Below are 72089 nucleotides of genomic sequence, written 5' to 3'. Positions count from 1 at the left end.
AATTTCTGGCACCCTGCATTGCTTCAATATATTCAGCCACAGCAGAGGAGGTGGATCGTTTGGAAATCTCATGAAAAGGCTCTTCATCCTCCACAGACTCTGCATCCTCCACATCAGTAGGAGCAGCACTACCAAATCACATCTGACAACTGATGACGATCAGAAAACATCCTATGAGCAGTGTGAGTAGTTTCATCGCAATTAAATCTTTGAAAATGCTTGACTTTGAACAGCAAAGTTGATGTGAGCATGGCTGTGTCTGTCACTCTTTTATACAAAGTGTGTCCTTTGAAATTTGTGGTTCAAGGAGTTTATGTCATCACTCAAAGTGACCCTTGTTATTATTTACTGTAAACACTTAACAAGATTAAATATTTTTGCTTAATATTATTTAAGGTTGGATCACTTGCTAGCATAATTTAACTTGCTTGGAATCAAAATAATAAATTTAGCAGAAATCAAAGCAAAACACTTACAGAAATAACTCAGTTGCTACTGTAAATTAAATCCGAGTAGTTGTGCCTGAAATCATTTGTAGGTGAAGAGGGATAAATATTGCAAGACAGATTGTAAACAATGAATACGTGCTTGAGGAGTATAAACTACCCAACACCATGGCCACAAAGCATCCACCACAACTATAGCTAGGTGTTTGTTAGGGATGAGCCTATTTTGCTTTTTTTCCCACCTATTTTTCTTTCCAGCAATTCTAATATTTTTCACCTATTTTGCTCAATATTTTGCTAGGGTTTTTTCTATTTTGCTGAGCATCAGTAAAAATTAATTGCAGTATCTCAAGCTTGCAAGCATGTGTGACTGCTCTATTAGAATATTTTGTACATAGTGACTGCTCTATTAGAGTATCTCGATCTTTTGTCACCATTTCCTATGAGCTCATGTTATCCTAATTATGCTAATACTATGTGTGACTGTTCTATTAGAGTATCTCGATCTTTTTCATACAAAATGTGCTAAGCTGCCATTCCTTGGTGCCCATTTTTCCATTTTTCCACCTATTTTTCCAGCATTTTGCGCTTTGCTTTTACCAACGTATTTTTCCAAAAAATTTACCGGCAAAATCGGCGCATCCCTAGTGTTTGTCTATGTATTGTACCTCCAATATGTACAGGTAAATTTCAGCAATAAAAGTTGGTATGGAAGGATTTACCTGCATTGAAAAAGTTGTGTCAAGATTGTGGCTACTCCAGTACTTTGTCTTAATTTGGTCCCCACTAAGATAAGCAAGAAACTATTTGATTAGTTGGAATAGAATTAAACAGACCTTTGTGCTAACATAAATATCTCCGATGAAATACTCTGACATATAAATTATTACATATACAGTAACTAGTAGTACTGTACATTTGTAGTCATTTGGCTCACGGTTAGACGAGTTCTATTATTTTAAAAAGTAGGGAATGTTTACTACACTTCTCTGTCTAAACATGGTCTTTTAACTATAAGTTTTTTATGCATGTTAAGTTTCGTTTGAAGTATCACAAGGTAAACATTGGAAGATATTCTGAATTTGGTTTCACTCTGATCAGCAAGCCTTCAAAGTATCCCAAGAAAAACAGGATTAATATTTGGGTAAAAATTCTCAAGCCATGCTACAGCTCAAATATGCAAGTGTCAATTAATTTTATTGGTATATTCCCAGTTATCTCATCAACATTTTATATAATATTTTCTCTCAATAGAAGTGTTAATCATTATCAATGCAGAGTTACTAAGCATGTGCTCTGCATGTAGTGTTTTGTGTAATAATTGGCTCTATATTAAATATGCATGTCTACTGGTTGGGCCTTATTTGAGAAAACAACTCTTTAAATATTCTATAATTTTTCATATAATTCAAGATATCTATGATTTATTCTACCCAGGAATTAAACTTATAATGCTGTGTTTCAGAACTATAATGTGTTGAATGTGACCATAAAATGGTAATTTTTCAAAATTCGGTCACATACTGTATATAACAGGCTTTCTCATGGATGGGGTCGTGGCACCTAACAAAGGTTTTATACAAGTTGACTCACCATTGATACTTGTAAACAAATTGCAACCAATATACTGATGTATTCTGTTGTACGTAATCTAATTAGATTTGATTGCTTGTTGTTTGATATCAAGTTACTAAGATCAATATCAACATGACCTGAACTGTGTAAGGTACACTCTCTTGTGTGGGAGTTTTAATGGTTGACTACATGATAAATATTTTCTAAAACGAGGTGTTACCAATAACTACTTTTTGAGGGAGTTGTAGTTATAAACAGATAATTTTATTTTCAGTTTCTTAGATTCATTAGCATGCTGAATTTGATAAAGTGTTGACATCAAAGTCTTTCAGAAGCAACTATCCCATACATCACTATTTGTTCATAAAATACAGTAAATTTACATACCCAAATGTTATAATCTGTTTACTGAATAAGTACCTTGATGTTTAAGTCATTTAACGTTACTACATGTATGGAAATATGTAGAATGTCTTGGTTGTAAACAGAAGTCGGCATGTATATATCAATAATATTATGGTGGTGATATACAGATTAACAATGGATATGTTGTATTATAGCTTGCACCTTAAGAAGTACTCAAGAATACCTATTTCACATTTTAAAGCAATTATTTACCATGGTGACTTGTTAAAAACCAATTATTACCACTTCATTATAGAAATTGTTTATATAAGAAAATATGTGAAGTAAACCATATAAGTGCCTACTTGTCAATGTGGGTCTATAATGTAATTCATATAATGAAGTTCTTTATTTGCTGTTTAAGCCTATTTGATCAAGTCATCCAAGTCATTCGTAGCTATATATAATATTATTTTATTTTTGAGTGGTCATTTACATTTCACTTCATTTTGTTAGCATGTAAAACAGGAATATTTAACTGAATTAATTGATTTATAAAAATACCCTCTGGCAATTGGAAACTGCTCTTCTTTCCTTGTCAAAGCAGTACATAGCTACAGACACACCATAACAAGTACACTGCACATGGACACAGATTTACAATTCATATAAAAGAAAATCAGAAATATTCTTTTAAAAATTACAAGAACAAAAGTAGAACAGTTGTTGTTAACAGCTAATTATGTTCAGTAGGTAATTCATTCCACCATTGTGAGGTAATGTAATGAGAATACACTCCCACTATTGTGTGCTGTAAACATCCCTTGCCTCTAATGTACATAATTATGTGCTTGGATTATTTGTGTGTATGTGCTGTAGATACAAAGTTATTCTGGGGACTTATTCTACACTAAGATGTGTTGAAATCACCCAATACTAAATAGTACTACATGAATACACTGTATAATGGTAAAGTTTATAACATTTTCTAACATCAAACAAATATAAAAAATCCAAACAGTTTCATGTGGCACTACTAAAATATCACATTGCATATGCTTTTAGTGTCAGATGATTTTTAATGTAGAAAATTTATCACATAAAAAATACTTTTAAAATATCAGATCTAGAGGTAACTGTATAATAAGTTACGCATTTTATACTTCTCTTAATTTAGTATGCTTGAAACAGTAGTTTGGCTTAGCTTCCATGTTTTTGTTTATATTTGCGCTTTCTGAATACATAATGATAGTTATTTCAAAGTTAAAGATGTTGTTGCTCACTGAAAATTGTGATCTGATTTGAAAATTGGGGTCTTCCACACATGAAATTTACCTGTGTAGTCATAACGGCAGATTAGGAGTTTAACAGCTTGACATTTAGGGCTGTAACATTAATTACATTTGCATGTGTGTGTGTGTGCATGAGGCATCATAGCCTAGTGGCTAGATCATCACCCTGGTAATTGAAAGGTTAAATTCCAGGTTTGATTGCCGGATATACCCAGTTGATATCATTGCTTCAGCAAGAAACTTTACAGCCTACCCAGCTGTTTAAATGGTTGCCTGGTGTATTTAAGGAAGCAGTTCACCCAGATGTAACATCAATGGGTAGGTACCTGGTGTTAACCAGGGAGGCAAATGCCAGCTGTCCATGTCTTACACAATGGGTGAAAATCCAGGTGAGAGTTTGGGAGCCCACACCTTCACCTGTGGGACATGGTATGAACTTGCAGGAGGATTTTCCTGTACTGACTCATAGCAACTGAGTAATGCACAAATGGGTATGCATGACCATGCTAGCATGGTAGCCAAAGGTGTGTATCTATGTGCATGTGTGTCCATTTCTACAAACCCAGTCACAATTGTTTATGGCAGCTTTATTTTTCTAATATTTCTGGTAGTTATACTGACTGTATAACAATTCTTTGCTCATGAAATGCACTTCCATGGTACCAGAATTTACTAGGGTATTTCCTATATACTGCAAGAAGTCAATGATTAAATTTATTAAAAGTTCAGGTCATATGATAATTTTGTGGATACAAATAAATTAAATAATGTTCATTTTTAGTACTATGAATTACATTACAGACCAACACTGACAAGTAGGTACTTATATATAGTTTACATGTTAACCATTGAAGTTGTACTTCACATATAAATGTTTTTATTTAACATGCTACTGCATGTTAAATAAAAACATTTATATGTGAAGTACAACTTCACAAGCCACCAATGGATGGTTGGTTTACATAAACTTCAAATTTAAAATGATGGCACTACCACTATGCATGTACCCACGTGTACAATGTGCATACTGGAGAACACACACTCTTAGAATTCAAATGTTTGTAGCCAGTCAAGGATCACAGAAGACACTTAAACATGAATCCATAATTGTGTACAGTTATTTCGTTTATACTGTGGTGTTGTGGTTTAGACTTTATGAATGTTATATTTCAGTTATCACACAAATAATAACAAAGAAACACACAGAAGAGTTGCATATAATTAATGCACACTGTGGCAGGGCGAACCACAAAGTTTATTTATGAATAACGTACAAACCCAACATGAGTATCACGTACATATTGCAATAATTACAGTTGGCCTATTTTATGTAGCAATTGTAAAATGACTTAATTTCATTTTCTGGTGATAAAACAATGTCTGTTGGTAAAGCATTGCAGAGTACTATAGACAAGGGGGAAATGACAGTTTGTATGTTTGGTAATCTGACTGATGGGACTTTGAAGTGATGAGTATGGTGGCTGCTTATTGGATAAGGTGGTATGGGTTGGATTATTATTGTGAGTAAGGGTATTATTTACAATTTTGTATAGAGTTAGTGGCCTAGCTTGAGTACGTCATTGTACCAGTGTGTGCCAGTGGACACTGAAGTGGAGTAAAAGTAGTTTAAGACAAATCTAGCTATACAGCATTGAACTGATTCGAGTTTGTGATTGTCCTGTGGGCCCCACACAGTGGAACAGTATTATGGGATTTACATATGACTCATAACATTAATCTTTACTGATCATGAAAGACAAGATTTCTTTGCAATAAGGCTCTGACATTTTGCTTTTTGTGCAAAGTAGGTAACATGATTTGTGCAAAGTAGGCAACATGATCAGACCAGGTTAGATCATCACACCTCGGTATTTTATGGATGAGACATGTTTAATTAGGTGACCATGTAAACTGTAATGTGATGTGAGAGAGTATTGCTTGAGAGATATTTGAAGTTGTTTGCATTTGTCTTAGTTAAATACTATCTAATCCAAAACAGCCAAGCTGTAAAAAAAGAGTGCGGCCCTGAGAAAGGCTATGGTGAAAAAAGATGTGAAATCCAAGGTGGCGGCCAAGAAATGGCTGTGATGGTAGGTTAATGGTAATAATTTTAATAACGACAAGTCAGGTGAATTTTGTGCCAAGACCAAGCGGCACCAAATTCACCTGAATTGTTGTTATTAAAATTTTTACCATTAACCTACCATCACAGCCATTTCTTGGCCGCCACCTTGGATTTCACATCTTTTTTCACCATAGCCTTTCTCAGGGCCGCACTCTTTTTTTACAGCTTGGCTGTTTTGGATTAGATTTCACTTCTTTTTGTATTTGTATACCCCAAAGCCGGCCATAAACGGCTTTCGGGCTTTTTAACCTGTCATTTTTTCTTTACTACAGGAAGAAGAAAAGATGAAGCAGAGTGATTTCTTTGTAGCTAACCTCTCTGCAAGGTGGTCCTTCTAGCTGATCTCTCTACCGGATGAATTGTTTGTAGCTGAACTCTCTACAGGGTGATTTGTTTGTAGCTGAATTCTCTACAGGGCAATTTGTTTGCAGCTGAACTCTCTACATGGTAGTTTCTTTGTAGCTGAACTCTCTACAATGTAACTTCTTCTAGTTGAACTCTCTACAGGGTGACTTGTTTGTAGCTTATCTCTATACAGTGTAACTTGTTTCTAGCTGAACTCTCTACAGGGTGATTTGTTTGTAGCTGAACTCTCTACAATGTAACTTCTTCTAGCTGAACTCTCTACAGGGTGACTTGTTTGTGGTTGAACCCTCTACAGGGTGATTTGTTTGTAGCTGAACTCTCTACAAGGTAACTTCTTCTAGCTGATCTTTCTACAGGGTGATTTGTTTGTCTCTATACAGGGAAATTTGTTTGTTTGCAGCTGAACTCTCTACATGGTAGTTTCTTTGTAGCTGAACTCTCTACAATGTAACTTCTTCTAGCTGAACTCTCTACAGGGTGACTTGTTTCTAGCTGAACTCTCTACAGTGTGATTTGTTTGTAGCTGAACTCTCTACAAGGTAACTTCTTCTATCTGATCTTTCTACAGGGTGATTTGTTTGTAGCTGAATTCTCTACAGGACAATTTGTTTGCAGTTGAACTCTGTACATGGTAGTTTCTTTGTAGCTGAGCTCTCTACAATGTAACTTCTTCAAGCTGAACTCTCTACAGGGTGACTTGTTTCTAGCTGATCTCTCTACAATGTAACTTCTTCTAGCTGAACTCTCTACAGGGTGACTTGTTTGTAGCTGAACCCTCTACAGGGTGATTTGTTTGTAGCTGAACTCTCTACAAGGTAACTTCTTCTAGCTGATCTTTCTACAGGGTGATTTGTTTGTAGCTGAATTCTCTACAGGGCAATTTGTTTGCAGTTGAACTCTGTACATGGTAGTTTCTTTGTAGCTGATCTCTCTACAATGTAACTTCTTCTAGCTGAACTCTCTACAGGGTGACTTGTTTGTAGCTGAACCCTCTACAGGGTGATTTGTTTGTAGCTGAACCCTCTACAAGGCAACTTCTTCTAGCTGATCTTTCTACAAGGTGATTTGTCTGTAGCTGAATTCTCTACAGGGCAATTTGTTTGTTGCTGAACTCTCTACATGGTAGTTTCTTTGTAGCTGAACTCTCTACAATGTAACTTCTTCTAGCTGAACTCTCTACGGGTGACTTGTTTCTAGCTGATCTCTCTACAGGGTGACTTGCTTCTAGCTGAACTCTCTACAGGGTGATTTGTTTGTAGCTGAACTCTCTACAAAGTAACTTCTTCTAGCTGATCTTTCTACAGGGTGATTTGTTTGTAGCTGAATTCTCTATAGGGCGATTTGTTTGCAGCTGAACTCTCTACATGGTAGTTTCTTTGTAACTGAACTCTCTACAATGTAACTTCTTCTAGATGAACTGTCTACAGGGTGATTTGTTTGTAGCTGAACTCTCTACAAGGTAACTTCTTCTAGCTGATCTTTCTACAAGGTGATTTGTCTGTAGCTGAATTCTCTACAGGGCAATTTGTTTGCAGCTGAACTCTCTACATGGTAGTTTCTTTGTAACTGAACTCTCTACAATGTGACTTCTTCTAGCTGAACTCTCTACAGGGTGACTTGTTTCTAGCTGATCTCTCTACAGTGTAACTTGTTTCTAGCTGAACTCTCTACAGGGTGATTTGTTTGTAGCTGAATTCTCTATAGGGCGATTTGTTTGCAGCTGAACTCTCTACATGGTAGTTTCTTTGTAACTGAACTCTCTACAATGTAACTTCTTCTAGCTGAACTCTCTACAGGGTGATTTGTTTGTAGCTGAACTCTCTACAAGGTAACTTCTTCTAACTGATCTTTCTACAAGGTGATTTGTCTGTAGCTGAATTCTCTACAGGGCAATTTGTTTGCTGCTGAACTCTCTACATGGTAGTTTCTTTGTAGCTGAACTCTCTACAATGTAACTTCTTCTAGCTGAACTCTCTACAGGGTGACTTGTTTGTAGTTGATCTCTCTACAGGGTGACTTGTTTCTAGCTGAACTCTCTACAGGGAGATTTGTTTGTAGCTGAACTCTCTACAAGGTAACTTCTTCTAGTTGATCTTTCTACAGGGTGATTTGTTTGTAGCTGAATTCTCTACAGGGCAATTTGTTTGCAGCTGAACTCTCTACATGGTAGTTTCTTTGTAACTGAACTCTCTACAATGTAACTTTTTCTAGCTAAACTCTCTACAGGATGACTTGTTTCTAGCTGATCTCTGTACAGGGTGATTTGTTCCTAGCTGAACTCTCTACAGGTGATTTGTTTGCAGCTGAACTCTCTTACATGGTGGTTTCTTTGTGGCTGAACTCTCTACAAAGTGACTTCTTCTAGCTGATCTATCTACAGGATGACTTGTTTCTAACTGAACTCTCTACAGTGTGATCTGTTCATAGCGGAACTTTCTACTGGGTGATTTGTTTGCAGCTAAACTCTTTGCATGATTGTTTCTTCGTAACTGAACTCTCTACAAGATAACTTCTTCTAGCTGATCTATCTACAGGATGACTTGTTTCTAACTGAACTCTCTACAGTGTGATCTGTTCATAGCGGAACTTTCTACTGGGTGATTTGTTTGCAGCTAAACTCTTTGCATGATTGTTTCTTCGTAACTGAACTCTCTACAAGATAACTTCTTCTAGCTGATCTCTCTACTGGATGACTTGTTTCTAACTGAACTCTCTACAGTGTGATCTGTTCATAGCGGAACTTTCTACTGGGTGATTTGTTTGCAGTTAAACTCTTTGCATGATTGTTTCTTTGTAACTGAACTCTCCACAAGGTAACTTCTTCTAGCTGATCTCTCTACAGGGCAATTTGTTTGTAGCTGAATTCTCTACAGGGTGATTTATTTGAGCTGAACTCTCTACATGATGGCTTCTTTGTAGCTGAACTCTCTATTAGGTACCTTCTTCTAGCTGATCTGAATACAGGGTGACTTGTTTGTAGCTGAATTCCCTACAGAATAACTTGCAATGTAATATAACTGAGTAAATTATACATGCAGCTGAATGCTTTATTAGGGTGACTGTTCTATTAGAGTATCTCGATCTCGCATTTGCTGCACGTAGTTGCCTTTCGAATCATAACTCAGTGATTTGTAATCCGATTCTTCTGTACTACTGCAAGAACTTTCTATGATGATTATTCCAGCTACATACTGATTTTCAGCTCGTTGCTCTAAACGGTTTGCCTGGTAGACACGAAAACTAATAGTTTTTTTATTCATAAAAATCGATCGCGTAATTTTGACACAGGTTGGGTTTTGTGTCATATCTCCATGGTCTTTATCCCGATTCTTTTCAAACCACAAAAAGACACTCCTACGATGGTTGCTCCATCTACATATCAATTTTCAGCTGATTCCTCCAAGGGGTTTACCCTGTAGACGTGACAGACCTTCGACCTTATTTTACGCAAATAATCGGTCATAACTCCGTGAATGTTCATCGGATTCCTACCAAAGTTGGTACGGAGATCCGCCTTAATGAGCCCTTTAAGTGTGCCAAATTTCAGCCCAATCCGAGCACGAATTCGTGTTTTATGGCGAATTTTGCGAAGTGTGCGAAATGAAGAAGATGAAGAAGAAGAAAAAAACGAAGAAATTAAAACGAAATTTTGTTCGCTCGTATCTCGGAAATGGCAGGAGCGATTTTCTTCAAATTTGGTATGTAGACTACCCTAACTGGGCGGCACGTCTCTAGCAAATTTGGTTCCAATCGGATAAGGAATCACAGAGCTACATAGGTGTGAAAATTGCGTTTTCTTTCTTCCTGTTAATATACTCACGGTGTGGCGCGCCGGCTTCTTGGGCCGCACGACACACTATCGTGTGTCTTGATTTGCCAGTTAGTAGACCACTGGATAGTGTGTTTAGATCTAATTGGAGAATCTTTACATCATCACTTGTATGAATAAATCAGGGAATCATCAGCACAGAGCTTTACTGTGCTAGACATTCTCTCAGAAAAATCATTGATGTACAGGAGAACCCAAGACTGAGCCCTGTGGGACACCAGCATAGGCAGATCTAGAGGAATCTCTTAGGGGGAGCAAGTATCACTCAGGCTAGGGTGTAGCTAGACTTTGGTGATGCTACATAACACTATGGGAAAGAAACACCTTAGTGTGCAAAGCATACTAACATGCCAAACTAGGGGGGCCTAGGGGAATTCTCCCAAATTTTGAACATTTAACTGTCTGAGATTGAATCTGAGAGTGATTTCAGCAGTTAATCACAATATTGCTTGATTGTTGTATTCTCCTTGAATGCAACGCTAATTTCAACAGTATTAATGCATAGGTGGATCTGAGGGGGGGCCAAGGGGTGCTGTACCCCCCCCCGGCCCTTCTCTTGCCCCCCTTGGACTCACCAGTACTATATTGATACCAGAAACTGGAATCATGCATTCACACTGTATCCAGAAGTATAGAAAACCAATGGGCAAATAGAAGACAACAGTTATAAATGTACTTTACAGTTATACTGTACATTGTAAAGATAAGTTTGAATTTTTGTGTTAAGATCGAGATACTCCAATAGAGCAGTCACTACTCTAATAGAATAGTCACGACTCTAATAGAACAGTCACAATTCTAATGTCATAACAATACTAGCGACGGCTTTTTTTGATTTAGTACACTTTACCACCAAACAGGTTTCATCTCAGATGGGCTGACTAATCTTTATATGCATTGCAAGCATACACTTCGATACCTAAATGTTATCAAAAATGCTTCCAAATTCAAACCTAGTAGCTCTAATTTTTAAAAATTTTCTCTAACTACAGTCGTAAGACTGTATGTCTATTATTCATCCAGCCATACTGAACAAAGTTATGCAACTGAACATAACTTGTGTACTTACAGAATTCCTCTTAGTGGAATAAACACTGTTGTGCACTAAACTTCTTGCACCCCCTCTTGCCCCCCCCTGACAATGCCTCCTAGATCCACCTATGTTTTAATGTATATTTACCTGAAATGCTGTATTAGGACAACTGTTCTATTATTAGAGTATAGAGATATAGTGCAATATTTGATGGGTTTAGCTACACCCTTAGCAAGCATGTCTAGACTAATGTATTTGTATGCATATATGCTGCATGTGCACTCATTGTGTGGTATTTGACTACAGGCATAATTAGAATATACATACATACAAGTATACTGTGAAGCATATAGAATTCATGACTTTAAATGACAAAAAAATTTAACATGTGCTGTAAGACGGTGGGAGTTTACGGTGTAGTTTCATAGCAAATTTTTCAATGTTGTTTTTTGTATAATGTGGAATTACATCTTTTTCAATTTCTAAAGTGCTAAGTCTCTCCTGACCCATAGTACTACGTAAGTAGTTTTTTAAATGTCGCAAATAGAAGAACAATCCTTCTGCTGAACATGATGTAATTGGTATGGTACAAAATATTTCTGTCAACTTGCACATAAGTGGCAGAACAGTTTGGATTCCTCTATCCTCAGTGAAATTGTTCATCTTCTACTGTAACAAACTTTAAGTATTTTGTCATCTCATTGTTCTGGAAGTGGGACAACAGCTTCCTCCCTTTCTAATTCTTTTACCAAAACCCCTCAATTCTACCTTAAGATTATCTGGTCCAATTCATAAATTCATGCAATGTCTTCAATGATTGCTTGTGAAACACCTCTACTATAAACCAACAACAATTTCTCAACATTCTGAACAGTAACAATGTCATTTTCACTGAACCTTTCCTGAAGTTGACCAATTATTGTGTCTAAAAGTGGATAATAGCTGGTCAGTTCCTTTGTCGTGGCAATTGTGAAGCATCTAATTCAAATTTGTTTGAAATTTCTTCTGCTTCTTTCCAGAATTTCTTAATTTCTGCACCCGTTCTCATTTTCTTTAAGCTTTATTCTACAGCATTAACTTTGCATTGTGCAGCACATACAGACAAATTAACATATTGTAAATACTTGACAGCATTTTTGTTACGAAGTTGCTATTGTTCCGGCAGCCGGAAATATTTTGTCAGTGCTATTGTTCCAGTAGTCCACTAGATTTCTCCCTATCAAGCACACTAGTTGTATGCTATGCCCCGAGTATTCAACTTTAGGGCACACGTCTAGTAGGTTGCCCCAAGTATTCGACTTTAGGGAACGCGTCTAGTAGGTTGCCCCGAGCATTCAACTTTAAGGAACGCGTCAAGTAGATTGCCCCGAGCATTCAACTTTAGGGGATGCGAAAAGTAGTTCTAGTGTTTGGGGTAGGATTGGGTTCAGCTTTAGTTTCTTCTTCATCTTCAATATATATTATATAGAAGTTACTCCAGTCAGAGACATATAAGGTAGAAACTATACAAAGGAGGTGGGTAGCTGGGAACCATGTAGCACAATGGTTAAGACTCTGGGCTCAAGCACTGGAGGTCCTGGGTTCGATTCCCACTCAAGGCTATTTGTGTTTTTCTTTTTTTTCTTTCTTCCTTCGTTTGAGAATCTTTTTTGTCTAAGTTTTATTTTTATTCACGTGACTGCCGAACAATAGCAGCAGCCTTTTTGTTGTGCTGAAAACCTCCTTTAGTACTACCAGGTTATATATAAAATCAAATGTACAGATTGAATTTAATAAAGACTATGCTTGTGCTCCATAAAATGGTCTTCATCAACTATTTTTTGCATAGCCATTACCAACTCATCCAGTTGTTTAACAATTATTTTTATTGCTTTGATCCTGCACGCCCAATGCTTATCTGACAAACTCTTTAAGGTATACATCTTAAATTCCAATTCATTTTGCATTTCTTCAAATACAGCATACCAGTTCTATGTTACACATGACAAACAAAACTGTTAGTCGTCCCTTTGCTTCACTGATAATTTTAACCAGTCACCAAAAAGCTGTTGTACTGTGACACAAGGATTCTACTAACGGTACCACAGAAGGCAAGTGAGTTCCCCCATCTGATCTGTTGTCGTTTTTTGTTTGTTTGTTTTTTTACAACTAGTTCACTTGCTACTCAGAACTGCTACTCACTGTCATGGAAATTCTGAAGTAGCTATGCCACTCACATGGTGGTCACAGGTGCCCGGGAATTATGCTTGACTAATTTTGAGCATAACAATAGGGTAAAAGAATTGGGAATTATTCCATCATTTTGAAGCGATTTAAGAGCATATTTGGTATAATTTTTGATTCACGCAAGTTGAGGCAGTCACCTACTCTAATAGAACAGTCAGTGGAATAATTTTATTCTATTGCAACAGTGAATAAGCATATTGCCAACTAAAATATAACTTCACTGTCAAATAGAGTAGAATTTCTACTGCTCCAAAATCTTGCTAAACTTTACAAAATGCAAAAGTCTAAAAAAAATTCAAAACTTTGGAATAATTTTAAGACATGTTGGAAATAATAAGAGCATAATGATAACTTTTTGGAGATATTCAGAATAGCATAATGATGAAATTTTTTGAGAATAATTCCCTGAGGCCTACAAACCACACCTTGCTAAACTGTTTGATGACAGCATAGACACTATATTAGAGGAGTATATACAGAAGCGATGTTACCCCATAGTCAGAGGACAGAGTCCAATTGGAAGACTATCTTCACTTGTTCTTCAGCAATTGAAACACAAGGCTACAGTACTCACAGATATTGACAAAAATAATCTAGATATTAAGAGGATGAATATGAATTGAGAGTATTATTGTGGAATCAAAAGATATGCAGTCAATTTTGCCACAGAGGATGGCATTGATTGGCAACAAGCTTACCACCTTACCCCAACCTACAAACAGAGAAAGCAACTCAAATACACAGCCACTACCAGCTGCTTCAGCCTCACACTCTCCTCCCCAGATCTTAGAGACAGCACAAAGGCTATCAATGGATACAACTGGATCTACCCATAGAGAACTAGGTAATAGTCACCTAACACCCCAATATGTTACATGATTACCAAAGCTGGAAGTCCCAAAGTACAGGGATGACCCCTGAATTGGCAGTCATTTTGGGACTGTTGAGTCTGTCATAGACATGAATCCATACTTTCCTGGGATATAGAAATTGAGTTATTTCAGAGCACAGCTAGAAGATGAGGCAGCAAGAGTCAGCCTTGCACACCGTCATGTCTCCCAATGCACCTCAAAGAACCGATGCTGAAATTGCAATGGCAAACATACCAGTATCAGCTCTGCTCCAATCAACTCTACTCCCACTAGTGAGAACACAACTCAGTCAACCTCCAACCCAGCAACAAGTACTATTGCGACTGCATCTCTCACAACCTTTGTCCCATCACAGTTGACAAGAAACATTGTCTGTTTATTGAAGACTGCAATAGCAACCGTGGTGAATGACAAGATAGAAGCCGAGGCTTTCATACTGAGGATCCCAGTGATCCTTCCTCACTGAGAAGCTTGCACATTTGCTAAAAGTGGTCCCTCACAAGTCTGAGCACATCAACCTGTCTTCCTTTGGCTCAGAAAAATTTCTTCTCAGACGTTCAGATAGTGTGATCATTAATCTCAAGACACCAAGAGGTGACCTGATTCCAATTTAAGCACTTGTTGTCCTAGCCATTGCTGCCAGCCATTGCTGCCCCATTCAACAACACAGTAAGAACCACAACCTCTAACATACCAGATTTGAAAGGACTTCCTTTAGCCCATTTAGTCTCTAGTGCAGAGAATTTTGAGATATCACTACTCATGGAGCTGACTTCTATTGGCACTTCATCGGGGACCACATTGTCAGGGGTGATGGTCCCACAGTTGTCAGTTCCAGATTAGGATATGTGCTGTCAGGTCCTCTACCAGTACCACAATCTCACAACATTGTCTTAAACTTGCTTATAGTGTTGCTGTACACCATGACACTGATGAGCAAGATTTACAAAAGGTTTTGGGCAGTGGAGGATGCTGGGATCATTACTAACTCCTCAGCCAAGACCTCCTTGGAACAGGGTTCCAATATTCACATAACCTGGCAAGGTGACATATCCTACAGTGCTATGTTTTTTCCTGGATGGATGATCATCAACCTCTTCCTAACAACTATGTACCATATGCCAAGGAAGGACATGATCACTGGTCCATAGTCTTGCACAGACTCCTGGTATGTTACAGACCTATGACAACATATTGAAGGAGCAAGTCAGCTGAGGTTTTATTGAGCAACTAACACCTAATGGGAACAGTGCTACTCACTACATACCTCACCACCCAGTGAGGGAAGACTCCAGTACTACACTAGTCTACATTGTATATGATTGTAGCTGCCATGGATCTGTGAACCAACCTAGCCTCAATGACTACCTTCTAACTGGTCCTCCCTTTTCATTGATCTCATCCTTTGTTTATGCATGGGTTTTACCAAATATTGAGAAGGCCTTCCTTCACATTGCTCTTCATGCCAAGGATTGTGACTTTACCAGATTTCTATGGCTTTCTGATCCATCTGATCCCAGTAGTAAGTTTAACATACAGATTTTGCATGGTGCTGTTTGGTTCCCTTCATGTTGTTTACCACCAATTGCCGCAGCACAATCAATACCCCTGTTTGCATGTAAATAATATTGTTACAGAGTTTAACATGGAAGAAGAACCTTTACAGTTTTACAGCCAGGCCAGATCCATTCTATTAGCAGCAAAGTTTAACTTGATTACCTGGGCATTCAACAGTAGAAAGCTATGGACACTGCACGGAGGGATGGCACTGCAGACAACAATGTCCTGGGACAACAATGGGACACTTCCTTTCGTTTGTTATCCCTATATATTTGTGAAGGGTCTTAATCACACTACCACCCCACTGACCACTAAGTGAGAAGTGATCCAGGACTCTTCCAAACTCTTGGTATCCTAAGTCCAGTATCAGTTTGTGCCAAACTACTCATGCAGGAGCTGCGGTAGCAATGTGCATGTGCTATGTGGGATGAACCATTAGACCAAGACATCCTGGAGGAATGGGTAGCCATACTAAGAAACATTTGTAAGTCAACAAACATCGTTATAAGTAGACCATTTTTCCAGACAACATTTCAGCAGCCACTTCATTGCAGCTACATGTTTTTGCGGATGCCAGCACCAAGGCATATGGTGCAGTTGCCTTTCTGTCCAACCTAGATAGTACCAGTTTTGTAAATAGCCAAAGGACGTGTTGTGCCACTGAAGCAAATCACTCTCCCTAAGCTTGAGCTGATGGCCACTGTTGTTGGAGCAAAACTTGCTATTGACTCTCTCCATCTGAAAGCTACGGTTTATATGTGGACCGATAGTCAAATAGTACTGCGTTAGATCCTGAGCAAGAAAGTATTACCTCAGTTTATCAAACACTGAGTGGAAGAGATTAACCAGTTTATTCAAACATCACCTGGCAGCATTGTCCATCCAGTGACAATCCAGCAGGCCTCCTCACCAGAAGACTCCCCTTTGAGCAGTTTCATACTTCATTATTGTGGTGGCATGGATCAAACTGCATGGTTACTTGATAAAGGGAAATTGGGACCCTCACTCAGTCTCCCAACCCTATGTAGCAGCACTAACAGTAAAAGAATTGTAATGTTACCACTACTGTTCACCAGCAGCTCAGAAAAGCACTGGCTTACACAGGGTAATCATGCCAGAGAACTACAGCTCCCTCGAGCACTTACTTGTAATGACAGCATATGTTAAACACTTTATTGGCAACCTCAGATGATCTCAAGATGTAAGGGTGACTGCCCCGCTAACCCCCACAGAGTTGAACACTGCAAGACTGAAGTGGATTAAGACTTCCCAAGAGCTGGCCTTCACCACTGAAATATCAACTCTACCTTAGTAAGGCAGCTACGACTTTTTCTCGGCAGTGAGGGATGTGTTAGGTGTGGTGGGAGCATACACAATTCCCAAAGTGATATTGCAAGATTCCCATACCTCCATCCTCAGAAACATGGCTTTACCAAGTTGCTTATGTACTTACTCCATAACTCCCTTTTCCATGGAGGCGTGAACAGCACTCTCACAGCTTTGAGACAGCAATACTGGGTCCTTTCAGGTCGGCAGTACAAAGACTTCTCCAAAATTGCACAACCTGTATATGCCACCAATCCACCATGGAATGTCATACCCTGCTCCAGAACCTGTACCATTGCCCAAGGACCATCTGAATGATGTAGTTCCATTCACCATAACTGGGGTTGATTTCATTGGTGCTTTGTATGTACAGAATAACAATGGAGAGAGTAAGGTGCATATTTGTGTATTTGCATGTATTTGTGTATTTGTATTTGTGTATTTGTATTTGATGGCTTTGATTTACCACCAGAGCCATCCACCTGGAAGTTGTACCTGATCTTACTGTTGAGAGACTTTCATACTTGCCTTATGTGAGTTGCAAATCCCTACTCCATACCATGATGTCTGACATGCACCAACATACACATTGGGCGCGGAGGAACTGAAGGAGATGTTAAGTTCAAAGGAGTTAGATACTGTCCTCAGTAGATGTGGCATACATGGAAGTTCATCCCAAAGAGGGTTCCATAGTATGGTGGCTACTGCTAGAGGCTGGTGGGACTGACCAAGACAGCTCTCAAGAGTGTACTGAGCAGGGCACATATTTCCCTACAAAAGTGTTACGGAATATTGTGGTTGAAATAGAAGCTATTCTAAATAAAAGGCCGCTGACCTATCTGTCTGATGATCATAGATTTGCAACCACTGACATTGTCATACCTACTGTATGGCAGAAGGATTACTGCCCTCCTACAAAGCTGTATAAGGTGATCACAAAGATTAATTCCAATTGATGATTTAGTTACAGACCACTAAAAGAACTGACAAGCTACTGCACAGCAGTGGAATGGATAACCAAAAAATTAAGTACTGTGATTTTTGGTGCACAATGTAGGATACTGACCAGACATATGACAGGACAGGCACTTGTAAAGGGAAAGCAGGCCCCACTGAGAGTAGGCTTGCATCAAACATGCCAGCATAATAAAAGGCATAATAGGCTGGAGTATTATGTCAGCATAATGCTGGCATATTAGGTGGATATTTCAAACTATGGAGCCTAATTCGATGAAAATAGATCGATACTCCCTAATAGAGCAGTCAGTGGAAACTGCAAACTGCATAGAGCACTCAGATGCATTGTACATAGCACCTTAGATCAATATCTCTATAGAACAGGCACTTTATAATAAAATACAAAGCATACAAAGCATTCAATTCAGTGAATGCTTTATAGTACAAAGCATTCCCATAATTAAGAGAAATATTGCTAACCTAGGAACATAATGCAAGCATAATAGGAACAATGAAAGAGCACAATGGGCAAAATTTTGAGCAAAATGTTAAGCATATTTGACTCAGGCTTAACTGAGATTATTGTAATCATGTCTTACAAGCTTGATTTTATATGATGTATACAGGGATGTATGCGTGTTGCAGCTGTATACGTGTGTCTATATATGCACAGTATATTTGGATGCTGATATGCTACATACCAGTTAACTTACACTGGTATTTATCCCAGTGCTCAAGAAGTTTTCCTTGTACAGAACTATAACAGAAGTGTTATTTGTAATTACAGAAGTCAGAGGCAGTCCGAACATCCTAGTAGCAACACCTAAAAATTCTCTGACGCATCATTAGATCTGTGAAAGACACCTCCCAGAGTCCTTTATAACCTCCTTTCTGCAATCCCAATATGTACAGTTTTCTGCAAGAGCTGCATAGCTACAGTGAACCAAAGGATCATAACATATTACATTAATATAGTGCATTGTTACACGTACAGTTGTGGTGGTGTGACAATAGACAATGTACAAATTGCGCTAAAAGTTATCTGGTATAACAAGTATCAGACCCTATTTGCAACTGTAGCTACATGTCTCACTACAAATTTGAGTTACTGCAACCATTCATACCAGTCTAGTGGATCTGCTTAATTAAATCCTGGGGGCGGTACTCAATACCTTTCATGTGTAACAGCAGACAGAGTAACGAAACTAGACTCACCAGGAGTACCCAAAGTATGGCTTGTTGAACGGCTCCATAGTGTTAGTGCAGTTATTAATCAGCCTTCTAAAGAATTGCCAGAGATCTGTTCCTCTTCCACTTCGAGCATGACTGCTCTTCACTGCCAGAAGAATACTGTATAAGCATTATACTGAGCAAACTGTTGAATGGGGCATCAGTGCAGTGGTTCACAACTATGGTGGAGTGGACGCAGAGGCAAAACTTGAAATTACGCGAGGTAGATGACATGTTGAAAAATGATCTATAGATAGAGTATTGAATGTTGATCTTAGAAATATATAGTTGGTTGGGTGGAATTAGCTACCTTGGCATGCACATTAAATTTGAATATGGTACTTTTTTCTCTGGGGCTCCCCATACATTTTAAAGGATTAATCGAACAATTGAATTAGAAAACCATCTAGCAACCTGGACTGTCTTGAAACTGCAGCTGCTTCTAGCTGCAAGTTTGTACATGTTGCGTGGTGATAGTACACAGCATAATTCATACACAAATATTGACTGTATTTATTCCATCTATGTTATGGTGTTGGAACAAATAATCCAAAATTCTACCTTGGCTCAAACAAAAACAGACCACAGCCCCCAATATTGAATAACATTAGAGTCATCTATAGATTTGAGGTTTATTTTGTCTCGTTATAGGGAGTTTTTTTAAATTAGTTGTTCCAATACTGAATAAATATGGGGTTATATGGGATAATTATTTTTGCTGTGGTAATTTATAACTTCAGGGTTTATTGGATCTTAGCAATCTTTGTATGCTTTGTGGTGACACTGTGAAAAAAGAGGGATATAAGATGGTATTTCCAGTGGCTTATTGAATACAGAAAAGCTTGATATAACCTGTAGTATACTAACAATCACATGTAAGGCTTTAGTTAATGTGTTAAACATACTGAAACCATATATGTGATGGTATAGTGTGGGCATTATATTTGATATAAGCTATTTTAAGTAATGCGGTAAATAAGCTGAAACCATATATGTAATAGTATAGTATGCATTATACTAAAGTATAACATGAGTATAATACAGGGTTTATATTATTGCTTATTTGTATTCAATAAGCCACTGGAAATACCATCTTATATCCCACCTTTTTCACAGTGTGAGTAATTATGTTTCACCTACTGCACACTTGTCAATACAATGGTGTATACCCATAGGTAAGTGGATATTTCAAGCCAGTAATAAGGTAAGTTAACAATTGTTTACTAATACTTTAGATACTTTTGCTACACCTCCATCTTGAAGGTAGTTATGACTAATTGCAAGATGCTGTAATACAGAGTTATTATATAATATTGGAATTACATGGTCCATTAATTCATTAGTGATGGTACAGTATTATGTCAATTTCAAAATATCGCAGTTTTGACAAATTGTGCAGTGTGATCATCATAATTGTGAAAGCACCAGCAATATGAAATGTGTTAGTACAGCCGTTCTATTCCAGGATTTCATCTAAAAATGTTTCGGATGTGATCAATGTTTTCATTTGTAATTTTGCAGTTGTCAATTCTCAATACTTTAAGAGATGAAGTATTGACTGCAGAAATAATTTGAGCAGCATTTAATATAAAATTTTCTTTTACAACAAAGTGCAGTGCTATTAGCTGGTGGTCTTGAAACACAAACATGTCTTAATGCATTTTCTGCTGTACTGCACTGGCTCTGGTAATAACATTGTGCTCTGGCTCACTGAATAGTCTGAATGAATAACTAACAGATCTACGTTTCAGTAATTTCATCTGATGCTTGAATAAATTATATCCACACAAAAAGTTACCCATGACTACTATAAAATGTAGCTTAGCATCATTTTAAAATATTGTATCCGTAACTTGACTGTCACTAGTTATGGTATCAATTATTATTTCAATTCCTACATTTTCAAATGATTTCAAAATATTCAATACAAGTTTGCCATTTAAGTGACTTTTGACAACTATTAATTGTAAAAAGTGTGGTAGGATTTTAAAAGAAAATTAACTTTGTTTTCATTTAAATCTGATAATTGACAATCGATTAAACACAAATCTGTGATAGTAGAACCTACTGTAAGTTGTAGATATCAATTTCCAATCCATATTCAAAAGAAAGTACATGTTCATATTACTGCAAGAGGTTGTTTTTTTACTCTTTTTGGATAGCACAACTACTCTCGTAGTCTGTCTACCAAGGAATAAAGTGTACTGTTACCATCTGAAATGATCAGCTGTTTAATATCCCATGCTGTAATAATTTCTGGTAGTGTAGATGTGATTGAAGAGGGAAGAGTACTTCTGGAAAACTGTAGCTTACATACTTTTGAAGCTGGCGTTAACTCACCAAGGTAATCACACACAACTTCAAATTCAGAATTTCTGTGATTACACTCGATAAAATCTAACTCGGTCCAGGTTTTATTAGTGATAGCCAGTACATGCATGATCATATAAAAGGTATCAACACTCAGTCTACAAGAAATAAATTTCCACACATCTACTGATGGTTCCACTTGGAGTGCCCATACCAACTGTTTTTAATAGGTTTATGTACCAAAAGCATTTTGTTTTGCAATTAACACAATTGAATTATTGTTCTGGAAAAGGATAACAAAGCATTAACTTTCACTGGAGCAATTTACTGTAAATAAATATTTCTTGTAAAGTAGAAATGTTTCTTGATAATAGAATAAATGGTATGTCTACTTTCAAGCAACTGTGAGAAATATAAAGGAACACCAGTGACTGTTTACTAAGTACAATTTCATACCCGCTTCACTTATATTACAATCACATAGATACAAAGCTGTTAATTGCTGCTGAGATGAAGTACCACTTATAGTATCTGCAAATCCAATTTTAAAACCAATCATGGTGTTTTCTTCAATCACTTTAAATTTTAGTTTGTAAGTATAACATTTGAACAGCATGTCACATAGACAGTGAATTATAGCTTCACTTTTATTGGCATAAAAATGTAAGTTATAACTCCATGAAGGAATTTCATTACAATTAGATAAAGACCTAACTTTTACAATAAGATTAGTATTTCCAAGTTTGATGGTTCGCTGCTCAATGAACATGTGCTTATTACTCCTTGTACCTTAGTCTTGGTGCTCACAAGCATTACACTAGCTGAATTGTTAACTAATACCAATCTACCAATTTCATCAGCAATTTCATCAGGCAAGGTGGAATCATATAACGCCTCTAGTTAGCTCTAAGTAATGATATATCAGTAGCAATTGATGTGTTTATGGACAAATCAAGCATGTGGAAATTGACTACTTGGTGTTGATCTAAAGAAATGAGCATATTCACTTGCTCAGAACTAGTACAACTTAGTAGATATTATGCTGTCACATTGTATGATAACGCATGGTGATAATCATTAAGTTGAAATGAATGACCCAATGAAAACAGTTTGTAAGGAAACTTCGTCAATAGAATAAATAAATGCATAGTTTCAATTGATGAAAACAAATCACTGTTCTTTGTATTTTCAAGTATACTGCTATCATTTATAATAATTTCTGTTGTAGACCAAGAGTTCAGTAAATCAAATAGTGCAACAAAAGACAAATAGTTTAATTGATTGTAAGAGAGATCAATAGTATTGATTCATACAATATGGCTGCCACCTTTGCCTAATAATATTTTCAATACAATTTTACACCCCTCACCTCCGATGTTGCAATTTGTTAAGTTTAACTTGTCCACTTCTTATTGAGTGACCTAACTAGGAAAATCCGAGTGTGTTGAGATCCCTTGGTAACAAGGTCTGATTGCTAAGATCAATTACTTGATCCTGAAAGAAACCTCCTACTACTGTAATCGATTTATCATTATTTGTTTCTGATAGACACTGAAACAGATACAAACATTTATTTTGTCATTCAATAGTTTGGTGGATATTGAAGTAGGAAACAACCAGGTAGAAATTAGATTGAAACCAGTTACAAGAAAGAAAATGTCTCAATGAAAAACGTTTTCCACCAGTTATACCTGCATACACGATGAAAGTGTTATAGTAATGGACTGACCAAAATGTACCTTTAAGAAATTTAATTTGTTTGCTATTTGACAACATTGAAATGTGATGTGAAGAAAGTTGTAATATTTTCATTGCAATCAAAACTTTTAATGGAGTTTAACAATCCTAAGCCATTCCAATTGCTGGGAATATCAGTCAAGTTTGGACACGCTGTTTCAAGTTCAGTTAACGTCAATACTAACTGATCACATTTCAATGCTTCAAATGCAAAATGTGCACTCTCTTTAAAAATTCCAAGATAATCAGGAGGCAGTGCCACCAAATGTAGAGTTAGCTACCAGGCAAGACCTGTATATATGATGATTGGTAGTCATTCAAAATTCACTTTCCTTCTAATTACTTTTAAGGTCTCCAATCTCTCCATACTTATGAACAATAAGCGATAAAAATAATAATTATAGGTAGCCGCAGTGTAGTTCTTTATCCAGAAGTACAAGTGTGCACATCTGCTGATGTTGTGCCCCATTGGAAGAGGTTGTCTAGATCTTTTTGCAAGAAATTCATTTCAGTTGCATTCGGACCACTTCTTTAATAATAAGTTAGATACTGTATGTGACCAATACATATTATAGGTAAGTAGCAGTATATATGCTCACATTATAATTGATCAATAAGCTGATGCACAGACAAGCTGTAAATAAAATCTTCAGATTGTGTGAATACCTATAGAGTAGATGTGCTTTGATTTTTATGCCTCACACAAACTTGGTAAGGCACCATACTTATAAACCCGCCTACTGGGAATTACAGGAAACATGTACCATGTGAATAATACAGATGTGCCAAATTTCAAGTGCTCCTGTATATTAATAAGTTGAGGTATGGTTAAGTCTTCCTGACTAATTGATCCTTAGAAGGAATGTTCATGTACTGAGCCGAGGTACTTGTTACCATGGTTTTCCAATAAATGGAAACGCAATTTGAATACGTGGGTGCAACAAAAATTCTAACCCGCTCATTAATATTTAGACAGATGAGGTATCATTAAAGAGATTTCTCTGCCATATTTAAGATGGCAAATGACACTATTAGCATCCATTTCCATGTCTAGACTATTGTTATGTACATCATGTACAACATTGCTGGTGAGCATGCACAGAATTTATTTTTGACAATGAATTGTAAAACCATGGAACAATCAAGAGGCCCGAAACATGTTTAATAATCTTGACAAACAAGGGATGAAGAGAAAATGGGTGACGCAATTTGCAAATAACTTGAATTAAGCAAAAAGTGTATGCAGTTTATGGTGCAAGTTATATAATTACGTAAATAAACCAGTTCTATAAAGATGTTTAAAGTGTTCAGCCTAGTGTATGCATAAACAGGCAAAGTTGCCGTTCATCGTTAACACTCCAGCTACTTTGAGCATGCATACTTTGAGTGCATTTTGAAATGCACTTGGTAGCTGTCTTTCATGTGCTCCATCTGTGGAGGTGTCATCTCAACAGTGCTGTTGCATATGATGTAGACTCTGGCCTCATAGTTGGTAATATGGTCCACTGGTTCACCATCATAGTAATCCAAGTAAACACCTGCAATATAAAGAATACAATGTAGTCACTATTTATATGCCTTCATTTAAGAAAATGGTATATACCAAGTAATAATTCGGCTGGAAATGTTCTGTGCATAAAGTTCACTTCATCATAATGTACACTGGGTTCTATACAGTATGAATTATTATTCTTTATGTGCAGTGTAAAATAGGTCTATATAGGTAAACATGTAGTTCTGATGTATTGCTGGTTTTGTTTGTCAGAGCTTAAGGTCTCAGTTGTAATAGAAAAGTGATAAGCATTTTGATACTACTATCCAGTTTAATACTAGCAACGCTTCCTTCTGATTTTACTATTGCATTGCAAATAAAATTCCTGGAAATTATTCTGGAACATACCATCTCCAAAGGGAGCTAGTTTGAATACACCTGTATCAGTGCTTCCCAACTTCAGGCATGAGCTCCCATCACTAGCAGCCTAGAAAACCAACAGTTAGTATGATTATTGCAAAGACTATAATACATTGGTGTGCAGGACACTGACACACACACACACACACACACACACACACACACACACGCACACACACGCACACACGCACACACACACACACACACAAAGCAAAGCCTTCAACTGCTGTGCTAGCATGGTCCTGTGGGTTACTCCTGGGGCAGGACTAGCTATAGTAACCCACAGGAGGCTGTGCCATGTTTCACATGTGAAGGTGTGGGCACCCAAAGTCCCACCTGTACCTTCACCTGCTGTGTGAGACATGGATAGTTGGCATTTGCTTCCCCAGTTAATACCAGGTACCCATTGATGTTACAGCTGAGTGGGCTACTTCCCCAGTTGAAATCAGGCCACCAGGTTCCTATTTAAACAGCTGGGTAGACACACACACACATACACACACACACACACACACACACACACACGCACATACCCCACACATACAGACTTTAGGTTGCTAAAACTGTCAGGGTGCTTTGCCATAGTGATACACAGCTTCTGAAGCCAAGTTGTGATGATGGCTTGCTACACCACTGTAGTGCGCATACAAGGCTCCAAGGATTCAAGTGGCCACTGATTAAATCAGTACAAGAAACCACAAGAAACTAGATAGATCCTTAGAGCCTTAGTTGGCTTTAGCCAGTGTCTGCAATACAAACACTGCCCAGGGGTCTCCAAACAGAGATGCCAACTAACAGAGTCTTCATAAAGACTGATTCCCCACCCACACACACACACAAACACACACACACACACACACATATACACATACATACATACATTTATGTACATAATTATACATCGATCCATACACATGTGCATATGTACATATGTGACCAGATATGCGAAAAGGGGTCTTTTATCCTTTCCAAATTTCCACATTATTTTGATGAGTCATACCTCATCAAGTGTTTAACCTATTGTCTTAAAATTGCCTCCAGGAATAGTGCTATATTAGGAGTGTAAAGTGCCCAAAGTTCAGGATGGTACCGTACTCACAAGTCAAGTTATGGATTACCAAGTTCATACAATTGGAAGGGCTACAAGACCCCTTTTCGCAGATCTGGTCACATAATTATAGTATTATACATATGGACAGTCACACATACCAGGTATACAGGAGATGTCACATTGCAGGACTTGTACTTGATGTTGGAAACATTGCCACAGATCTGCAACTGGATAAAGAAGGACACCTGTTCACCAAAGTCGCTGCTAAAGTAAAGGTTTCCAGCTGAATGCCAAACTGTCTGTGTCCAAGAGTAAGAGCCTTCCCTGTAAAATACATCAAGCACAAAAGAGTATGAGCCTACAGTTCACAATAACACAAATCATAATTATTGGTAGACTATAATATGTCGTTACCATGGAAGTCACTCCACCATACCAACACAGAACAAAGATTATAGTGTGTAGTTCGATTGAATGATATCTCTATATCTACAGGTGTCATTGGCTGAGCACTAAGTACTGCATACAAAATACACTTCTTGCAAATGTGACATAACTACTTGTGAGCATTGTTATCAACACAAAATGCAATGGTGACAAGATTTTTAAAAAGTACCATTTTTACATCAGTAATTTACATGGCAGTGAACAAAATGCTGCGTATAGCACTTGACTCCTTGTACTGATATTAAACTGTAGCCTAAAACTGTAGCTTCACTTATGGAAAATTTTATTCTCAATAATAAAAGTTACGAAGTTTGAAATTTCAATATCTGCAACAGGTAAAAGTGATTTCACAATTAACACCTAGCCAAGCTACAGTGGTAAGATGCAGATATTCTGTTTGTTGCTGTGAAATATTCAATTAGGGTACACACACTATCTACACCTGCAGTAGCCATCGACTATATGTTTTATTATAATTATCTTTGGTTAAGTCCAAATCCATTTATACTTAATAGCTACCTGGATTTATATGCAAGCTGTCAACTGCTACACCCAGCAACATAGAAGGGGTAGGCTGGTATGTCTCATGTTACGTGGATTAAGATGTGGTAAGTACTGCCTTGCATTAGCTACATGCTATGGTAGCCCACTGGGAACTTGTAAAAAAGTCTAAGTAAGTATAGGTAAGATATCCAGTGCTATAGGATTCTTTTTTTGCGGTTTGTTTGTTAGTTTCAGTTACATGTTTCTGACTTCCTGTATTCATAGGCTTTAGCTTTCTCACAGGTCCCTAGTGGTACAGCATTTATTTAAAAATAAGTTTGTGGCTAGGTGTCTCTGTGTCTTCAGATCACCTCTCTTCAAGTTAGGTACCACAATATAAAAATCTTGCATAGTTACTTTGCAAATATCTGAAGGCATTCTCCGAATGCCATTGTCTAAAGCTTATAAATACAGCTAGGATTAGTAAGCTAAAACTCACTTGTTCCTTAGCGCAGAGAGGTCATACGTCAACCCATTCTCCGCTTTGAAGGTGCAAGCGCTCAAATCAGTTTTTCCCAATGTTAATGCTACAAGCAGAAGCAAGAAAGCGATTACTTTGAGAAAGGTCATTCTCGTTATATATGTCAAATCAAGCGCTTTATCTCCTGACTGGCAGTTACTTCTTGTTGCATAATCTAAGGCGTGGCTGCATTCGCGACCCCGCACAAACAACGCATACGCATCAATTTCACCCAGATTTTCTATCGCTTTTACATTTTACAAACGAAGTTGCTATTATTCCGGCAGCCGGAAACATTTTGTGAGGGCTATTGTTCCGGCAGTCCACTAGATTTCTCACTATCAAACACACTAGTTGTATGCTATGCCCCGAGTATTCAACTTTAGGGCACGCGTCTAGTAGGTTGCCCCGCGACTCTGAGTATTCAACTTTAGGGAACGCGTCTAGTAGGTTGTCCCGAGCATTCAACTTTAGGGGATGTGTCTAGCAGGGGCGGATCCAGGGGGGCCTTTACTTTATTTTTAGGCTGTACTTGATCAATACGGATCAATATGCTGAGTAGCTATTATAATGAAATTTTGTCTTAGCATAATTATATGATCACTAAGGCCACTCCAAATAAATTCTCTGTTTCCCGTCCTGGACTCAGGCATATTTGCATGCGGGCGGGCGGTCCATTTCCATTATTTCATTATAAGATTGGCTAGCTTTTCAAGCCATTATTTGTCTGGCACAGCCAAAAAGGCTGCATAAAAGCATGCTTAAGCTTGTTCCTTCCTTTGTAAGTTGCAAAAGTTACACAAACGTAAACTTTGTGCTGACTTGATAGCACTGTTGACACGTGAGCTGACACTGTTTCAAGTGAGCCTATCAGTATGCAAGAATAACCGGAAAATAATGGAAGAATACGGAATAATGGAATATTTAGAGCTGGTAGTAACCTGATGCGGGCGGCGGACGGGAAACAGAGAATTTATTTGGAGTGGCCTAATAACACAAATACTCCTAAATTCACCTTATACGTGTATAAACATTTTCCAAGGTATTATCAGTAGATTATGTTGAAGATTATGTAACAAAGACCCGGATCAGCATGGAAGTTGTACAAGATCGAGATACTCTAATAGAGCAGTCACCTAACTACTCTAATAGAACATTCAGTGGAAACATAAGTTGGTTACTTTTTCAAATCTACCTGTACCTATACACATACTATGAAGTGCTTTGGTCTGTTTAAAAGGCTTGATTCATCTACTTGTGTAGTTATTATGGATGGCAATACTTAATTCAGGTACACAATTTCATTTGAAAATGTTCTCAGATTCAGCCTCATAGCTATCATTCAAATTTCAAAATTTTCCAGTTTCAACAATATTATTCTAACATGCACCTATTGTTGTGCAATTGTAAGAGAGTCAGGTGCATCATGTGCTTGGTTGTCTGAACCTAGCTACACAAACCTTTCCAGTAACAAGTGCTGCAGAGAATCATACCTATAATCTAAAGGAAAAATACAGTATATAAAATATCTACATACAGAAATATGCATTTTATGTGGAAATGTATCCAAATTGCAGTATTTTAGCATCTAATTTTCAAATTTTCCTGGGGGGCATACCTCCAGACCCCCCTAGTTCCAGAATGCTGGGAGGTGTGCTTCAGACACCTCCACCCAAGAGATTAGTACCTTCAGTTAGCCCCCTCCCCCTCCCCTTTTATAAATCCTAGATCCATCCATGTCTAGTAGGTTTACCCGAGCATTCAACTTTAGGGGATGTGTAAAGTAGTTCTAGTGTTAGGGGTAGGGTCGGGTTCAGCTTTGGTTTCTTCTTCACCTTCAATATATATTATATAGACGTTACTCCACTCAGAGACATATAAGGTAGAAACTAAGGGAGTTGGGTAGCTGGGAGCCACATATCACAATGGTTAGGACTCTGCCCTCAAGCACCAGAGGTCTAGGGTTCGATTCTCACTCAAGGAACTTTGTGTTTTTCTTTTTTTTTTTCGTTTGAGGACCTTTTTTGTCTAAGTTTTATTTTTATTCACGTGACTGCCAGAACAATAGCAACAGCCTTTTACAAAACAAAGACCTTTATCTGGAAGCTTACATGAAGGACGTTCTGAATATCTAATGAACCCCAGCAAACCCCATCAATTTTTATTGCAACTATATTGAAGGTCACGTGAAATCCAAATAAAACAATGCAATTATGAGTAATGTATATAAGTCAGTGTTGCCATGTTGTGAATAAAGTTCATAGATCTATGAACTTTTCATCTTGTTTGTGAATCTGAAACAATCTATGAACTTTGGCAATCTCAGGCTTCAACTTTTTTTCAGTGCCCTACTCACCCAGAGATCCACCTATTTATAATGTGTAGGTTTGGTACATGTTGGTGACCATTGGATTTATGAACCTTTTATGAACAAATTTATTTTTCACATGAACACTTGGAGCAATCATCTGGCAACACTGATTTAGGTAGCACTTAGAGCGCGTCCAACTTGCCTACACAAGATCCATTTCCTTGTTAAACAAGCAGCCTATCGCTTATTAGCATGCGCGTTTTTTCATTTGGGCTTGCTGAACAAGCCTTCAGTTTGCACATAGCTACAATTAGGCACATAACTTACTACATAGATTCAATGCAATAACAAAGGCTTCTTGGCAGTCATTATCTTGGTAAAAAGATTCAGTGATGATGATGATGATAGCTACACACATTTAGCTAGCAAACTTTAGAATGCTTTAGTTACCTCTAATGTTGAAAGTAACACTCTAGCAAATACACTAGCCAACTCTCTCTCTCACACACAACACAACACGCACGCACGCACGCACGCACGCACGCACGCACGCACGCACGCACGCACGCACGCACGCACGCACGCACGCACGCACGCACGCACGCACGCACGCACGCACGCACGCACGCACGCACGCACGCACGCACGCACGCACGCACGCACGCACGCACGCACGCACGCACGCACGCACGCACGTTATTGCACTGAAGGTAGTACTTGGATAGTATGGTGCATAAATTTCCTCCCAATCTTTAAAATTCTATAATTCAGTGGTAGAATGTACTATTAAAAGTAATACACATTTTTCAGGAGATGTACGTAAATTCTTTTATTATAGCACTAAACAGATACTGACCAGGTGCATAGTCATTTTCATTTCTATCATTTGATGTGTAAAGCTGTGTCTCCCACTCATTCCTCTGCTATTGCTGGGATCTGATAGAGTACACACATGTTAATTATGTAGGCACAATGTATTATAAGCAACCCAGCCTGTCTATATATATTTATGGCCAAACTGATTGCAGGGGTCTATATGTAACTGGCACCAAGGACAAGTGCTATGATTAATAAGGTGTTTTGATTAACAGCCTATGGAAATGTATACATGTATATACACTAAGGTGAATACTACGAAGAAGTGTTCTGACTATAAGGGAAACTTGTGTGTGCACTAAGATGGATTAGCTAGTCTAACACAGCTAGCTAGACAATTTAACATCCTGACATTTCGTGAAGACCATATTAATCTGTTGTCAGCCTGACAATAGATTAAAGTGGTCTGCAGGACTGTGCAAGACTACACTAAGTCCATAAACGAATGTCTTGATCATCAAGGTGTTAGCATCATCTAATTTCACAAGTCACAATGTGTGTATACTAGTACAATGGATGAATGTCAAAGTGTCTGCATTTGACAGTTGCCCCTAATTATAAATGCAGAGGTGTACCTGTACATAATAACCCATGAACAGGTGTCCTGATCATCATTAGTATGTCAACTTATCAGGATTCTAATGTAGTTTGATGTTTATACAAGAGGGAATTTTTACCATAAAATCAAGGACAAAACATAATGAGTTCTCCTGTTGCATGGAAAATCGAGTATCACTTAGTAGCATTTCTATAATAGTGATTATCTCAATTAATTGAGTCATAATAGAAAAATAGCCTCAACTCATAATGGGCCATAATTTTGTCTTGAAACACCATAATTAAAAAAGTAAATTCATAATTATTATTATTAGCACTTTACAGTAGCCAGCACTGAAGGTCTGACAACAACATGTTCTGCACACTTTGGATTACTAACAAACAGGAACTAGAGACTTCTACAGTAGCTAACAATAAGGTGAAACAGAAATTGGGAAAGAGACTGAAAGGAAAAAAATCCCTCCTACTCCAGGATTCAAACTGCAGAATGTCTAGTTGAGTGCCACACTCAAGAAAGATGGATTTTCTTCCTTTAAACCTAAGTATATATCATTACTAGAACGTTATCTTAGTGTGTGCTAATGTGCATGGTTGTATTTAATCGTGATCAATTTAACAATTGTAAGTATACTTTTATCAAAATCATCATATCTTTCATGTTGTACCTCATAGTTCACAAAATGTTCAACCCAGTGTATGTGTAAACAAGTGATGTTCAGCTGCCACTGCTACATTGGACATGCATGCTTTGAATGCATTTTGAAATGCACTTGGTGGCTGTCCTTCATGTGTTCCATTTGTGGAGGTATCACTTCGACACCTTTGTTGCATATGATGTAGACTCTGGCCTCATAATTGGTGATATGGTCCACTGATTCACCATCATAATAGTCCAAGTAAAGTCCTGCGGTGAAGTGAATAGCTAAATACTCAACATTGTATGTAAATAATAAATACGCCAAAGCTTAACTTATTGTATACATGTCTCGTTTCCAACTCAGCACTCATCGGAACTCCATGTATTATGTGACTGGATTTTGCAAAAGTTCACACACACACACACACACACACACCACACACACACACGCACACACATACACACACACACGCACAGTACACACACACACACGCGCAAAATTTGCCATTTTTTGAACTATGATACTTCATCATAACTTCTATATCATGCATGCAATTGTCTTAAATTATCTGTAAAGCAACAGTAATTCACTACCTTTTGGAATAAAAAGAAATCTAATCAGTACAAGGAGTCATCTGTAATATATAGCATTTTGTTTGCTGGCATGTAAAATGTGTGGACCGAAAAGCTATCTTTTGCAAATCTGGTCACACATTCAGTTTTTCCCCACATCTATGGCTATGTCAAGTACTAGAGGTCCCAATCAAAGCTTCTCATGGCTACGCAGACTTGTTTGATTTTGACCTGCCAAGTTGTTTGACACTTTGATGACAGATCAGCCACAAGGAATTTATAAATTTCTCCAAAAAGTTGACACTATGTCACTATGCGTTTATTATACCAAAAACGTACTCTTTATTTTCAAAGTAATTTCTATAAGTTTGAACTTTTCCTCAACTTTTGTGATCATAATGCAGTAAAAACCCTGTTCTATTTGACAGGTAGGTTAGTTGGCAACATACTTCAGTAGTGACTATCATAATAATACAATAAATAATGGCTGCTTGCTCTCATTGTTAAAGTATCTCAATCTTGACTTACGGATAGGGATGAGTCTATTTTGCTTTTTTTCCACTTGTTTTTTCTTTCAAGCAATTCTTTTATTTTTCACCTATTATGCTCCACATTTTGCTCAAGAATTATATATTTTACTCAGCATTGATATTTGCTCATTTACAAGTGCAAAGCTATTATTTCACCTTGAAGTGATGTTCTATTAGAGTATCTCGATCTGCACTCAATTTTACCATGTATAACAAAAAGCTGGCTAATATTGCTTAACATGTGTGACTGTTTGACCTTTTGTGCAATTTTTATGTCCACTTCACAAAAAATTGCACCTAGCATTTTGCTCATTGCTTTTAGCTACTCACTCATTATGCCAAAAAGGTTTGCCAGTGAAATCGACTCATCCCTAATTACGGAAATTGTACATTATGCTATTTACATGTTCTAAACTTTAAAAATACCTCTCAATTCTTTATCTTGCTCAAGTTATTTGGGCCTAATTTCCAGGCTCCTAATTACAAAGGTATTGTAGTGTCTGGTATAATTATAAATCCCAACATTGTTAGCATATATACCACAATACTGAATGACAGTCTTGTTGGTGACAAATTGAATTTACATTTGTTTTGCCTATACAAATAACTTGCCATCTCCAAAAGGAGCCAGTTTGAATACAGCTGAATCGGTACTGCCTAACTTCAGACATGAACTTCCATCACTGGCAGCCTGCAAAACAAATGTTGTATTAATTTAACACAATCCTCATGTAAAATCTATTACAATAAAACTGTGGGTATATTCCATTGGTATAGTATAGGGCATACAGTGTATGGTGTATTGTATAGTAGGACTCCAAAGTTAATAGTTGGCACATGTACGTACACCATGGTTGGAATAAGTAGTTATACAACTCTAAAATGCTTTTCTACTAGCACAAGAGCAGTGGTAATACAGTTACTGCACTGGATTTTGGTGGTCATAATTCGTAACATTAGCAGCTGTTTGCAAATGACATTATGACACCTGCTATGTGTTTTGTCACCTTTTTAAGTGCCTGTCCATGGTTACAAGTAAGCTGCATGACTGTACTAAACTTGGCCTGCATGCATGCTTATGTGGCATACTAACATGTCGGAAAGAGGCATACTTTACGACCTCATTAATAAGACCATCTCCACCATTTCATGTCACAATAACAAGCTCACTGGTGGCATGCGCCACTTCTGTCTTCCATGCTTGTCTTTCCTTTTATCTTTAATCACATTCTTCACAGATACAAGGAACAAGGCATTGATTTTCTACATTGGCACTTTCCTTTAGAGAAGTACCACAAAACATGTAAGCGACTGTAAGTGGAGCAGATTCATTTATAAACAATACTATTATTGGACCACACCTCTAAATGTCCATTAACGTCCCCTCAATCTATTGTGTACATAGCTCACTCAAGACAAAGGAGATTAAGATAACCTATAGTAAAAAAGCAGTCACAGCCACACGTAGATAATACCTTACTAGATGTATAATACAGCTATGCTGTATGATAACACATTTAGCAAACTAGTGTAATTAATTTAGGGTTCCAGCAATAAAAACAAGTGAAGCAATTGAGAGACATGAATGATGGTATGTAGCTATTACGACATAACTATTTGGGCATACCAATGTAGGGATTTTCCCACATAGCTATGTTGTAATACCTACCATCATTCATATTGTCTTGTTTTATACTTTTTATTTTTAAATCATATAATTTTTAATTGTACTAGTGTACTTAACACGCTGAAATTCCATGGAGCTTTTACTACTTTAATTGCATGTGTTCTTCATCAAGTCATCCAAGAAGCAATCTAGCAAATTTATGTTAAAACTGTATGAAAATATATGTATTGCTATACTGCTACACTGACTGCTTAATTTACTTTTAGTTGCATATGTAGATTTAATAGCTCAATAGCAAACTTTACATAGCTACTGTAGCGAGAGTGGGAAATCAGAAATTTCTGAATACAAGCATACACACAGATATACATCATATATACACACATAATATTGATGGTCACACATACCAGGTATACAGGAGATGTCACATTGCAGGACTTGTATTTGATGTTGGACACATTACCACAGATCTGCAATTGGATAAAGAAGGAAGTCTTTTCACCGAAATTAGTGTTATAATAAAGGTTTCCAGCTGTATTCCAAACTGTCTCTGTCCAAGAGTAAGAGCCCTCCCTGTGATGTTAGCATCATCATAAACCACATGTGAGAGTGCATTGTTAGTTAGAAATGAATAATTATGAGGAAATACGGTAGCCAACACAAAATGTTAGATCAATGTAAAAACATTAATTAATATGGTATGTAAACCAATATAAACTTGTCTCAATAGTTTGACATTTATTAACCACTGCAGCAAGAACTGATGTTTTTTATGAGCAACATCTAATTTCCTACAACTCTCAAGATGTACTAACTATAGCCGTAGGGCTGACACTGATTGAGCATTATTACATGCATACGAGATTCAATCTGTATAGGTCCAACGTAACCAAACTCAAGTATTCTGAAATCATAGTATACCTTTGTATTGCAGACTACTAGATCCTTTTCAGTTACATCCATGGCATTACTAGCGGGGAATCACTGACCCAGATACTGAGTGATCTGGGTCAGACCCAGATGTGACCTGCATGGTTAAGCTGGTTACAATTCTTGGTACTGACAGTTGGTTCTGTTATCTTTTTTGCAAAGTCCAATATTAAGCAAACAGTGACACAGGAAAGCTTTTTGGTAAATGGACGTCTGGTAGTTTTTTCAAGTGTATTAATGTAGTTGTCAGGAGCGATCATTGTAAAGTAAGTATATTCACAGTTTAGTTTTTTGCACTACATTATACTTTCAACAAGTGTAACATCCAAGCTCTCTAACATCAAAATTCCCTAATAGAGCAGTCATTCACTCCAGAATTCATTGCTATAAAAACACTGTAATTTCTGGCAACGTGTCTCACAGAAGTTGTACTGCATGTTTTCAAACGCATCACACTTAAAAATTATTACTCACCTTTTCCTTAGCGGCGAGAGATCATACATCATTCCGTTGTCCGCTTTGAACGTGCAAGCGTCCAAGTCAGTTGTTCCCAGTGTCACTGCTGCAAACAGAAGCAATAAAGCGATCACTTTGAGGAAGGTCATCTTATCACTATACTTCCTGACTGGCAATTACTGCTTTGTTGCACAATTCAAGGCGTGGCTACATTGTAGACCCCGCACAAACAATGCATGCGCATGAAGATTTGTGCAATTAATTACGATTCGGATTGTTAGTGTATCAAGAATGAAGGATATATGTTGATCTTCATAACAATATGCCAGTCACCAGTAATAGTCGTGCCGTATGCCCGTAAGACACACGATTCCATCATCCATTCGTGTTGCAAATATAAGTGCCTAGCGCTTACCGTATTTACAAGCTTTAAGACGCAAGCGCGTAGGACAAAACTTGCTGGAACAAGTCAATAACAAAGGCTTCTTGGCAGCCAATTTCTGTGATACAAAGAATGATGATGAAACACATATTACACAGTGTAAAATCTGTAATATATTCACAATGTCAGTTACTCCTCCACTTTACAATATAGTACACAATAAAGAAGACTAGTACAATAAATAGTATCATGTAACACATCCAGCGATTGTGGCCGGCTTTGGCCATGTTCTTAACTCGTTTCATACTGCTACCAAGTAGTCCACCGGTGTTGTCAAAATCAGAGTCCTGTGTAGAGAGACAGCAAGTTTACAATATCTGTAAAGCATTAAAATGAATGTGTTAGTGGAAAAGTACAGGTATGGCTTATTTCATGGTCCCCTGACCCCCACAAAACACAAATGTGTGTACATACATACAGTATACACGCACACACGTACACATATACACACACACACACACACACCCACACCACACACATAAATATATTGCTTAATATCCAATATTCAGTGCACTTACATACAGTGGGTTAAGTATGCAAGGTTCAATTTTTTTGGGCTTAACTTGCAAAAGGCAGACTGAATTTCTAAGTGAGCAGAGTTTTGCTTAAACCTTAAATTTTCATAACTTTTTGCCACAGATAGAGAGTGTAGGTTCATATATATCTTGCACATTTCAAAATCACAGAAACTTACACTTTTGCAAAAGTTTGGACCCCACAACAACCCCCTGTATGGTACACCAGTATACACAGTGCATAAACAAACACTATTGTAAGCCTCTTAGGGGGCATCTCCAAACTGATTTTGGTATGCTTAATGTCAATGATGCTAACTTCAGCCCCCCCCTCCCACAATCCATAGCGTCACACTATTAAAAATAATGCATTGACAATAGAAGCACAAAACATTATATTGTTTACTTAAAAACATAAGTCTACAAACAGTATTGCTGCTCAATCACTTCACTTTCTCTATTCCTAGCTGTTTACACTATAGCTGCCTCAATAATGTCATGGGCTGAACCCTCTCTCTTCCCCCCCCCCCCCCCCCCCCCCCCACTATGACGTAAAACGTACCAAAATCAGTTTGGAGATGCCCCCTTACATGTAGGATACACACACACACACACACACACAAATATGTGGTAGTACTGTAACACAATTTTTGTGGAAGCATATAGTACTGTACGCTAGTGTACAATGTACAGTATATATAAGAGTGACAGTTACACACTGACCATGTCTCGTAGTATTGTGTTCTGTGATCTGACCTCGTCCCCAATATCAATGGACAACTACATTGAAATGAGACACATAACTTTGTGAACAGTATAAGTGTTAACTGGATACAATTAGGTGATCACCATGTAGCCCTCTGATACTAAGTACTAATCACTTTTTTTCATTGGGGCGAGCCTGAGCGAGCCCCAGTATTGTCAAGTGGCCATGGTACGTATGTCGCGTGCACAAAAATTCCCAAAAGAAACCGGAAAACCCCACACCTGGTAGTTGAAATGGTATGTACGTCGCGTGCACAAAAATTCCCAAAAGAAAACAGAAAACCCCACACTTGGTAGTTGATATGGTACGTACATCGCGTGCACGAAAATTCCCAAAAGAAACCGGAAAACCCCACACCTGGTAGTTGAAATGGTATGTACGTCGCGTGCACAAAAATTCCCAAAAGAAAACAGAAAACCCCACACTTGGTAGTTGAAATGGTACGTATGTCGCGTGCACGAAAATTCCCAAAAGAAACCGGAAAACCCCACACCTGGTAGTTGAAATGGTATGTACGTCGCGTGCACAAAAATTCCCAAAAGAAAAACAGAAAACCCCACACTTGGTAGTTGAAATGGTACGTACGTCGCGTGCACGAAAATTCCCAAAAGAAAACGGAATGCCCCACACTTGGTAGTTGAAATGGTACATATGTCGCGTGCACAAAAATTTCCTATACAAATCGGAAAGTCCCCACACTTGGTAGTGGTCCCAGAGATACCTCACGTGCACAGTAACACCCGCACGCACATGGAAAGAGATGAGAGATTAAGGAGAAGAAGAGAACGTGTTAGAGAAAGAAGAGCCCAAGAATCACGAGATGAAAGGTTTATCACTGAGGCCATGACAAATTAATCTTATGTTTCACGGATGCGGTGGGTCAGTGCTTTGCCAAACTTGAAAACAAAATAAAAATCATATGATTGGCCAAAAAGAGTGATAAAAGACTCTAAACTTATTAATAATGAGGCTAAGGAATTCTGAGAGTGACTGGAGACACTTGACAAGAACACCTGCTCACGTTTCTGATTCATCTAGCTTTAATAATGCCCTTCATCTTTTCCCAACAGTTGAAGCTGTAGTAGAGCATAACATCAATAAACTGTATGCGTGTGGTAAACCTGTTGCCACAATCAAAGCTGTCCACACAGGTCCGAATGCTGGGTGGCTGTAAGCAATGGAAGTAAAGTTTCTTGCTCAAGGAAACAACAGTACAGAACCCAGCCTGAGCATCGAACCTGCAACCTTTTGATTAACACGTTCTTAATTTCATATAGCTACATATTAAGCATGCACGCAAAACGCACGATTTACCTTCGGTTGATAACTGCTGTTTTAGGCATAATTGATATTTGATGTAATAACAAAATCACTAATTTTTGTATACCCATTAGCTATTTTCACCAATGTAATTATGAGATCACTAACATATTCCTAAATTTACTCAACTTAAGCTATATCCAATTAAACATCAAATAAAACATAGCTCAGGCTCGCCCCCACATGCTTCAGCATCTGTCTAGTTGTTATCATTATTAATGCTTTACAGCACAAGTGCTGAAGGTCTGTAGGACACCTGGTCCTACTTAAACCATAAGTGAAATGTTCATACAGCACAGATTCTAAAAAGAAATTTCGTGATAGACTTGTGTGCTAAGCTAGAGTATTGCTATAGCTTTTCTTCAAAAGAGGAAGTCATACTTGCAAATACATGTATGTAGCCATACAGCTAATGTACACCATGTATTGAACAATAAGACCTTGTATAAAATACAGTATATACATGATAATGTGAACAATAGCTACACTACTTGGCAAACATTACATACAGCTGTATTGAGTACTGTATGTATGTAAACATCAGTATTTACATCCACACTTGAAACACCATCGTGGATTGCACATCCGTGGTCACCAATGTCTATGGTGTCACGTGAAAATGGGCCAATTAGAACGAAATTTGAATGGAAGTCCTCACATTTGATTGGCTATTTGGTCAAATCCAAAAAAAAATTTATGACAACGGATGTACAATCCACGATACAAGTACATACACATATGTGATCTACTTAGTGAAAACCTGTCATTTTCACAAATTGCTATTTGGTATAAAAATCAAACTGTGTACTACGTAACTATTTATGAATATTTTAATTGCTTTTCAACATTGGTACAAACTAAAACAGCTCAAATCAATAAAACTTATACACCATCAGATTTGCCTGTTCATGGAGAGTAAGAAAATCTTTGATTCGTTATAAGGGTTATGACTGCTAATTTATGATAGTAAAGTTTAATTACCTTTGTCAGTTGTTTATTGAAAGAATGGCCTTCTTCTTTCTCCTGAGTACAGGGAAAGCTATGGATTTGCCAGTTCATGGTGAACAGTTAAGCTCTTCGTAGCTTGTTTCAGCTGTGAGGATGGTCAATCTATTAATCGCTTGTAATTTATTTGCCGTATTGTTGCGGTACAATTTAAATTTCAACTGTCTAATGCTATACATAACTCCAAGATATTCTTGGTAATAAAATGGAATTCAAGGAACATGTGAAAACGGCCAGTTTTTGTTCAGCCAATCACATAACAACTGCAAGACTGAGTAGCTTCTAAATTTACCCCCTAATTTTTCACACTCCAAAGTTTACTTTAAAGGTTGCGCTGTACATATTAAACTCACCGACTTCAGAGCTGCCACCTTGCCTGACAAAGCATTGACCAGATGGTCATTTTCATTTTCTATCATTTCATGTGTAAAGCTGTGTCCCCCACTCATTCCTCCACTACTGCTAGGATCTGATAGGGCAAACAATGCAGTAAACACAATCCATGATAAGCAAGTATAGTACTGTATATTGTAGGGAACTCTGTCTATCTGATCATACCAATTTCAGGGGTTATGTGTATGTAGACTGGGACTAAGGACAAGTGTAATGATTGTTAAGGTGTCCTGATTAACAGTAAATGTATGCGTGTTACATTAAGATGAATGGGAACATGACTAAGAGTCCAAGTATACACTCACGACTAGTCTTGCGCAGTTGGACAACTTTTTTCTTATGTCCTGACCTAGAAAAAGGTGGCCCCACCTGTACATGACTACACTTGGGTAATATATAACTGTCCTGATCATCTTATCATACGGTATCACCTAATTTCAAGAGTCTAATTGTGTGTATACTAGAACCATGGTAACTGTCCTGATTATCAAGGTGTTTGTATTAGAAAGGAGTCCTAATTTCAGAGGTCTACTGTGCACAACAAACCCATGGACAGGTGTCCTAATTGTTGTAGTTTATATTACTACAAATTTTACCATGACCAATGAGCTCATTTATTGTACAGAAAACTGATATAATAGCGACCATCTTAACTGACTCTTAACATACAGTTGTACTTCATGGCCTCATCCCTTATTGAGGTCACAGTTTTATAAGTGGTCCTATAAAGGGATCACGGTGATTCACAATCCATAACTAGTGACATCAACACATTTAATAAGCACAACATGAGGGTTTGAGAATATACATATCTGAAATTCACAGTATCCCCTTACATACAAATGTTATTTTACACTAGCATGCAATATACAGTGGAACTACTCTTAACAAACTCTCCGAATTAAGGACACAATAGAAAAAACCTCCATAATAAGGACAAAAATTTTGGTCCCAACAGGTCTGGTTAATACATTTTTTTACCTCTGAAAGACGAAACCTCTATATTACAGCAAAAAGTGGCCAAAAATTCTGGGTCCCAAAATGTCCATAATAGAGATGTTCCACTGTACATACGTTGCACTGTATGTGAATACTTGTACAACATATACTCAAATCGAGGAAAGGAAAAAATAGAAATGGTCAATTGGTTGTTACACTTTGTAAATAGGACTGCATTACTGAGAAATAGGAGACTGGACATGTACCTTACACATATTAAATCACACACAACACCACTCAATACACTACTATTATTATTATCAATTGTTTAAAGGGATACACAAAAGGCATGTGTATTATATAAACCACTTGTCCGGTCACTAAAAGTGAAGGCTTAAAACAAGACGTGACAGTCTTGGTGTCAAAAAAAAACTTCGTCGCTGGCCCTCAGACTATGCTCAGACAGCGTCACCACAGCAAACTAACCTTGAGGATAAGAACGTCTCATACTTCGTTACTACTGAATCTGCTAAATCACGTTAAATGTAGCATTAAATATATACGCCACGTCCGGTTTTAATGGATTACACAAACATAGCTGACATATCATCAGGTGGGCTTTATTTAAAGGATTACCTGATTACTCGCGCACTAAACTAAATGCGCCGAAGCAAAATTACTTTTGTGCTTTTATTGAATGCAGATTATATTAAGAGCTCGAGATCGTATTTGCATTGCATGACTGGATGATTCATTTATATAATGGTAAAACATAGAAAAATTCTGTCGATTCATTTTCACTATAACTAGTTGCATTCCACATGGTGAACTTTTGCACTGCATTATCCTCACATCGTTCCACTTCTGTAACATTAACTGAACAGTTTGTTACCCTCACAACATCAACACTAGTTTGAGTAGTTTCATTCATTTCACCTGTCTTACCAGCAGTAGTAACAGAGTCTTTTGGTGACAAACTAGAATGAGCATTTTCTGGTGACGACACATGTTCAGTGTTTCTTGTGCCATCATTCTGTTCGCTGATTATAAAATAATTGTCTTTATTATCATCATATGACGGCTTGGCTGGACATAGCAAAGTGTCTGTTCTGCTCTCCACAAACTTGGAAGATGCTGGTGCAGCTGGCGATAATAAACTTTCATTAGCTTCAGCTTGTTTACTAGGTACCTCTGGCTGCTGGAAATAAGTCTCCTGTTCACACAAGGATGCTGATATTGCTAGGGCCATTTGCAGCTCCTCTTCTTCCATAGCAACCACTGGATCATAATATGTAGTCCTTTTCTTTTTAGTGATATTTCCTCCTTTACTTGATGGCTGCTTCTTAAACAGCTCATCACATTCTGCTAAAAGTTCTCTGTTATTTTGTAGCTCCTTTTCTTCTTGTTTGGTGAGGTTATTCTTCCGTTTAATCAATGCTAATAGTTCCGGGGTTGAAATACCTTTACTTCTTGCACACATCTTAAGATGGAGTGTCCTGGCCTTGCCTGATTGGTACAGTTTTCCGCAAATGTAGCAAGCTAGCCTGTCATGATGATCTGTTTGCTCGCCACTACTGCTTGGTTCTTCGTCTGGATGCAATCTCTTACTCGAGTCCCTTTTATTCATCACAGATCATCATAGTATAAATGTACAGCTATATGTCTAGCTTAGCATATAATATCTATGCCTCTATCAAATTTACACTCTAATCAATGCACAGCCTATTACTTTAGCGCTGGGCGCTTATTTTTTGTAAGAGTTGACGATTGTTCTCGACTGCGAAAGCATATACATCATCTGGTAAGTGTCGTTGTGTGTACTTTATGCAGTGTTTATAATGTATTAATGTGTTTCACTGTCTGTTCCCGTCACCATAAACGATGTGCATTATTTAGAATTACACATGTATTCTTTTACAGATTAAGCGTTGCAGCATATTGGAGTAGGATGCAACCAACACAGGGAACTGGTAAGTTATGTAGCCTTGAATTTAATCTGCTAAGCGTCTTGCACGATTGCCACTGCTTGGTATGTGTGTATAAATGGTTGTATGTCGTGTTTGTATGGTACAGATCACAGGTTAAGTCTCGCTCGTTGTATAGCTTACAAGTAACCGTCAATTAGTCCACACTAGAAGGTGTGAACTGAAGATACGCGCTTTTTCGACAGAGTTAACAGCATGGCTTTTAAATCGTATACATTAGTAGTGTACCTTTCTCAAGTGAAAACTACTGTTGTCAGGCATCAGCTTGGAACATACTTGGTGAGTAAACCTTGCATAAAAATGTGTAAAATACTAGATTATGTAGCATGTATGTACAATATTGGTTGGTACAAACCATTTGAAAGAAATTGTAGTTGATGTTTAGTGCACTGTTAGTTGAAAACCTTTTGTGAACTTAACTTACTGTGTACAGGGTATGTAAAGTGTGTTTGTACTGTGTAACAAACTTTATTTGCAGAACAAGATGTTCTATATTTACACTTTTCCATGTAAAATTGTGCACAATCAGCTGCTCAGTGTTTTGTAGATAAGGTGTTCATTAAATAACCTTTTAGGTGGTTTGTACCATACACACATGTTGATGTAACTATATAGAGATATACGTATATAGCATTGACTTGAATGCATGTAGTTGTTTGCTTCCTCAAGTCTTCAGTGTTTCTTAATGTTTAACCATGAACAGTGCTTTTTAATGATAAGTTCAGCCAAGGAAACTACAACTTGCATATGTCACTTTGCTGGTTTCTCTTTTGTTGTAGTGGTTTTGTTTTGTAACTGGTATAAAAGTTGAGTTTTGCATGGCAAAAGCATCATTTGTTTGCAATGAAAAAAAGGCTGTTTATCCCATCTCTACTTGTAGTAGTATAATGTTTGTGTGTACTTTGGGAATTTCATGTGATTCACAGTAAAATTACAAATATACCTAGACACTGCAACTACTCATGCCTTAGTTCAGTTCAACAGTGACCAGAGGCTGTCTGTTGTGCCACTGAGAAATGTTGCCACATCTGGTAATCTTGTTAGGATTGGCTCCTGCTATACTGTGAACTGGAAGGGAGAGAATTGCAATGCCATTGTCATGGCAATAGGTTTGTTGTCTGTATATGAATGTTTGAATATGGTATTTGATTTTTAGTGGAGCATTGACCATACATAGGTTTTAAACCATAATTGCTCTACAAACAGTTAGCCCTATAGCTATTGCTTATTTTATGTATGTAGGAACTAAGCCAGAAACAGCTGATGAAGAGGAGAAGGTTCATGAAGGTATAGAGGTATGGTATGTTTGCTTGTGTCTGGATAGTTAGTGTCACTGTTTTTCTTCCCCTCAGGGTGATGACAAAGGGTGTAGTCATGATGATCTGGTACAGGTAGGTGTGTATACCTCAACTGTGTATACGTACAAAATTTTGAGGTATGTAATTTTTGAGAATTGACATTTTATATTTGATGGATCACTCATTTTTCACTTAGGCCGTGTGTTATTTAACATATGGGCTATTGTTTTAATACTTGTTAAGTTTCAAGCATGAAACATTCGTGGGCAGTTATAAACAACCATGAAATCCCCAAAAATATGTCCCTTGAAAATCTGTATACATACACTATTTTCACTTAGGCCATGTGTTATTTAACATATGGGCTATTGTTTTAATACTTGTTAAAAAGTTTCAAGCATGAAACATTCGTGGGCAGTTAAACAACCATGAAATCCCCAGAAAAACGTCCCTCGGAAATCTGTATACATATGCTACTTTTCATTTGTGTTATCATTGCTCCTGTTTGGATAACTTTCATATTGTGTAATCACGTTTGTTTCATTGTGTAATCATAAACTACTCAAAACATCCTATTTTCTTCTTGTGAAAGATGTATGTATATACTAGCAAATTCTCTAATAGTGCTCTCTGGTTTATGTATTTTACAAAATATATTGTAGCAGCTAGGTCTAGGTCTCTAGATCTGACTTCTGTTTTTTTTTTTCTACAGCATGGCTGGCATTTGCATGAAAAAGTTGATGGGATACCAAATGAGAACAATATACCAATCACTGATGAAAGAGTGATAAATAATGAGGGTGGAGTGGTAGGAAATAGTACAGCCAAGTGTGATGAAAGTGGAATGGGAGTGAAGATAAAACAAGAAACAGTGAATAAGAAAGATGAAACAAGAGCTAAGGTAAGAAATCATGAAGCATTTTATACTGTATCATTTGTGTGTACAATTTATAGACTGCTAAGAAATCAAAGAAGAAGAACAAAAAGAAGTCTAAAAATATGACCAATCCAAAGGTGTGTTGTGTGTAGTATGAGTGATCACATGATGTGAAGAAATAAAGATGTTAGAGGGTACATGTAACAGTCACATTTTTTTATCGTGATCTCTCATGATTACTCGTCCTTGATACAGTCTTGCTTAATTTTTCGTAACTAATTAATTGTTACTTTTGGTCCCTGAAATATATTACAAAACATACATGTTGCTGTGTTGTTAGTTTCAGCCCTGTGTTGCCTGAATCACTTGCTTTTATTACAAAGACCCAATATACGTATGTGTTGGCAAAAACCTCTTTTAATGCCCATCAGGAGACCTGGACATCCCAAGCAACTCTGAATCTGTTCCCCTTCGTGATATGCCACAATTTTCATATGTTGTCTTTGCAAATTTGTACGTACTTCAAAACGGTTGGTCCTATCAACAAAAACTAATGCATTGATCATTTGATTCTTTTATATCCATCAAAATTCCATTTAATGTTACCTCATCTCTGTACATTGTAGTGTGTGGAAGGTACAGAGATTTGCCATGCCATAGTGGTATTAGGGGCTAAAGGGTTTTAAAAAATTTACCATCTACAGAGTGGTACGGTGTACGTACGTATACTGTTACATGTCGTGTACAGGTTGACAACAAGACAACAAAGCACACTGGCGGAAGCTGTCAAGCAGCAGTGGGAAACAGTGGTGGTGGTGGTGTAAAACATGAAGAAACTAGAGGAGGGGTGATTGAGATGAAAGAAACATCAAACAATGGACCAACCACTAAAGTGAGCAATGAAGCTTTTTTGACTCTAAGTCCTTTACAGTGTGTTTGATTGTTTATATTTTGTAGAAGTTGAAAAGAAAGAAGTCCGAAACTACACCCAATTCTAAGGTAAATATGTATGTTTTTATATTAGAACACAGATACATGACATCGTTATCTACTATAGGCAACCACTGTGCTTACTGAACACGTACAGTACCCTACAATAATTGAGTTGTTTGCTTACATATGGTCCCTCCAGTTTCTTTTGGGTTGTGCTACAGCAGCAGATATAATTATCTTGTTGGTTTCTATAGACAGCCAGGGTATTTATTTCATACAAATAATCTGTTTAGGAAAAATCTCTGTAGCAACTTACTTTATGGCATTCTTTTAAGACCTACTATAAACATGGGTATAAATACAAGGGTATATACTGGGTGTTCACACTCCAGATCTCAGCTACAGTAAAACCACACTTAGTATCCACCTCTTTACTAAGACCACCACATCATAGTGGCCTTGCCAAGTACATGTAGGTCCTTGATACATGTAACTATGGTAATGGAGAACTAACTATTTTCATACAATCTGTTTTGTAGCCTCACTGATACGTTCTCTTCTCATTACTGAGGGCATTTGATCAATTTTTGAATGTACGTATGTACAGCTGTAGCCACATTACACACATGCGTGCATGCAAACTACACATGCAAAGGAAAGGATGCCAAATAAAGGTGTTTGCATGTATGCTTGTATATGCACAAATGTGGTGGAGATGTTATGGGGGGTATACTGAGTGTTTCTTGTCTTTATAGCGAAGTTTTGATGTGCACGCTGCTCATGAAAGATTCAAAGTAAGTTGCATGGCTAATCCATCATTCTAGACAAGAAAATTTATGTTCATATAAATGTGTTGTAGACATCTAAGAGACGCAAGACAGAAGAGAAAACACTGGAAATAAAGGCAAGTTCTACAATTATGGATACTGAGATTGTGGTTGTGTGATGAATACTGTACAGTAGAGTGTACAAAAAAGTTTGCAGCATGGACGAAATATTTCATGAACATTCATGAAAGCTTACTTGTCATGAACAGTTGGTGAATTCATGAATTGTTCATAAAGTAAACTAGTGTGCTCCCGCTCTATGTTCATGAACTATACTGATTGTTGTTACTAGTCCTGCCAAAGTAAAAGTTGAAAAAAGCAGCTAGGCTAGGTGAAACTTAAGGACGATTCATGAACTTAGACAGAAGAAGATTTATTTCAAAAAAGAAGCAACAGAACTCTATACAGCGGTGCGGCTATATGCAACTTTAGTCTATTAACCATTCATGACAAGTTCATGAACATATTTCATGAATAGTTCATGACATATGCTTGGAGCATTGTTCATGAAAATTCATCTCTTAATTACAAAGCTTTTTATGCATCCTACTGTATGTACTAATTTCTGTCCAAGTTGTTGGTTTTGTAAGTAACTATTTCCTACAGTAATGCAAATTTACATACTCAAGACCAATAATAGTAACCAGCTGAGCGAAATCCTGATTTGTTTGCATAATTCTGTTTTTGAGATAAATACCATTGACATAAATTCGGTAAAAACACAATTTTACCTGTGTCTTAATGAGAAAACAGTCAAGGAATGTTTGAATTACAATATCTAACATACCAATGGATTTGCCTCTTCATGGAGCGTAAGAGTATCTTTGTTTTGTTTCTGTACCGTGAAGTTACATGTGTTGGTTACTTTGTCGTAGAATTTTATCATCACCGTTTATAAGCTTGAACAACCTTCTTGCTTAATAGCATCAAGAGTTCATGATATGAACTCTTAACAACGTGGGTGTTTTTAGGCCTATAACTACACCTTGATAAATGTTCCAGTTCATGGTGAATAGAGTGACACAAGTCCCAACTCTGTCGTCCATTGCATTTGAGACTACATGATTAAACGAGTGGCTGTATTATTTCCTGTATAAACACTGCGCAGATCAATTGTTTTGCTCTTCTTGTTGTCTATTGCTATAACTCCAAAAGATAAGGCTGAAAGTTAACAGCCCATTGGTTTTCCCTCGATCTAGACAACAACAAAAAATCGTAAATGAAGTTTTAAACAATTCAGGTTTTTGCTCAGAGTGTCACATATACACAATGAAAGGTAAACTGTATTTAGACATACAATGGAACCTGTGTGAAGTGGTCACCTTCAGTCCAGGAATATTAGTTTTTGGATAGAGAGCTGGCTACCTAACTCAATATCTTCCATAAAGCAGTCATTGGCCACAAACCGTAAAGGTTCTAGTTGGACTTGTATACACAGGTTTAGTTGCACATACGTACATGCACTTAACTACATTTCGATACAGACTCACGTACATATCAGGCGTGAGTACAGCAGTACAACAAAAGCCAAAATTGAGCTAAATAAATTATGCTGTACTGTACGTTACTACGTAGTTGACAGAGCTGACCAAGCTTGGCCAGCTACAAAGCTTGTGAATCAAAAACAACAATTTATGCTGTAGTGCCTAAATCTTTGGATCACAAAGACAGCAACAAATCTGCAGATCATGTGGTGAACTTCATTTAGGATTGTATAGTGATTCAATGACGATAAACTTATCTATAATACAAGTGTGAGTATCACATCCATTTATAGAATGTATGAAGTAGTGCAGTCATTGTCATGGCTATTGCTGGCCACTTTGTATGATGCTTTTTGTGTTGCTTGGGACTGCAAAAGCAGTATGTGAGGTATAGTATAGAGCTTAATTCAAGCTGTTTCCTTACAAACTGATCGGGACTGTGGTGATGTGGCTGTTATGCTAAGGTGACCGTTAAAAGTACATACTGTATCTGAAGTGTCATTTGTTACACAACTATAGTGCAAGGACAAGTAAATGAGTAAACCTGGCTATCTTTCGCATTGAGAGATGTTATTTTGTTGGTGTTTTATCATACAGTAAGGTAGTACTGTATATTAGGGATCATGCAGAATTGGGTTTTTCCAGTCAAAAATATCACCCCAGCACCAGCCTCAATTTCCCTTCATGACAACCTGGCAGTATTGGTTATGCACAGCCAAGCCCAATAATGTCTTCAGACCAACCTCAAACCCTTCCAATAAGTTTCTATGGAATTTAAAAAAATTTCTGTTTAACAAAATCTTATTTTGACTAACCTGATGCCTTCAGCCAAGCATGACTTGACAATGGATATAGCTATGGGCTTAATTTCTTCACTGTTCGATGTCACTTCATTCCGAAATGTGCCTTTTTGCCAATTGTAGTACGTACAATACATGTATCATGGACTTGTCTTTGTCCTTCGTGTTCCAGTTTTTTTTTTGCTGACAATGCTGGCAAGGTGTCGATTCACGATAGTGTTATGTGGCTTCCCAGTGGCTGTGTTGGTATTGGTATCTCGCCCATATTTTCCATGGCAACTGGATTGATTGCAGAGACGCTTCTCGTACTGTTCTTTGTTTCTATGTAATGAACTGAACTGTTCAGTCTCGAGTACTTGGGGCTCATGAATCATCCATATTTCATGGTGACTGAATTGTATGCAGAGGTGCTTTTCCTACTGTTCTTTGTTTATGGCACGATAACAGGGTGAACATAGCCGATAGTGAACTGTAATGGCTACTTCACTTTCAAGTCAGTAATTTATACCTGGGGCGCATATTCAGACAAAAACATTAACTCTGGCGCCATCCTTTCTTTTGATGCGGTAAACCAGTCATAATAATGTTACAATAAAGTAAACAAACAAGTATAAGGAAAAAAAATTAATTAGGAATTTTAAGTTTGATTATAAATCATAGAAATAAAAAGTAGGGAGACAATCAGGGAGGTCACCTACATCTGCAGATGTACAGTGAAGTAGTGATTAAATGTCCACTAGTACATGTATATTAGGGCTGAGCGATACTACCGTTTTAGCGATATATCGCGATATTTTGAAAGTATTGATATCGCGATATTTTGTTATTAACTATCGTGATACCATGCCTGTACTTTCTGTCATTAAAAATCCATTTGTTATGCAGTACTAGGCTAAGAATCCTTGTAAATGATAAAGTCCACCCATCTGGTTTCCCCTGCAGAGAGGTGTGAACACCATAACAACCTCAAAGCATGTGTTACAATAACTGTTACTGTAAACAAGGATGATAGTGGCTAGTTTGCTATCACCTATAAGGACTTCCTGCAGGAATGCTGAGCAATATGCTATGTAGCACCAGCTATGATTGACTTATTTGTAAGTATCGTGAACTATTCAGTATTGTGAATAGTGGCTTTAGTATCGATCGTGATACTAAAATGGCAGTATCGCTCAGCCCTAATGTATATCTGCTGGTATAGGTGACCTCCCTAATTGTTTCCCTACTTTGTATTTCTATGATCCATAATCGAACATATAATTCCTAATTTTTCCTTATACTTGTTATACAGTATGTTCTATTAGAGTATTTGACAATTATATAGTAAATTTTCTTATCATGTACACTGTACTTTAATAACTTGTGTGTGTGTGTGTGGGGGGGGGGGGGGGGTTGCTTAACTACAATCTGTCCGAGTGTCCTCGATCTCCACTGTGTTACATAATAATGCTTTTGTGTAGGCAAAAGTAAAGAGTCAAAAGAATGTTAAGTTCTCAAAGAAGATGGCTGCAATAAAGGTTATCCATTCTCATATCTTGCTGGCTGTGTGTTACAAATGTTCTTTTCATTTGGTGCTCAGAAAAAGAAACATGACTTGAAAACGGCAAAGGCCAGACTATCTCAAACTCCTTCTAAGGCTTTTGATGTTAGCATTCATCCTTCTGAGGTACGCTACTTACATACTGTTTGATATTTAAATGGTGTTATCCACTGTAGATTGCTGGTCAGTCTAGGAAGGATCCTGTCAATCCAAGTTACTGGAATTATTTAGAGAACAAGGTGAGCTACATTACAGCCTAGTTATCTAAATCCCTTGGGGGAACCACTTGTTGTTTAATCACATACTGTACATACTAGGACTCAAACGAATAGCCAAATATTCGGATTTATATTCGTTTGCATTGCATCCGAATAATAAAATCAACCAGCGATTATTTGCACATGATTAGCTAAGACATGTTAACGAAATGAAAGGACGGTGGTAATAAATTGAAGAGTAGAAATAGCATTAAGCAGCCACTAATTGGTGAAGATGTACCAATGTCGTGATGAATTGCTGCATGTGCAAGACTTTGTATGGATTTGTGGCTAATTCCAGTATTTCTACTTTATTATATATACACAATGATAATCTTTTCAGAAAGGATACTATATCTGCTATGTTTTTCTTCTCAGTAATATATTCATACGTAGAAGTCACAAACCTGTTCGTGGTTATTTATAGGCTTCTTGGTGGTGGCTGCCTTAATTACTGGATTGCATTCATAGCAATGAAACCTTACACCGAATATCCGAATAATTTTGTATCAGCTAAGCAAATCTTCGAATACAGGAAACTGCTACCTTATAGCCGGAAATTTTTGAGGGATGAAACTTTCGCGATTTTTGCAAGTAATGACAGCTTCGTGAAAATATAATTGTGAAATGTTGAGATTGCACACGGCTATGTAATACCAATGTGCAAAGGTTTTCTAGACTTTCGTGAATTAAAAAAAATGTGAAAATCGGATTTTACATGGTTTTGCGAAAGTTCGTCCCTCAAAAATTTCTGGCTATACAATATTTGTTTGAGCCTTAGTACATACCTGTATTTCAACATGCACCGCTCCATTTGAGTATGCGATAGTTCTATTAGGTTAACCATGAGTTTCCTACTGAATTTAGTCCAAAATAAGATGCTTCTCCTCCCCCCCCCCCCCCCCCCCCAGTGGAAGCAAAAGTACAGTACATGGCAACAAGAGCTTATAATACTGTAAGTACGGTATGGTCTCGGGGAAAGTATCAAACAGTATGGTAGTACTGATTAAGTACAGATCCCCTCAAAAATGATCCCTACTATACTTCATTTTAAAATTGCTACTTTTTAATATGCTAGTAAATAAAAGTTTTGAGATAAGTTGAATTGTTTGGATAACTGCATACTATATTTCTTCGTAGAAAAGCCGCATTCGAATGAACACTTGTCTCGGTTATAGGCCGGGGGGTTCCAGCACATTCGGGGAATAAATAATTGCGTGGTCTCAAATAGAGGCCCGGGAAATCAATGAGTCTACTTTTAGTGGTTTTCTGCCCCTTGCTGTTGCTGTTTCTTCAGACTTATAAACATTAAATTTAGAGTCCTCTGAGGGATGCAGACGCTAGGAGTAATCGTGTGAGTATAGAATCCATACAAGTTCACGTGCAATGCAGATTGCATCATATATACAACTGTTTTTCAGCCATTTTTGGCCTTGACTACACCTGTTTACATAGTCAACACACTGTATTAGGGTTCTTTGTACTTACCGTAACAACAATGGTTCTACCATGACTCAAATTCTGAGGGCATCACTCGGACCTTTCCAAAATACATGTACACACTGACTCTCAAAGGCTCTATTAGTTTATAGGCCAGGTCACAATTGCAAAAAAAAAACCCTGGGTTTTTATATGAGGAAATATGGTACATTATATGTGGAGCTCTGTTTAACACTCTAATAGAACATACAGTACAACTGTACAAATACTCTAATAAAACAGTCTTTCACAATTGCCGGGTAAACAAGTGTATGGATAAATGAGGGTTAGATAACTTAGGGTATTATATTACACGGAGTCTTGGTAGCAACCTCGACCTGTAATGAATTTAATGCACTGTGTTCCTTGTGTAGTACAAGCTACTCTTTTATCAAATACTTTTTATTTTGTTACATATGCTGTAGTTTAGTATTTATGTACACATATTAATGTATTTTATGTTATCTAGATCATGAGCTGTGAGAGAAATTTGACTGATATGAGATATGAATTGGAGAGGAGGGACCATGAGATGAAAGGACAAATGGACAACATGGTTAGCTTACTAGATGCACGATTACCCCTTCATGGACCGGCACCATTTGCACATCATTTTCCCTACCCTATTTGTCCTCCTCCACCACCACTGTCCGTACCTGCACCACCACAAGGACGTTACCAGAATTTTGAACGTGTGAATGGGTGGAGTTATTATCCACCAAGATTGCCATCAGAAGCTATCGTGTATAACTACCCAAACTTGTCCTACCATGACAGTTCTTGTGGTGCTGAGATACAGTCACTCTCTTCACCTGACCTGCCACAATCTAATGCTGCCCTACCACAGCAGCAAGGTTTAGTGCAGCTGGGAGACACTCGTAGACAGCAGTCGTCACAATTTTTTACTAATTCTGCATCACCATCTAGCTCGACACAGCAGCTCGATCAAGTACAGTGTTTGTCTTTGTCAGCGGAATCACCACGGTTATCTAGTCAACAAACCACTATGCAGCCTAAAGAATTATGCAAGACACGAAAGTCTCAACGCTTCAGTCAAGTACAGGATTCATCTTCAACAGAATCACCTTATTCGTCCAGTGACAAAAGCAACACAATACGGCTTAGAAAGTTGCACCACACTTGCCTGTTTCGGTCATCCAAATGTGCCAGTACAGATCCATCATCAAGCGCAATACAACAATCAAGTAAGATACAGAGTGACAAACAGAGTGTCAAACATCAAAGGAAAAGCATCCGGTCAGCGAAAGCTAAGAAACAATGAAGACAGCATGATTTTTCAGTGATTAATGTTTTTATTGATTGCTCCATTTCTCTCATCATCAGTTGTACAGTAAATAGTTGTAAGCATTTCAATACCATGACAATCATAATAATGAATTGTAAGGGACAGCATTAACATTATATGGGGTGGAAAGCTGGATTTGGGAAAGTGATTATGTTTTTTTAAATTCCATAGGCGCATTATACTTATCCCTGTACATATGCCTGCGATGTTTTGTCTAGTTCAAATGAAATGAAAACTCTAGTAAGTACGTGATCATGTATTTCTAAAATGACTAACTTGCTGACGTGTTCATGCTCAATTACGATTTTCAAAATTTATAATCATATGCATGTACATAGAAAATGGAATCTTCATACTTTTATGATAATTATTGCATGGTTCTGGGCTGACCTGTGATCTGTGTTGTGCGATTTGTGTCATCATAACTGAGGTTGTATGTATTGTGGAGTAGTGTTTATGTGTTCAATTACAGTAAAATGTTGTTAGTCAGTCCAAAAAATTTATCCTTTGCAACAAAGTACCCTTTTTATGTGGTCGAAGTTACCTGTGACTGTTACTAGCACAGTGGCCACTATGATGGGTGGTCTCATTAGAGAGAGTCTTCATTGTGTTCTCAATGTGTGTTATCAGGACTAAAATTATATTGTTTTATTTTCAGGATTCAATCTTGGTGGTATGGGAGGTGGTTTGAAATTAGGTGGTGGATTAACATCTCAAGGAGGTGGAGGTGGCTTACAACTTGGCGGTGGTGGTCTCAATTTAGGAGGTGGATTACAGCAAGGTGGAGGCCTACAATTAGGTGGTGGTTTACAACAAAGTGGAGGCTTACAATTAGGTGGTGGTTTACAACAAAGTGGAGGCTTACAATTGGGTGGTTTACAACAATCCTCTCAAGCTTCTGGACTTAACCTTGGTGGAGGTTTACAACAGTCTAGAGGTTTACAACAGTCTGGAGGCTTACAGTTGGGTGGTTTACAACAAACCTCTCAAGCTTCTGGACTTAGACTTGGTGGAGGTTTACAACAAAGTAGTGGTTTACAACAAGGTGGTGGTTTAACTTTAGGTGGTAGCTTACAACAGACATCTGGAGCTGGTGTGAAACTTGGAGGAGGTTTACACCAGCAAGGTGGCGGCTTACAATTGGGTGGTGGTTTACAACAGCAGTCAACTAGTACAGGCTTAAATTTAGGTGGAGGTTTACAACAAGGTGGTGGCTTACAGTTAGGTGGTGCTGGTGGTGGCTTGAAGCTTGGTGGAACCTCACAACAGCCTAGTGGCTTACAATTGGGTGGTGGCTTACAAACAAGCTCTCAAGGAGCCACCTTACAGATGGGTGGTGGCTTACAAACAAGTTCTCAAGGAGCCACCTTACAGATGGGTGGTGGCTTACAACAAGGAGGCGGCCTTCAACTTGGAAAACACACTCACCCTGGAGCAAGCCAGCAAACTAGTTCAACTGGTATGTCAAGTGGTCTTCAATTAGGAACATCAACTGCTGCTACAGGCCTGAAGTTAGGTCAAGTCACTGTGCAATCTTTAGGACAAGGTCTTCCAATGGGACAAGGACTAGGTACATACTTGTATTTAGTGTGTATGTGAGCATGTTCTAATCCATTGCTGAAAACTAGTGTGTATATCAATTTTGTCATAAAGTACTGTACATGCCTATTGATACTATTTACATTATGTAGGTTTACAACTCAGCCAGGCTCAGTCTTCTGGTGGCCTACAACTTGGTCAACAAAGGGCAGCTACTACAGCTGGTGGCGGCCTACAACTGGGACAGAATCCATCCTTATTATTAGCCTCACAACAAAAGCCACAACCCACCCTTACCACCGGGCTCCAATTAGGACAGCCACAACAGTCTTCTACTGGCACCCAAGGATTTGGTTTGCAGTTAGGAGTCAGCCAGTCTAAAGCACCAACATCCACCCTTGCCCCACTAACAATTAATACTGGTTTGTTAAGCCAGCCTGCAAGGAGCGCAGCTGTTGCTACTGCTAGTGGTATAGGGAATACAGGACTGCAGACTATTGGTAAACCACCCCCAGCCTATACTGCCCCATCTTCTAGTGCTAGTATACCTGCCACCTCTACTGCTGGAGGTGTCCCTACTGGTAAGAAATATACTTATAAGCAACTGGAGAAGATGATCAATGAAGTAAGTGTATGTGTGTGTACATGTACAAGCATGTTGATTGTGTGTGTGTGTGTGTGTGTGTGCGTGTGCGTGTGTGTGTGTACACATGCTTGTATGTACATGGTAGGCTTTTGTTTGTAATGATTATTCAAATATTGAGAGTTGAGACCATTTCAATTCAGATGATCATGAATTACTGTACTGTGTATAGTGAAATGTGTGGTTGTTCGTCCTTAGTGACTCCTGTATATATGTATGGAATATGTCTATTGTTTCATTTAAGGACTGTGTATCATGTACATATTGGTTACTGTTGTATTTGTGTAGTGGAGTTCAGAGCTGCAGGAACAAGAGAAAGTGTTCCTCCAACAAGCACAGATGGTTAACCAGTGGGACAGGCTGTTAACTGATAATGGAGACAAAGTATGTTGTCAATTGTTGTAGGCAGTTTGCATGCAGTCTGTGAGCATGCGTGTGTGTGCATGTGTGTGTGACTGTGTGTCAGACATGGGGCCAAGTACATGAGTACTTATACTTAAGTACGCTTAAGTACAAGTTTGAAAGTACTTGTACTTTACTTAAATACTTTCTTAATTACCTCAATGTACTTATACTCAAGTATTTTGCTATACACTTGAGTACTTAAAGTACTTTTAAGTACTTGTAAGTACTTTCAAGTACTGCAATAATTGTAGTTTGTACATAGTGAATGTTAATGAAAATAAATTTGATGAAGTTATACTTTTTTAGCTTCTTGAAATTTTTTAGTGCGTTTTACAACCTTACAACATATCATGTAGCCATGAGAAGCTGTTTTATTGGAATTCTGGTATATATACTGTACAGCGTAATAATTTGACGGGGGAAATTTTGATGAATTCTCTATCTCTTGAATATTGACGAATGTCCTGCACCAGAAGTATTCTAATTAACTAGTCACGTAAGCTTTGATGAGGAAAATTTTGACGAATGGCAAGCATTTCATCAAATTAGTCAAAATTTTCCCCCATCAAATTATTATGTTGTATGGTAACAAAAACAATGCTGTTGTTTAAATTGAGAGTTGAAGAGAATGGTTGACAAAAAACATGGAATTATACCTGCTGTCATGAAATATTTTGCAATTCCTGAAGTTTTATTTGAAGGAGACTGAAAGGCTAAATGCAACTACTGTAATGAGAGGTTTGTTGAACTGGTGGTAGCGCTTGGTATGAAATTATCATTTATAGTGCATGCATTCTTCTACATCAGACACAACTCCTTGTGAAGAAGACAACTCAATTATGGTGACTGAAATTACTTTACATACTGAACTTGACGACTACTTGCATTTTGGAAATCCCATTTGTATGAAAAAAACCACCTAGCTTGCATACTTTTTGGAAAGATAATCGCATAGCGTATCCTTCCTTTTTCATGTTCTTTTTCATACTTGTATCATTTATCCCATTAAGCAGTTATTTAGCATCGCAGCTAAAATAAAATTTAAACCTGAGTGCAGTAGACTTATATTGATTTAAAAATTGAATGATTATTAAGCAATTCTGTGAATATAAAAACTGTACCTTGCATGTTTGTACCTCAAGCTTAAGTTACTATGCATGGCTGCATAAATTTTGCTATAGGAAAATGTACTGTACTTGTACTTTACCCAAGTACTTTCAGTATGTACTTGTACTTTACTTAAGTTCTGTCGTGATTTCAATTGGAGTACTTGTACTTGTACTTCACAAACTCAAAAGTACTTGTACTTTACTTAAGTACTTTTAAATGTACTTGGCCCCATGTCTGCTGTGTGTGTAGTGTGTACATGTGTGTGTGCAGAACAATGTGTATGAAGTGTGGTGTAAGTGTTCATACACGTATGTACTTCATATGCACTAGTAATAAAAAAAATTTACGTTGTCTTCATAGATTACTGAACTGAACAGTGAAGTCGAGAGAGTAAAGAATGAGCAGAAAAGGTTTGTATTCACTGCACTGATAGTTTTTAGTTTTTTTTTTGTTTTTTTAAAAGTCTGTGGTACTTCGTAAATCATTCTATGTAACTGTGTTGTAGTATTCAAACTTTTACACATGTCCTTGTGCATTTTGTATATACCTTAATTGGGGTTCAGTCCTGTAAGTTATAGAGCATTGGTATAATCTATTCATTGTTCTTATACATCTCACTGCATTGCTATAACCTGTTATGACACATGTTTGTTCCTCAGACTAAACAACGAGTTAGACTTGATAGACACGCAACAGAAGGAGCTGGAGGAGATCCTTGCTCCATTGGAACATGCTGTTGGGTCATACGTCACTTCTACTGGTCAACACACTGATCAGGAAAGGAAGACAACGTGAGAATAACTGTAGTTGACAATTAGTTCGTTGGTGTAATCCACAAATGTATTTCAAATTACAATGCAATTCACATGTATTTCAAATTACATTACACAATGCATTCAGTAGTCAGTTGTCTAATGCTATACATTATCTCCTTATAGTTATCAGATGGTGGAGGATATTAACCTCCAACTACAGGATATGGGTACTGATATTACGAGTGTCATTGACCGAGTCAACCAGGCAAATGCTAATCAAGATGAGAATAGTCCTGTAAGTAATCGTTACTGTTTGTAGTGTGTTGTGTGTGCTGTGGGCAAGTCCATGCATGAGAGTATTACATAACACTGTGTCTTATAATGTTTTCTTTTGTGTTTTTTAAAACCAGGTGCATGCCCACAGCTGGCCGAAGGCTGGCTGTGGGCGCGCACCTGGTTTACTGAAATTGTTTTTGTAAAAGTGTGTGTGTGTGTGTGTGTGTGTGTGTGTGTGTGTGTGTGTGTGTGTGCGTGCGTGCGTGTGTGTGTGTGTGTGTACCTATCTATGTTTGTCCCTACACACCCACATGAGCAAAATCATTAAATAGTAAAAACAGCTTTTATGTGTAAGAAGGAGAAGCGAAATGAAGTCTGTATTAACTTACGCACTTGATAAACTTTGCTCTGAGGTCTTTTCGGCTCTCTGAAATATGGGTGTGGCAACTCTCCTTAGACTTTATGAATTACCTTCCCTTCAGGCATTTAACAATTAAGAAACAACAGAGCAGGCCCTGTAGACTACCAGGAATAGCCTATCCCTTCGGTTGGAAAGGGGGTGTACCCTAACGTACGTGAATGAAAATGAAGAGCAGCTTTGAGGCTTTGTCAAGAGAATTTGTGGGAAAAAACACTATAGTCAAACTATAAAACAGTTTAGAAGATACTTCTGTGTGTAATATGTTGTTAAAAGCAGTTTGTTTAACAAGCGCTTCCTTAGCAGTGCATAGCAACGTAACTGAAGAATTACGAAAGTTTCATGAATTATGAAATCCGAGAATTACAATAAAGTACTTTTGCATTATTGTACGACATAAAATAGTAATGCATAGTTGGTTAATTGCAGATGAGTTAGCTAGCCGCATGGCGCCTAGTATTTAGAAGTAGCAAAACATCAACTTGTTCATTTTGTAATCACTCCAATGTTCAGCAATACATGTAATACTGTTGTGTCTATTATAGATGTTCCAGATCACCAAGATCCTTAATGCACATACTGATACACTGGGTTGGGTTGACAGGAATGTCTGTAAGTTAATACTTGTCTTGATGTTGTGTAGACTTTCATACATTGGTCTGTAATTTCTACTATAGCAGTGTGGAACAATGGCTAGTTCAAGAACTGGAATTTACAAAAATTGGTAGTTAGTCACAACAACACTTTAAACAAGCCTCACCACAAACACAGTATTAGTACATGATACCCTTTCATACAGTACATGGAGGTTTGGACTTGCTCACAAAATGTACAGTACTGAAAGAAGTCCAATTTTACAATGCCTTCGTGGAGCCTTTGCAGTACAGTAGACCCTCGGTTATCCGGCCCCCGTTTATCCGGAACCTCGATTATCCGGAATTGAAAATGACTGTTCTATTAGAGTATTTTGAGTATAGGTGTGCGTTCTATTAGAGTATTTCAACGGAGCTCTGTATATAAATGTATGGGCTTCAATTATCCGAACTATTCACTTATCCGAACACTTTTATCATTTCCTGAGAACAAAGGGGTTCGGATAACCGAGGGTCTACTGTATTGGTCAAACCCAAAGTGTCTTTAGTGTTGCTATGAACATTGAGTGCAATTTTCTGCTAGCTGACTAACTGATGCCTTCAGCCTATCATAACTCAATAACTGCTTAGGTTACAGGCTTAATTTATTGCACCTTTAGATATCGCTTCAGTCCGATTGGTGCCTTTTGGCATACTACAATACGTACAATGCACACATCATGGACTTACCTTTGTCCTCCTTTTGTGTTCCATTTTTTTTAATGCTGACAGTACAAGGTGTCAGACTTGTGGTAGCACGTTATGGTTTCCCAGTGATGACTACTTTGTATCATGTTTATAATGAGAATCGTCCATAGTCTCCGTAGAGACTGGATTGATTACAGAGATACATTTTGTACTGTTCTTTGTTTGTAACACCGTGTAGTGTGCTGAGACATCTGAAGACGAAACATAATGGCCACTTCATTTTCAGTAATTCATAGTTGGGGCCTACGTTCAGATATATTGTACTTTGCGTGGGAGGATCAAAGCAACGCCGCGTATCGTATTCTCCATACAGTACTAATCAACTGCATAACTGTACTGTATGAGTCATACAGTACAGTTATGCACTTAATTGGGCAAATACATTACAGTTATGCAGAGAATTTATTTGTGGAATGTTACATGAACAACACACCGTAAATCATTAAAGCCAGCCAAACTAATTCTACGAGTTTGTTCTACGGCTAGGAATAGATTGTATAAACAATTACTGATCATCTGATCACGAAGTTTTTAAACACGACTCCACTAAGACAGCACGATTGATCACGTGCGAGACATTGTAAATCGCTAAAACTAGCCAAACTAATCCTATTAGTTCGTTCTACAACTAGAAATAGATTATATGAACACTTACTGATATCCTTATCACCGAAAATCGCAGTGGTTTGAGTACTGGAGAAAATCGCTCCGAGCCAGACGTGACCAGGAAGTACAATATAACACTTAAAGCAACGCCTTGCTTGTGTGTATGAAAAATACAGTACTGGGGGGGGGGGGGGGGGCGTCTCAAGGCAAATATGGCATATTAGCCTCTCGATACACCCCCTCGTACTGTTTTTCCGTACACATGTGCGGCGGTGCTTCAACTCTAACGTAAAGTTAATTGTATGATGCGCATGTGTGGCACTATTTTTTCAGTTCACAGTCAAAGGCAAAGAAACAAGTGCAAGGAAAAATAGGAATTTTAAGTTTCCTTTTTTGCATTGCTTCATGTGTTGTGGTAAACAAGTATTTAAGCTGTTGTGTTTAATAAGTGTTTTTAAAATTGATAACAGTGAAACCTAGTCTAATGTCATTGTTGTGTTGTTGTGTTTACATGTGTTTATATTTCTCTCTAATTTTTCTTACTAGTGTTACTACAAGACAAGGTGAAAAATGTTGCAGTACTTAGTGAGCAGAGAAGAAGAGAGCAAGAACACAGCTTACGTCAGGTACGGGTAGGATAGTTCATTGTGTTGTATCTCAGAGCTGTATCCATAAGATTTCCAGAAAAGCCATTAAAAGTGAACGGATTTGCAAAATGGGGTCTTCCACACACATCTAATTCTATGAACTTGAAAGACTAACTTTGTGTGTAAGTGTTATAAGCCTGAAATTTTCTCCATCCATTGAGCTATGTTGGTACTCACTGCCAACCAAAAATTTCAAGTCATTAGCTGTTTCTAATCTGAAGTTATGTATTGTCAAAATTTGTAAATTGGATGTGCATTGAAGATCCCTTTTCGCAAATCTGGTCACAAACGTCATCTAATGGTTAATTACAGCAGTGAGAGTTTAATCCCTCAGACTTTTTGTCTCAGTGGTCTACCATGGAATGGAATGTAACGCACATACATATACTAATTTAAGGCTTTAACAATAAAGTTATTATTTTGCTCCTCAATACATACTAACTGCTCTAATAGAACAGACACTTTCTTTTAAAGGAACAGACAATTTTAGGTCGGTGGCATCAGTTGCAAAATCTCCTCTATATCCCAGACACCTTGTAATGTAGTTGACTGTGTGCATATCTATACACACGTGGTATACTGTTATTACTGTACGATTACTTATATTGTCATCACTCACTACAGGCTTATGATCACTCTTAGGAGACACCTTCACCACATGAACTTGTAATTAATATAGCAACACTATTGTATTACATGTAATATGGTTTTGATGTTACCAGCAACATGATTAATTTCTGTAAATGACATTTGTTTTCATGTCACTTTTGGAGCGGTGGAGGATTATGGTTTGCACTTTACACGCATAGCACTCAAGGAGCTATAACTTAACACGGAGGTTTGTCCTTATACCAAATGCTGATACTATTAAGCCAAGCAATGTATAAGTACAAATCTCAGTAATAAAACTTTGAATGTACGCTACATCATGTACAATACAGCTAACGCACAAATATAGAAAGTGTCAGTTGCACTCTTCGTGGTAAGGTTGAAATTGTTGAAGGAAGTTCACAACCATCCCAGCGATTATCAATCGGATTACTTGGAGATCCTTTAACTGTACCATCGTTCTTATAGTAATTGTATGTGCGGTATTTGCTGAAGGTAATCCCAACAATGTGATCGTAGATGGGGGCTAGGATGAACACCATTGTTCGCTGTACACTGGTCAATAATCTTCCTGTGATCCATTAGGATAACTCCACTCCACTCATAATCTATATTACGGTTGAACACTCCTTTATAAGCATAGACCACTGTTCCTTTATGGTAGGCTACTATCATCTGTTCAGTAGGATGGAACCTTGCCTTATTTGGTATGTTACACCAGCTGGTAGCATGTTGAACACAAGCCCTATAGTAGTCACTGTAGAACCTCATGTTGGTAGTGAGGGGAGGTCTTCTAAGTAAGAGTGTTGCCATACTAGTATCCATCCTCCTCCATCCAAAGTGGTCTCCATCTCACAATATATCTGTTAAATAAAAATTAATATCCTTGCATCATGTAGCTAGAGACATATTCAAAGTTTAAATCAGTAAGATAAGTTGCCATGATACAAATATTGTCAAATAGACCTTGTAACTTTTGGGGATTCCTACCAAAATTTTAGTATAATTATGTACATGTAGGCCATTGTCTGAATTACTAAGACATGCACTATAAGATGGTTCAGTGGTGCCTCAGGGAATGACATAACCACCTGATTATGATCATGAATCACTGTTTTGGGTTGTACATCTAAATAATCATGAAGTTATAGCTGCAAACAAATCACCCTGTAGAGAACTCAGCTACAAACAAATATGCAGTGTAAAAAGATCAGCTAGAAGAATTTACCTTGTAGAGAGTTCAGCTACAACGAAACCACCATGTAGAGAGTTCAGCTACAAACAAATCACCTGTAGAGAGTTCAGCTAGAAACAAGTCACCCTGTAGAGAGATCAGCTAGAAACAAGTCACCTTGTAGAGAGTTCAGCCAGAAGAAGTCACGTTGTAGAGAGTTCAGCTACAAAGAAACCACCATTTAGAGAGTTCAGCTGCAAACAATTCACCCAATAGAAAGTTCAGCTATGAACAGATCACCCTGTTGAGAGTTCAGTTAGAAACAAGGAATCCTGTAGAGAGATCACCTAGAAGTATCGCCTTGTAGATAGTTCAGCTACAAACAAATCACCTGTAGAGAGTTCAGCTACAAACAAATCACCCTGTAGAGAGATCAGCTAGAAGTAGTCACCTTGTAGAGAGTTCAGCTATAAAGAAACCACCATGTAGAGAATTCAGCTGCAAACAAACACCCTGTAGAGAACTCAGCTACAAACAAATCGCCCTGTAGAAAGATCAGCTAGAAGAAGTTACCTTGTAGGGATTTCAGCTACAAACAAATCACCCTGTAGAGAGTTCAGCTACAAAGAAACCATTCTGTAAAGAGCTCAGCTGCAAACAAATCACTTGTACAGAATTCAGCTACAAACAAATCACCCTGTAGAGAGATCAGCTAGAAGAAATTACCTTGTAGATAGTTCAGCTACAAACAAATCACCCTGTAGAAAGATCAGTTAGAAGAAGTTACCTTGGAGAAAGTTCAGCTACAAAGAAACCATTTTGTAAAGAGCTCAGCTGCAAACAAATCACCTGTACAGAATTCAACTACGAACAAATCATCCTGTAGAGAGATCAGCTATAAGAAGTTCCCTTGTAGATAGTTCAGCTACTAACAAATCTCCCTGTAGAGAGATCAGCTAGAAGAAATTACCTTGTAGAGAGTTCAGCTACAAAGAAACCATCATGTAGAGAGTTCAGCTGCAAAGAAATCACCCTGTAGAAAATTCTGCCAGAAACAAATTGCCCTGTAGAAAGATCAGTTAGAAGAAGTTGCCTTTTAGAGAGTTCAGCTACAAAGAAACCATTCTGTAAAGAGCTCAGCTGCAAACAAATCACCTATACAGAATTCAGCTACAAACACATCACCCTGTAGAGAGATCAGCTAGAAGAAGTTACCTTGTAGATCGTTCAGCTACAAACAATTCACCCTGTAGAGAGAGCAATTAGAAGAAGTCACCTTGTAGAGTGTTCAGTTACAAAGAAACCACCATGGAGATTTCTGTAATCAATATTATGTGACCGGATTTGCGAAAAGGGGTCTTCCACACACATCCAATTCTGTAACCATTGGAGACCATAACTCAGTGTTCAAGTAACATATTAACTTGAAAATTTCACCATGTATTCAGCTATAGTGGTGCTCACCACTGCCCAAAATTCAAGGCAATAGCTCTTTCCAATCTGAAGTTATCAATTGTCAAAGTTGGCAAATTGGATGTGTGTGGAAGACCCCTTTTCGCAAATCCGGTCACATATGTATTATACAGTATATATAATTTGTACATTTACTGATAAAATATTTAAAGTACATCTACTTCATCTTTTCTTCTTCCTGTAGTAAAGAAAAAAACATAGGTTAAAAAAGTCCCAAAGCTGGCCATAGGCCGGCTTTGGGGTATACAAATACAAAAAGAAATGAAATCTAATCCAAAACAGCCAAGCTGTAAAAAAAGTGTGCGGCACAAAAATTCACCTGAATTGTCGTTATTAAAATTTTTACCATTAACCTACCATCACAGCCATTTCTTGGCCGCCACCTTGGATTTCACATCTTTTTTCACCATAGCCTTTCTGAGGGCCGCACACTTTTTTTACAGCTTGGCTGTTTTGGATTAGATAGGAATAACATGTAGAGAATGCAAGGTATTCAAAGTTTAGATAAGTTGTCATAAGTATTGTCAAATAGACCTTGTAACTTTTGGGGATTCCTAACAAAACCTTAAAATTATTTAGTATACACAACAAAATTATGCATGCTGGCCAGACATGCACTGTAAGATTTTTCAGTGGCCACTCAGGGATTATGACAGAACCATCTTTGCTATAGATACTTATTGTTTCAGATTATTGTTGAACAGTGAAGACTAGCACTTCATATTATAGCAGAAACTTAATGCTACCTTTTACAAGCACTAGACAGAAAATGAACCATCAAAACAATTTTAAATGCTTTTATCTCAAGTGTTAGCTAACTGTATCATGTTATGTACTGTTCTTTGTGCTTGAATTGTATTGCAAATGAGATCACAACAAAGCTTAAAGGGCATTTAGATGGGCTCAGGTGACATGACATGATTGTACTATTTATACATTTACACATTCACCTGCATTTTCTGTACCCAGTATACTCCACTTGTTGGGGGATGATGACAATCAGTAGACAATTGATCTCTAATGTGTTTACAACTACTACCACTGAGTAGTTTGCTTGATCCAATAGATGGTGACAACCTGTATGATGTGTTAGGATGTGTTAGTGTTGTTATGGTCTTACTGGTAAGGGGTCCACTCAGAACTCTTACAGATCCATATGTTAGTAGGCGTTGCAGAATTGTAATCAGTGAGTCCTTCACTGGAACTGTCACAAGTTCTACCTGGTTGGGTGGGAACCTGACGCTAAACAAACACAAGGTTAGATCATTGTGATATTTTGTTATTTATCTGTTACTAAATTACCATGGTTCTATTTGAAATTGCTGTGGTTTGAGAAACTAAGGCATTGTCTGATGTTTCTGTTGCACTATGAAGTGAAGTGCTGATAGTACAAGAAACATACACTTTTTAATAATATACTTACCCAATAGCAAAGATCACCACATTCAATAGGAGCACAGATGTTATTGGCACCAATTGCTTACAGGAAAGAGTGTTACAAGTCAGTCAACAATACATCCAAAACTGTTCTAATAACAAATTTTGGGTGGCATTTGTGTTAAGTGGTACTGCCCTGTGATGTAATAATATTGCCTTATTTGACATTTTAAACTAACTCCAGTGGTTGGTGGTAATAACACAATTAACCAATCTTGTGAAAATGGAAATAATAGCAAAAGACTCTGTACTGTGATTAAAAACTGATCCTTGAAAAGCCAATGGGCAAAACTTCAACACAACAATACTCTTTGGCCAGGCTGTAAGATTTATAACATTGCATGCACATAATTATTATGATAGCTATATATTATGTAAGTATGTATGTAGCTGCATATCTATACTACTTATCTGCCATAATATATGTTTGTACTGTCTAACACATAGGTGTGCGTGCATAATTTCAAGTGTATAATAGTACCTCTTAATTATATTATACTGTTTTAACAATGAAAAAAATGTGACCAAGGACAGGGGCACTGATATTTAGCGGGTTCTGGTAATCCCCCCTGAAATTTTAACTTGTGGGCTTGTAGCATGCAGAAACAACTAATTTGGAACCACATATACAGTTGAATTTCTCTAATCTGTCACTTGTATAATCCAGAATCCTCTCTAATCTGACCAAAATGTCATTTACCAAAAATTTTGTATAGAAAACAACCTCTGTATTCTGACACCTCTGTACTCTGTAATCTGACACAAAATTTGATTCACTGGACTTGGAAATACATTGTTTTTGACTTTTGTAATCTGACAGAAAATAATAGCAGCATCAAAAGAAAATAATTTTTAAGCAACTAAAGCTTTAATTGGTTAACAATAATAGAAAAAAAACTGTAATACTTGTATATTCACATTTAAAACACATGGTATGATCCATGTAATTTACTGCATAATCTGACACTAGATATTGTACAGTGTCAGATTACGGAGGTGACTTGATAATCCAACAACCTCCTTAATCCAACAAAATGTATGGCTCCCTTTGAGTGTTGGATTAGAGAAGTTTGACTGTATTCAGAATGAGAGCGGACAAATATACATGTACGTATAACTATACCTTAATTGATTCCTCAAAAAATTAAGGGAGAAAGATAAGTTCAAGATACTTTAATAGAGCAATCAGTTGTATTCCAAATAGAGCAGTTAATAAAAATGGTTGTTAATATACATAAATGTAAGTATACAACTTGAAAATTTAGCAGCTGAACTTTAAGTTTTCATTTCAAGAGAATTTGGATACCTGCATGGCCAGCCATAAACAACATACTTAACATTTAGAACTCAGAACAAATCATTATTGAAGTAGTTTTTCTATATGTGAAATCAAAAATAAATTTTGAAACATTTTAATGTTCAAAATCTATCAATAGCTATGGGCTACATCCTGCAGTATAGCTTGTTATGGATCTCCTCTGGATATATACTCCCCTAATATAATGTGAGTATACTGAGTATGTATTTAAAATAAGTGTACAGTTGATTTTATTCATATAAGTACTGTCAAGAGTATATAATGGGGGAGGGCACCCTCCCCCATTATATACTCTTGGTACTGTATAAAACAACACTCATAATGATTGCTTGGGTGGAATTTCTTAGGAACTGTCTCCCAAGGAATGGATGTGCACCATACTAAGTGCATGTACTGTATGTGTACTCTACATATGTGTACAAAACTGAAATTTGTTGCATTGTTTATGTATTATGGTATCTTGCAATTTATAGTGGTTTAATTACAGTTCTCTAAACTATCTTTTCCATTAGGTAACAATCAATGCTATTGGTACTGTACATGCATTGGTGTAACTACATGCTGAAATGCGCATTGATTATACACATTGTTATATTGGTTACCATCTACATTTTCACCTTACTACTTATAATTGAGATTTTATTTGAAAAAAGTAATACATGTATATAAATGCAAATGTGCAAATAATTCTAGCATGTCAATATTACATCATGAAAGAATACAACTATTAGAAGGCAATCATTCATCTACTGTATGTGCGTAGTGCAAGTACAATTATGCACGAAATGTGTGCACTGTATAGTTTTCTTAATAATATTTGCAAGTTTTGAAGAGTCAACAGTTAGCTACTTTGTGCACACTACACAAGAGAGAGCATGTCCATCCTTAGGTATGTGAGACCCATATCCACGGACTGTGTAAAACAGTTGTGCTGTATTATCACAACCTCCAGTACTTCTTATTTGCTCCACATTTTCATCAATACAATAATACATGCTGCTACCTTCATGAGTATAATGTCCTGCCATAATAAAACCATTGTATTCTTTGTTCCAACCATCCGGACACACATAATGAGATGGAATCATTATCTTACTACTTCTTCCTGTTGCCTCACAGAGTGAGCAAGGCATGTTTCGACATGAAGCATGATCAATGCTTCCACCACTACGATATTCTACCGGTGTAGCTAAAGCATCTCCAGGTTGATTATATGAATAACGCATTGGATTTTGAGGCAAGCACAATAAATTTGATGGAGCACCTTTATCAGTATGACGACCCCCTACAGCAGTTCCTTTGTAAAGAGTGTTAGCTCCATATGGACAGGTAGTGTTGCCCCATCTGATGTAACTGACCACTTGTGGACAGCCTTTGGTCTTCTTATCATCTTCATTATTAACAGATCGCTCTTCAACTTCTCTTGTGGTCCTCACACTGATATCCTTACTCATCATTTTTGCTTCCAGTCGTTGCACTTTAGCAAGAAGGTAGGAGACTAGTGGAGAATCAATATCTTCACCATTGCCTTTCACAGCATTAGTGACAAAAATGGCACAAAAGAATATCAGTAGAAGCATTTTCATCATTTAGACTGCACTTCTGTCAATATTGTTGCAGTACTAGTAATTTATATATGTTAGTGACTAACCACAAATGTAGTGTACATGGCTACATATCGATGCACTAATAACTAATGTCTGCATGGATACACACTTTTATTTAGTCACTAGTATGTCATAATCATACAGCCTGCCTTGTATTTTACAACAAGCAACTCATCTTTTAAATTGCAAGCTTGTATTACTGTAATTCCAGAACTATACAAATACAACATGCACTAGATATCATTTATGTTCACTGCTTGAAGGTTCTTAGTTTACTAATTTGTTAAGCTGCTTTACTGTAGTTGTATCCAGTTATACTGATAGTAAAATGTCAGTAACTTTAAGTATATGGAACATAATTGTTTTACTAAATTTTAAACTCTCAGTAAACATCAGTGAATGCAGGTTTACTGAAAAGCTACTAAAATTCCTAACAATTAACTGTTCCATATACTGTGGATATACCACTCTAGTAAACTAAGAAACTTCAAGCAGTGGTTGCTACAGATATAGTTTTAATGCCCAATCAAAATCAGTACAATGTATGCATAGCTATTTCTGTATAGGGTTGGCTGCAATAAAAAGCCATTAATAGCTACTCACTCATGAACAGAACAAAAACTACTAGACAAAAAGACAAACAAAAGCACCCAAACGACAGCAGCATTAAACCGCCACTTTTGGATTAGTACACTTTTTAGCCACAACCCCATTTATTCCTTATTTCCATTTAGTATGCTTGATACACTTGAGTTGTTTCAAGTAGATGGGTATCTATGGTCATTGTGTTGCTGAAGATTTCAATCACATCATAATTTATGCAATTGCCTTTTGTGCCTGTGTATTTACATTAGGCATAAAAAAATTTGCATACTTTCAAACTGTCATGAGCACACAAAATTAACACAAGTAAAAATGAAAGTAGTGTTCAACTGTCAGATGATCAATCCACTCACCCTGTTGTTATTAATTTTTATAGATACTTATTAATTATATAGACTGTCTCTTAACATTGAACTAATCACTATCATGAAATAAATAATATTTACAAGACTATGTAACTTTGGCGTATAATATAGTTTGTTCTCTACAAATGTGTCTGAGTGTGGAGAATTCAATGTCAGATCAAACCCCAAAAATTTTGAAGTTTTTTATATTATACTCATAGCTATCAATCTGTATTTCTGTCTGTCTGTCTATCTGTCTATTTATCTTTAAGCAACTTAATAACTATAAATCATGCTTAATTTTAACCAATGAATGGTGAATATGTGCTGATAATTATCATATATACATACTGCTAGTGTTGGGGCAAATTCTTTTTAAAAGTAACTAGTTGCATATTACATATTACTTACAACTGAACTATTTAGTTATAGTTACGTGTATTCCCCATATAATAAAGTAACTATTATATATAATAATATTATATTACTTTGTGTCCACAGCCTCAAGCTACAGTGTACCATGTGTGAAACTGCCACCTTATCATGTGACATGATTGCATTGTTGGACATTGTGCAAGTCTTGGTTATAAGTAAGAAGCTGGTGAATAAGCTTCATTCAGTAGGCTTCATTACTTGGTCGTGACTATAGGCATTACTCAGTGGATTACTAACAAGATTAATAACTTTGTTCCTTGTATAATATTACATAATATTAGACTCGTTACAGTAACTTCATTACGTCTACTTAGGTAACATGTTAAGTGAAATAACTTGAGTTATATTACCTGTTTTTATAGCGTATTTCGTTGTTACTCAGTACAAAAGTAACAATTATTATGTAACACATTACATAAGTAATGCGTTACCCCAACACTGATTACATCATCTGGTAGCATGTTGAACACAAACCCTAGTCACTGTAGAACCTCATGTTGGTAGTGAGGGGGAGGTCTTCTAAGTAAGAATGTTGCCATACTAGTGTCCATCCTCCTCCAAACTGGTCTCCATCTCACAATGGACTTGTTAAATAAAACACTGTATGCCATCATTACACAATGGCATGAAGAGAATGCTTTAATAACATTAGACCTTTAATCAGCAGCATTAACAAATAGGATTCCAAACGAAATTCCAGTCATACTAGCCATTGTTGTATTACTAAGACATGCATTGCTACTATTCATCAGTGTATTAACACTCCATAGGAATTATATATACAATAAATACCTATGAGTAGGCTAAATGATTACGAATTATTGCTTTAGATTGTCTAGTAAATCATGAGTTTACAATACAAGTACCTAAAGTGTACAGAGTAGCCTAGCTAGCTAACACTTGCATGTTATAGAAGGTATATAGTAATTACCTGCAAAACTCTTGCTATAATTATTGTGTATCTTCAATTACTGTACTTAGGGAAATATATATGACATGGCTTATTGTAACCAAATTCAGAAACATGCAGTCAGAACAACCACT

The 72089-nt window shown here is 37.3% G+C and overlaps 5 protein-coding genes across 8 annotated transcripts; 1 reads left to right on the top strand and 4 right to left on the bottom strand.

The window, feature by feature from the left end:
* Positions 1-24501: 24501 nt before the first annotated feature.
* LOC136253211 (uncharacterized) lies at positions 24502-27838 on the bottom strand. Its single transcript, XM_066045839.1, has 4 exons — positions 27622-27838; positions 26351-26516; positions 25130-25208; positions 24502-24767 (listed from the first exon to the last, which is right to left on the bottom strand). Exons 1-4 carry the CDS (start codon positions 27750-27752, stop codon positions 24592-24594), a joined length of 552 nt encoding a protein of 183 aa, XP_065901911.1. The 5' UTR covers positions 27753-27838; the 3' UTR covers positions 24502-24591.
* Positions 27839-31994: 4156 nt separating this feature from the next.
* Positions 31995-36378, bottom strand: LOC136253198 (uncharacterized). The gene is made up of 4 exons (XM_066045829.1): positions 36159-36378; positions 35162-35327; positions 33740-33818; positions 31995-32291 (listed from the first exon to the last, which is right to left on the bottom strand). Exons 1-4 carry the CDS (start codon positions 36287-36289, stop codon positions 32116-32118), a joined length of 552 nt encoding a protein of 183 aa, XP_065901901.1. The 5' UTR covers positions 36290-36378; the 3' UTR covers positions 31995-32115.
* A 259-nt stretch (positions 36379-36637) lies between these two features.
* Positions 36638-42164, bottom strand: LOC136253199 (BET1 homolog). The gene is made up of 4 exons (XM_066045831.1): positions 42007-42164; positions 40542-40657; positions 37821-37877; positions 36638-36869 (listed from the first exon to the last, which is right to left on the bottom strand). The coding sequence occupies exons 1-4, from the start codon at positions 42026-42028 to the stop codon at positions 36708-36710; spliced, it is 357 nt and encodes a 118-aa protein (XP_065901903.1). The 5' UTR covers positions 42029-42164; the 3' UTR covers positions 36638-36707.
* Positions 42165-43234: 1070 nt separating this feature from the next.
* LOC136253196 (nuclear pore glycoprotein p62-like) lies at positions 43235-62792 on the top strand. Of its 4 annotated transcripts, XM_066045825.1 has the most exons (15): positions 43235-43321; positions 43441-43490; positions 44453-44614; positions 44748-44800; positions 44858-44896; positions 45516-45704; positions 45758-45817; positions 46429-46572; positions 46638-46679; positions 47369-47407; positions 47473-47517; positions 51185-51241; positions 51304-51390; positions 51441-51503; positions 53470-54398. In XM_066045825.1, exons 2-15 carry the CDS (start codon positions 43469-43471, stop codon positions 54280-54282), a joined length of 1815 nt encoding a protein of 604 aa, XP_065901897.1. In that variant the 5' UTR covers positions 43235-43321; positions 43441-43468; the 3' UTR covers positions 54283-54398. The 4 variants fall into 4 exon arrangements, with proteins under 4 accessions (XP_065901897.1, XP_065901896.1, XP_065901895.1 ...); XM_066045826.1 differs by lacking the exons at positions 43235-43321; positions 43441-43490 and adding an exon at positions 43502-43784; XM_066045824.1 differs by lacking the exons at positions 44453-44614; positions 44748-44800; positions 44858-44896; ... (8 more) ...; positions 51441-51503; positions 53470-54398 and adding exons at positions 54965-55105; positions 55142-55876; positions 55998-56470; ... (5 more) ...; positions 61945-62024; positions 62670-62792.
* Positions 62793-68901: 6109 nt separating this feature from the next.
* On the bottom strand, positions 68902-69642 carry LOC136253596 (short-chain collagen C4-like). The gene has a single exon (XM_066046262.1). The coding sequence runs from the start codon at positions 69640-69642 to the stop codon at positions 68902-68904; it is 741 nt and encodes a 246-aa protein (XP_065902334.1).
* Positions 69643-72089: the final 2447 nt, after the last annotated feature.

The sequence above is a fragment of the Dysidea avara genome, chromosome 4, assembly GCF_963678975.1.
Source record: "Dysidea avara chromosome 4, odDysAvar1.4, whole genome shotgun sequence".
Classification (NCBI taxonomy): domain Eukaryota; kingdom Metazoa; phylum Porifera; class Demospongiae; order Dictyoceratida; family Dysideidae; genus Dysidea; species Dysidea avara.
This window is presented reverse-complemented; position numbering and strand designations above follow the sequence as displayed.

What these genes read in the sequence shown, in the direction of transcription:
- LOC136253196 (XM_066045823.1), top strand. Translation starts at nt 43,469, where the DNA reads ATGCAACCAACACAGGGAACTG. An exon ending in TAACTGATAATGGAGACAAA is followed by an intron (nt 56,873 to 58,363) that starts GTATGTTGTCAA and finishes TTGTCTTCATAG; the next exon opens with ATTACTGAACTGAACAGTGA. An exon ending in TTGGGTTGACAGGAATGTCT is followed by an intron (nt 60,065 to 61,944) that starts GTAAGTTAATAC and finishes TTTTCTTACTAG; the next exon opens with TGTTACTACAAGACAAGGTG.
- LOC136253199 (XM_066045831.1), bottom strand. Translation starts at nt 42,028, where the DNA reads ATGAGACGTTCTTATCCTCAAG. An exon ending in GAGACGTTCTTATCCTCAAG is followed by an intron (nt 40,658 to 42,006) that starts GTTAGTTTGCTG and finishes TTGCCCTATCAG; the next exon opens with ATCCTAGCAGTAGTGGAGGA. An exon ending in AGGTGGCAGCTCTGAAGTCG is followed by an intron (nt 37,878 to 40,541) that starts GTGAGTTTAATA and finishes ATTTCAATGTAG; the next exon opens with TTGTCCATTGATATTGGGGA.
- LOC136253596 (XM_066046262.1), bottom strand. Translation starts at nt 69,642, where the DNA reads ATGAAAATGCTTCTACTGATATTCTTTTGTGCCATTTTTGTCACTAAT.
- LOC136253198 (XM_066045829.1), bottom strand. Translation starts at nt 36,289, where the DNA reads ATGACCTTCCTCAAAGTGATCGCTTTATTGCTTCTGTTTGCAGCAGTG. An exon ending in CTCTCGCCGCTAAGGAAAAG is followed by an intron (nt 35,328 to 36,158) that starts GTGAGTAATAAT and finishes CTAACATCACAG; the next exon opens with GGAGGGCTCTTACTCTTGGA. An exon ending in ACTGGCTCCTTTTGGAGATG is followed by an intron (nt 32,292 to 33,739) that starts GCAAGTTATTTG and finishes ACTTCACCGCAG; the next exon opens with GACTTTACTTGGACTATTAT.
- LOC136253211 (XM_066045839.1), bottom strand. Translation starts at nt 27,752, where the DNA reads ATGACCTTTCTCAAAGTAATCGCTTTCTTGCTTCTGCTTGTAGCATTA. An exon ending in TGACATCTCCTGTATACCTG is followed by an intron (nt 25,209 to 26,350) that starts GTATGTGTGACT and finishes TTGGTTTTCTAG; the next exon opens with GCTGCTAGTGATGGGAGCTC. An exon ending in ACTAGCTCCCTTTGGAGATG is followed by an intron (nt 24,768 to 25,129) that starts GTATGTTCCAGA and finishes TTTATATTGCAG; the next exon opens with GTGTTTACTTGGATTACTAT.